At 39.3% G+C, this 72,089-nt stretch overlaps 1 protein-coding gene across 1 annotated transcript; it reads right to left on the reverse strand.

The window, feature by feature from the left end:
- Positions 1 to 28,551: 28,551 nt before the first annotated feature.
- On the reverse strand, positions 28,552 to 44,678 carry TNFRSF11B (TNF receptor superfamily member 11b). Its single transcript, XM_026040744.1, has 5 exons — positions 44,460 to 44,678; positions 34,824 to 35,193; positions 31,117 to 31,311; positions 30,564 to 30,788; positions 28,552 to 29,492 (listed from the first exon to the last, which is right to left on the reverse strand). The coding sequence occupies exons 1-5, from the start codon at positions 44,487 to 44,489 to the stop codon at positions 29,104 to 29,106; spliced, it is 1,209 nt and encodes a 402-aa protein (XP_025896529.1). The 5' UTR covers positions 44,490 to 44,678; the 3' UTR covers positions 28,552 to 29,103.
- Between the last annotated feature and the right edge of the window lie 27,411 nt (positions 44,679 to 72,089).

Here is a 72,089-nt window from a genome sequence, read left to right on the forward strand (position 1 = left end):
TACTGATGTATGTCTTTTCAAGCTCTGGTCCCAAAAGAGCATCAGTGAGGACAAACAGACAGCACACACTTACGTGCTCTGCCAGGGGGCTGCTGAAGCAACCTGTCACGCACTGAACCAACAAAAATCCAGATATCTTACCCAGCCAATCCTGSATACACACAAAAGAAGGTATTTTAGCTATAGAAATAGCTAAAGCAGTCATCAAAGCTTCATGAGTACTTTCATCTTTTTGTATGGTAGGTAGCTAGATAATCTAACAACTCCCAGGTGCCCCACAGAGCTGGCTTGCACACTCTCTCTTTTTCTTTTTTATTTTTTTTTCCTGGTGGGCTTTAGTCAGATTATTTGGAAGTAGATCCCATAACATTGATATATATGGTCCTTGATATATAAAGTTTTTCTGAAATCAGCTCTTCTATTTTTCCATTTGAAACAGCAATTACCATCTGTCAGGGCCCCAAATTTATTTTAAATCCTATCACACCACTGCCAGGAGAAACAGCAAAAAAATATCACAGGTTTGGAGTCTCTGAAAATCTTTTTCATAGTCTAGCTTTAGTGACAGAAGCTTTTAATGTTCATTCCATTCTTAACCCCATGTCTCTCTGAGTCATCTGCCTCTTCAAAGGAGGTGATAAAACAAAAAGTATAGAAGTTGCCTTTAKATCAAAAAGTAACTTAAGAACCTGTATTTCTCCATCTGAATCTCACATGGGAAATCTTTCATCTTTAAGGMAGACTCATCTGTCAAAATAAGCCTTGGTTGCATTTAAATATTTTTCCTTGTAATTATGTTTCACTTTCTACAATTTTGTAATTAGTTGTTATTTTTAATATGTAGTGGCTGCGAAATTTCTACATGCTCATAACTTCGGGTTGAGGTCTTGAGACTTTTCTTTATGTGGAGGGAATTGTTCTTCTGTCTTCCTAAATGACAGGCTTGGTGAATGGGGGGCAGCAATTTGTTAGCGGCTGGAATAGTATGGCCTGAAGAAGAGGTGATCTGGAAAGACAATTTACATAAATGTTGAATTTATATAAGTGCAGAAAAGAGCCCTTCATATGCTTTTGAACAGCCTTTCCAAATACCCACAGTACAAACGGCTGGAGTGTAAGTAACCATAGGGGAAGGAGTGAAATCTTGACAAGGACTTAAGAGTGGTTACATGGAGGAAGAGTGCTGTAGCAAAGAAAAAACAAAACAAACAAACAAACAAAAAGCAGAAATGGAAACCCAGGGATCTGTACTGGGACCAATGCTATCTCATATACTAATGTGGGAGGAAGCAGGCAGCAATCTAGTTAAAATCTGCTGATGACTAAGTTGTTTTCCAAGTGGAGACTTAAGAAATACTAGATGGATTTATAAACACCAGACAACGTTTCCCACATGATTAACTTGGACAACTATATTGATGCCAATGTGTTTTATACAGACACTACCTCTCTGGTATATATAGTATTCAGAAACTACTGGAAATTTTTATGGGAAAGGATGGAAGATGTTGTGATGTTCTCACTGATTGTCAGGAGAGCTGTATCTCTGTAGCTACGAATCCATAACCAGGCAGAAGAGTTGTGTGTCTCAAAGACCAAGAACACTCGGTGTCCCCTGAGCAAAGGGATGTTCCCATCTCTTTCCAGACCTGCAGCTGGAAGRAAAATGCCCAGCAAGGCAGAGTGGCTTGCTGAGCTGGCAGGTCCCAGCACTAGGTATTCAAAGCACTCTATGGAGTCTGTGCATGTCCTCCTTGTAATGGTACCAATAGCAGAGTCAACGCAACAAAAACAGAAACCCAGGGAGCCACAATGTTTGCCTGCAGCTTCATTTTGCAAGCTGTGATGCCACAGTGAAGTCAAATTGTGTGTCCACTTGCCTGTCTGCCCACTCACTCAGGTAAGAGGTCCAGCACCTCAACCTCAAACTTCAGTACCACATTTAGCTGATGTCAACGGGAAACAGGCTCTGCCACGGAGGTGGCATTGAAAAGGGAGGCTAAATATAGGCCCTGTACTCAGAAATAGTGTGTACTTTTGGAGGGCAACTTAAAGGAACCAGCATAAAAGTTTCCATTGAGCTAGGAGGAAAAGGGGAAGCCTGCAAACAGATCTGAGTCAGGCCTTCAGGGAAGGCTTGGGAATGAAGTCTGTCTGMGTGCTCACCTCACTTTTATCACTCACTTGTTGCCAGAAGATCATTTTAACTCTGCAAGAGGTTGCCTTGATGCATTCAGCTCTGCCTGAGCCCTGGTAAGATTCTTGCTGCCAGACAGGGTGTCCTGTGGCTTCAGAGCTCTGCCATGGGTGACAGCTCCAGGAGAGCCTAGTCTCCAGCCACTCATCTTCCCCTAATCCTTTGACTACCACCCCTTTCCGTATCAGCACCCATCTCTTTTCTACATGTTCCTAACGTGGATCCATTTCACAAAAGTTTCCATTTCACCGTTTGTATCTTGTCACCATTATCCAGGTTTTCATTCCGCTAGTAGTGCAGCCCATAGAAAGTACTTGCTAGAGAAACCCTCACTAACTCCTTCCCTGCAAAAAAAAAAAAAAAAAAAAAAAAAAAAAAGCAGAACATGAAACCTAACGCCCTGTTTGTACTTCATAAGTCTGTTTCTTAAACAGTGGTAAAACATCAAGAACATCTGAAATCACTGAAGAAGCTAAAGAAAACAGACAGGACTTGTTTTCCTTCATAGATACCAATATATTTTAATTTACTTCTTTCTATTAACTGGGTTTCCTTGACCGTGTCCACAGCAATCTCAATTGTAATTATGGAGCAGTTAACCTGTTCCCCATGCCTAACATAACCCATAATTAGTTGTCTCGTGTCCACAGTTTATGACTCAACTCCGTGTGGTTTTTCTATATCAAAGGCTTGGTTACCAGATTTTTTTTTCTTTACCACAGTACTTGTGCCTGTACTGGCAGAGGGCAGCAAAACCTGAGCACATCTGTTTCGTTTGAGGACAAAACCACCAGAAAACCAGACAGTTTTATGAAGATCTTTCTTGGGTGCTTTCCAAATGCTACATAATCTTGTAGGAAAAATTGTTTTCTTGAGGAACAACCAATATATTTAGATATTCAATGGGTCACTTGCACACTGAAGTAAAACCTATGCAGACTGAATGCTATCTTTATACCTTATCTGGAGAAAAGGGAAACCAAAATACTCAGCTTGAGGTGGGGATAGCCAATTTCACTCCTTTGACAAGCAAGAGTTTTATGCAATGAATTCATAAAGCTCTACATTAATTATGTTTCAATATCTCTTAGGGCTCTTCATTTGGATGGATAAGATCATCCCTTATGAGAAAGTAGATTACTTTGAGTTACAGCTTTGCTGAATAAGAATGAACATTTTAATAAATGTTTAGGCAAGTTTTCCATTTGATTAATTTTGCAGTGACACCTGGGTAATAGAGGTGTGCAGAAAGCAAACAGGCAATTTAGAGTGATATAAAAACACAGACAACCACTATTCAAGAATAGTTAGATGAGAATAATTAACTGAACTGACCTAAATGTTTTAACTACACAGTCTGTTTTGAAGCTAAACTTTCTGACCACATTACACACTACAGATACAGCTCAGTTCCTGACTGCAGAGATGGTGCTTGATGCAGAAGAGACGTTTCATGGGCACTGAAGTGCCTCCAGCGGAACCGATAGTCATGGGAAAGTTTCACACTGTTTATCCTTGCATGTATAGTCCCTAGTTAATAATAGGGATGTATTTTCCCTATGCAAATCACAGCTGGGAACATTGTCTCAATAGCATGATGCAATTTTCACTGCATGGTCCCCATTAATGAGAATTTCAGTTAAAGGAAAGTAACAGTCATGTAGCTCTGATTACAGATAAGAAAGAGAAGTGTCTAGGGAAGGACTTCTCTTTTTTCCAAGTTAGTTGGCAATTCATACAACATTTGCTTGTTGAAGTCTCCCATTTGATATCCATGCTGTCTGTTTTTGTTCAAGGATAAGCAAAATCTGGGGTACCCCCTCTGAGAATGGGCCAACTGAAGAGTATATGATGCCCTTACTGAATGGGATGCCTCTCTGAACATTTTTCCATTTCTTAAGTATAGTACTTCTGGCAACAGAGCAATGAATACAAAGTCCTTTGTATAATTTTCCTGGCAGCAAAGAGTAAATGATGTACTAATTCATTGGCTCTTGAAGGATTATTAATTAACACGAATGAATAACTGCATTGTACTTCAGTAGAAGGAGAAAAATACCATGGCAGATGATTCAATTACCATGGTCCAATTTATCTCAGCCAAATATTTATAGAAAAATCAACCCTGAGTTATTTTACGTGGGTTTAACCAGATCAAAGTTGATGAAATATTAACCGTGGATTAGCTGCTGTGTTCTGATTTTGTAAGGTCTATGACTGAGATGTTACCTAGATGCTGAAAAGACTGTAATTTATAATTATTTAAGAGAGGAATCTACCACACATTTCAGATGTTAGCAATGAAGTGAACAAGCAGTAAACTGCCCAGACTAGCATCAAGATTAATAGGAACAAGAAGGACAGGCCCTTCAAGTTTCACCTATGGCTAAATTCTTATGGAAAATGACAATCAAACTCCAGACAACACTGTTTAAGAGATATACAATAAAATCAGCTATGATTTTCATTTCACTTGAAGAGGAACTTGTTAATTTTCAGACAGTTTTAATATACGTTCTGATAATATGAAAATTTCTGAGTTTCACAATTACTTTTGTATATTGTATTTAAAAATTATGGGGCATTGCAATTAGTCTGAAATTAGTGAAAACCTTTTGGCATGGCTGACAGACATTTGCCTGCACCTTTTCTCATTTCTGCAAAGAGGGATGCTTCCTATCATAATTCATCATAGTCTTAAAATATGCAAAGCATCAATATGTGTGTTAAGGACAATAACATTTTTCACAAATAGAAATAGAAATGGGCTTCTTATTTCTAATGTAGAAATTTTGCAACTGTGACTTTTAAAGAAATATATAGTTTTATATGTTTTACTGATTTGCAAAACTGAAAATAGCATTTTCCATTACAATAATGAAAACAGGAGTTCAGACTTCATTATCACGTAGTTTTAGATCARCACTCTACTATCTCCCTACTAACTGAAATAAATGTGAAGATTAAATGTTATTAATATCCAGGGAATGACRAATTGATATGATTTTTAGAATTGCTTTCCAAGAGTTTCTTCTTGTAAGATTTTCTGCTTGCTAAGCCATCAGTTCTTGGTGGAAAAAAAAAAAAAAAGGTCAAACGGAACCCATAACCTTTCAATTAGAAAAGGTTAAAAAATCAAACCAGCTAAGAAATGGTAAGAAAGCATTTCAAATTTTCAAGCTTAAAACTAACCAGAAGGCATAAATTACTGGTAATTCATGTTTTTCTACAGAAAATACAGGAACATTAGTAACCTTAATAAACCGGGAATTAACAAGACACATTAATATGAAAGACTGTGGACTTAGTTTAGGYTTTAGGAGCTTTGATTTTTGCTTGGAGCATGAATTTTAGCAATTGTGTTTTCGCCATGAGTCACTGCATGCCTGACTTAAAGCAGTTTGTCCTGTTTTTGTGAATCATTTTCCTTACACGGAAGTGGAAATAATGTTTGCTTTGTTTGTAAGAGTGTGGTGAGCCTTTATGTGTAAAGATATACAATAAAATACTCATATAAGAGAAACTTTATAAATGGAAGTGCATAAAATAGAATAAACATTCGTAAATTGGATCCAGTATATCTAACTTGAGCAACTAACTTGTGGCTAAATTTTGTGGCCTAGTATCTTTATGGTAAGTGACCACATTCCCTGGACAGTCAATGGTGAGAAGTAGGTTTTCAAGGCTTCCTGGAGATATTCCTCTTGTCCTTTGAAGTCTCCCCATTCAACATTATGCATTTACTTTAGATGGAAGAATGTTTTTCTTTTCTGACAGCCTTCAAAGGAATCTCCTTTACTTCATGGACACCTTAGGGATAGCTTTGTTAGGTGCCTAAAATTGTGACACATTTTCAAGGTCTGTGTGATTCTGTGTCCCCTAGCTGAGCAGACTAGATCCTACCTAACATTTCTGCGCTTACAAGAATTGCTAAAGCTTTGAATGTTTTTCTATGAGTTGGCTGATCAGAGCAGAGAACTGAGAAGCAATAACAATTGCGTTATTTTAGATTTTATTGAAAGATTTGAAGAGGGGGAATTTCATTTCAATATGCAAAGARAAGGATTGGAAAAGAGCAGCCTGTTTTATTTGATGGTTGCACTCTTCACTTCATAGGTAGCTGTTGCAATAAGCAAACTCTCCCTGTAATTGTGGTAGTGCATAGTCACTGCTCCCTTAAGCTGGTTGGCTCATTTGAGATGGATGTCTAAGTGTGCTGCCTGTTTTAGCATTTAATCCCAATAGTTTAGAACAACCACAATCTTTTAAGCATATAATTCATCTCAGTTCCCAATGAAGGTTTTAAGGATTTTCATGGCCATCCCAGTTTTCAAGATCTTTTGATGAACTTTGCAGGCCTCCAGAAGCTTACATGAACACCACTACGTTCATGTCCTCTCCATATTTTCCGTCTCCCAGATTAGATACCTTCTGTGGTGTGCCATGTTGAAGAGGGCAATGCCATCCAGCTTCTCACTTACCCCTCTATTTAGAGATCAATGTTGGACAGCCTGGCCTTCAGCAAAGATGCAACTTTATTATAATAATAATACATGTTAATTTACGGGCATACATGCTTGAAGGATACTGGGCACCTTAACAAAAATAACTAAAAATGAAATGACAATAAACAAAGGCAAAAGGCCTATAAAAAGAGATCCCTRAAGCCAAGCACTTAAAACCCCTGCACAACAAAACAGGAAAGGAAATGAGAAAGTCAGATGCCTTGCCCGCAAATGTATTCTGGAGTATATTGGTGACAACGCCTTTCAGAGGCAAGGGAGGAGACCCATCTCTGACCTCCTGTGTGGAACAGCCAGTGATCAACACCATCGGTCTGAACGGCCAAGGAAGGACACAGAGCTTCTGTAAGTGCTTCCTTTTACCTCAGAACAGGATCTCTATTGAAAAAGCTCTATTACCCTTAAAGCTATGTTGTCTCCCTCCACTTCACTGAAAAGGTTAATGGAAAACTCTTCATCCCTGCATTTCCTGTCACTTGTGTGAAGAAATAACATGTAATCTCTTATATGGCTCTGATGGTTCTATAGTATTTAAGGTTAAAATGATTGATTTTTGAGAATGGCTGACACTAAGTACATTAGATCCCAAAGGAAGAGTAGTTTTAAAAAAAATACTGGAGACGTGTTACCTTGAGTTTTATTTCTGTCTCTTCAGCAGCTAGAAGTTTTGATCTTATTATTTCTGTGCCTCACAGAATTACAGAATGGTTAAGGTCAGAAGGGACCTCCAGAAATCATCTAGTCCAACTCCTTGCTCAAGCCTCAGGTGACTTATCAGTAAAGTGAGCATACTGATCTGGCTCAATGGAAAATACTGTAGATATGCTAAGTCTGTGATTATTTCCCTTAGTTCTGCCTAACGCAAATTCTAGTTTCAGCACTGATACCTGCCTTGTAGTCTGCTAACCAGTTCTGGTCTATTAAGTCCTCCTTCATATACTTCTGGGGTCCATTACTTTTTTTTCTCAGTCTGCTTCAAATTTGAACAAAGTCCTTGACAGGAGATTTTGTGTTCCCTTTGGAGGAGCTAATAGCTATTAAAAAAATCTGCTGGAATAACTTTAAAAATGTGATTTTTGTTTTTTCAGTCTGTAATTACAACATCAGTTCCTTTTTATGCTTCTAAATTACAGAGAAACAAGCTGCACTGTTTTATGATGTTTTATTATTTTAAATTACCCAGTGGCTTTGTGGGGACAAAGTAACTGAATATTTTTGGTGGTGTTACATAGGCGACGCCTTCCCCATTAGTTTTTGTGATTCTTCTTCACTCTTCAAGACTTGCTTCAAGAGAAATAGTAATAATGAATGTCCCCTTTTAGTGGCTTACTCAGCTTGAAGTAAACTCTTAAAAATGTGCACATCAATTTTAACAGAGGCTTTATGTTAACTAGGATTAAGCGAACTCTGTTCTTGCTTCAAAACTTAATTATCTGGGCAGGACTGCAGTGTGATTGGCATAGGCCTCRGTGCAAGGAATGAAATGGGGCCCCCTGTCCAGCTAACCGCAAATGTCACCTACCCCTATCATGTCTTCTCATTCTGGCATCCACCCACCGCTGCTCATGGGCCTCAGTCCAGTTGCGTCACATATGCCAACAGTGGTTATTCTGCTGGATCCATCCATAGCTTGAAGGAGCACATTGGGATGTTATTAGAGCCTGTAAGGTTCATTGATCGTCTTTAGCAAAGGTAGGCTGCTTTTCAAGATGCCTTGGAGCAGCTGCCCTCTGTTACTATTTTCCTTCCATCTCTCCAATCTGAAAGTGTTTGGGCTTTGAAGTTTTTTCCATTTACAGGAAAGACACAGCTTTAACAAATGAAATTGCCAAGTCCTGCACCCAAAGAGCAAACATCCCACAAACCTGTATAGGATGGGGGCTGACAATTCAGAGAGAAGCTTTGAAAGGAAGGTCCTGGTGAACAAACTGAACTTAGGCCAGTAATGTGTCCTCATGGCCAAGAAAGTCAACAAYATACTAACTGGGTAGCATTAGGTAGAGCATTGCTGACAGGTTTACAGAGATGATCTTTCCCCTCTACTCATTACTCATGAGATGCATCTGGAGTGCTGGGTCCAGTGCTGGGCTCCCGAGTACAATAGAGTCATGGCTAAGTCCATTAAAGGGATCAAAGATGATTTAGGTACTGGAATATCTTTCATATGAAGACAGGCTGAAAGAGGTGAGATTGTTCAGCTAGAGAAGAGAAGGCTCAAGAGAATCTTGTCTTCTGTAAATATCTACAGGAAGGGTGTAAAGAGGATGGGGACAGACTCACCCAGTGATGGGACGAGAGACAGGCCCAAACTGAAATACAGGGAATTTGTTTAAATCTAAGAAAATGCTTTTCATACTGTTAGAGAGGTTGAATACAGGAACAGGTTGCCCAGAGAGACTGTGAAATCTGTATCCTTGGAGATATTCAAAATATGACTGTACATGGTCCTGCGTAATGTGCTTTGGGTTTTTTTACTTTAGCTTTTTGAGCAGGGGATTTGGACTCTGTGATCTTCAGAGGTCACTTCCAACCTCAGTGACTCTGTGATTAAGCTGAGTACCCATGGAAATGTGTCTCACAGTTTGCATCAGTACTTATTGCTGGAAAGATCTGAGTTGGTAATTAGACAGTTAATAAACTGTCGCCTGATTAGATTATTAACCACTGCATTAAGACAATGTCATGCTCGTGCATTCATGCATTCTTGATAGGACATATGACAAGTTTCTGAGCATGCCACATACTCTAGGTGACCCTGGATGTGCAGGGGGGTTGGACTAGATGATCTCTGGAGGTCCCTTCCAACATKAAGGATTCTATGATTCTATGATCCATTCTGTCTATTAACTAGACTGAGCACTGACAWAAACCTACTAAAATATGTGCTCATGCTACCTGCTCATGTTATTGCACCACTATTTTTTCCCTACAACTCCTTATTTGAAAGCCAGGTCTCTACAGTGCTCTGTGATCAAGAGGTTTGTTGTTGAATTTGTTGCTCAAATGAGATCATGGGTCCATAGCCATGAAATTGTGCCTGCTCACTATTTTTTTGCCAGCACGGGAAATTAGCAGCATAGACCAGCCAAGTAAAGAGTTGTCTAAATTTCCTACTTGGWTCAAAGAATACATTAAGCTTCTCAGAGAATATAATTTGTGAAGAATTTCTACAATAACTGATTGAGATTAATATTTATTTATGGATCTGTAACTGTTGTGATCAGTTTTTGCTGATTTGACCCAAGCTGATTTGTTGTACCTGGAAGAACATCCAGCCAGACCACTAACTTTAAAAGGTCTAGGATTTTCTTTGGATGTAAGAACTTGCCAGATGGCAGATGTTAGTACTTTCCACTAGTTTCATGTATGAATTTTGTTGGGCTGTAACGCATATTAGAACTTACAAAAGTATCATACAAAATTGCTAACACTCTGATTTATTGACAAGTCTCCTTGTTCTACTGCTTTTTATTTTCTGACTTTGAATTTATTTTTGATGGTTTATTGTACTCAGTCTAAAACARCAGAAGTAGATACATATATACTTGCGCTGAGTTTCACTTCCTCCTAACACTGATTTAATATTGTTTTGTTTCAGCCTCATAGAAACAAGTGCTGTATGAAAACTAATACAATTTTTGTTACATACAGGTCAGAAAAATCTGATAGGCTGCGAGATTCCATTTTTTCTCGGACATTTAGAATTGCATTCTGAATCATATTGCATTGTGTTAAATCACATATTATTTGTAATGTGCTTTTGATTGTTTTTATATGACTAGATATATGGCTGAACTAGTTTCATGTGTTTTGTTGTTGTAAAGTGGAGCAATAAATGGTGAAAGTAGCAATCACCCTCCATGGTATCTTTAATAAAATTTGTTTTTTTCCTTTGAGATTCTTCAGCAAAAATCACAGCTCTCTATATCTGTCTTGCTATAGCAAAAGAAACAACCCCAAAACACTTCCAGGTCATTACTGTCCTCTGTTGCTACATTGGGATTAATTTTTGGCCTGAATAGCAATTGTTCAGTCCCTTTCTAAAAAACAAAACAAAACAAAACAAAACAAAACAAAACAAACAAACAAACAAAAAACAGGGGAGAGATTTCACAGTTGTGGCAATACACAGTTGTGGTAATTTGAGTCTTGGCCTACTGAGTTTTGCACAGGGATGCATCCCAAGTCAACCCCTGGTGACCAGAATATTGTGACCAGACTACTGATGACCAGTGTTCTTCAGAAAGGGATGATTTTGGCTGTTTCAGCAATGCAGCCAAGCAGCACCTGGGCCTATGCACAGTCCACATGTCTTTTTCTAGAATAACTATCTGGATTATGACATCCTACAAGGACCAATCCAGATTGCAGCTGGAGAGTAAAGGCTTCACAATGGGAGATGTAAAGGACCAGTCAAGGTTAAAAATAGAGGCTAAAAATTTGGAGGTCTTAAAAGAAACTCAGAAGGAGGTGATAAGAAAAAGAATGTGTGAGAGTACATGTCTCTATTAGAGAATCATTACCTTGTGGGAAAATGGAATAAAAACAGTCAACTGTCAAAGATGTTGCAAGGTGGGGGAGGTGTAATGTATGRATAATGTTGGTAGAAACATTTGTCTGGTATCACTGTATTCTCCCAAATTATTTGCATTCCTTTTTTCATTAATAACATTCCTTTTGTTTACAGACAAGTGTAGGGCTAGTAAGAGGGGAAGTATTAAGGTGGCTAGGGAAAATATTTAATTTTCCCAGGTTTATGAGTGGATTTTCAGACTGGTGTGTTTGTTAATTTTAACAGGAACTGATTTATATTTGCACCTGGCCAAAGTTACTGCCAACAGACTCAGATATTAAAGTCATAAGATAAGTTTATTCACCTCAGTCTCCCTATTTGAAAAGGGAAATGTGTTGTCTGGGAGCTGAGCTAAACTGGCACTTGGAATATGGAACATCATGAACAATAACTTCCCCTTCTGGAGCATTTTATTTTTTCAGTTGGATTCAGAGTTACTGTACAACATGTATATGGGTCTTTTTACATCCCTCAGTTAATGGGCAAGCCAAGTGCATAAATATTAGTCTCCTACTAGGTTCAGTAAGTTTAAAACCCGACGTGTTCTTTGCCACCAGTGACAGTACAGGCATACCGAATTGTGGACAGAGAAGTTGCAACAATAAATTGAGTAAAAGGCTATGTTAATACAGGACATAATATTTTTTTTCATTGACAAATGAAGGCTTTCTGAAAAGAGGTTATGACAGGCTACATATGTTTAGCACCCTTCTCCTTTAGGGTCTTATCCCAGTGATTTCAAAATACATATCCCAGTGAATGCATTTTGCATTTCAGGATACATATAGAGAGTGTGTTTAGCAGTTGTGCTTTGAGGATGCAACTTTAAGCAATATAATTTCTGATTACAACCATATATAATACTCAGTCATAGGTGAGTACAACCTGCTATTAAGAAAACCAAGGTAATTCTCCATAATAGTTGTACCATGCAGGTTAGATTGCTCTTCAGCTCATTACCTCACACAGATGGGAACCACAGCATGTGGGGAAGTGTCCTATAGTTCCAGGAGCATCTGGTAATTCCAGTGTGGTCTAAGAGTTCATGTATGCACTTTCTGTATCTTCTCAAAGAGAAGATGTTGGCATGTTTGTTTTCTTGAAATGGGCTCCATATGTATATATATACAGAGAGAGAGAGAGCATCAGATGAAAGAATCCAGATGAGAGGTTGTGACAGGGTTGTCAGCAGCACAGAGGATGTTTTTCTTGTTGCAACCGTCCTGTTCTCCATCAGTGTCAGACAAAGCAGAATAGATAACCAGAAGTTACAAAGAGAGGATGATACAAATGAGTGAAAGCAGGAAATTGCAAAAGATTCCAAGACATTGTTGTGTATCTTTTCAAGAAACTGTGTCTATATCCAGCTTAATCATAGGGTGCAAGACACATTTGTTTCTCTGAATGTTCAAGCATGGATGTTATAAGGAGATAATACAGTGGACAAGATGAAGGAGGAAACAGAACAAGGCAATGGAAAGTAAAGGAAAACTTTGGCCCAATGACTAGATGGATTGTCCCTTGCATGTGAAGAAAAAACAGAAAAATAGACTTCTATTTTGTTTTGCATAGGGCTCAGCCAGAACATCTGCAAGTTACTATGCAGGCATTTGGAGTTCTGACAACAGATACTTTACGTACAATAGTAGAAGTGGTGAAACTAGCATCATGGCCCCTGGATGGTTCAGCTGTTGGAAAGATCTAAACTATCTCTCAGGAGGGACTGACAAATATGCAGACAAAAACAACCTGAGACTAAGACAGGCACAAAAAATTAAGCTGTACTACATTTCTTGAAAATATCTCAATAGAAACAAAATGAACATCACTACTAATTAGCATCTACGCCATTAAGTTCAATTAAATCTAAACTAGCTTTTTTGTGAAACATACTATTTAAGGACTTCCTAACTAAATCAACAATGTTAGTAATTTCAAGGCTGACATAAAAGCTTCTAATCACAAACATATCTAGCTCTTATCTCTCAACATGCTTTGTTTCCAAAGTCTGGCCTTCCTAGACATGGGGTAATTTAAACTGTAGCTTCACTTTCATTGCCCAGTGGGGTTCTGGTCTTTCATACTACCTAGTGCAGCTCAAGGGTTATTCTGCATGTTGGTAATTCCCATGAAGGTCAGCTAAATCAGGAATATAAGGGATACTGGAATGTTTTTAATGTTCTTCTATCTTTGCAGAGGATGAACAGCTTGTTTTGTCTGGAAATGGAAATTCCAGGTAGGCACTGTGAAGCTCTTCCTGGGAAAGCTGCTATGTATGACCCCACAAAATGAGCTGATTTTGACAAAAGACACTGTTTAACAGAACGGAAAATTCCACACTGCTTTCTACTTGTAGACATGCAGTTGAAATGCAGTTTTCTTGAGTCAACACTGAAATAGTGTCCAGTGCCTCAGGGGGAAAAAAAAAAAAAAAAAAAAAAAAAAAGGAAAAATGCAGATATAGCACTCCTAACACTTGGAGCTAAGAGCATTGTGGATGAATGACCAGGCACCCTTCATGCCCAATTTTGATGACAGAGAGATCGCATAAAGTGATCCCACTCTTATATGTGGGATCTCCCATTTACAACCTTCATGCGATGAGATCCTCAAATCCTCCTGTTCAGACAGACAGCAGATACTTCTCATCCTTGATCCATTTTCTTAGTTTGATTTGTCATCTAATTTTCTCTTTTGTCCTCTTCTGGAGCCCCCTCACCAGACAGGCTATGTGCTTCTCAGGTTGAGGGATATCCATGCACTGGATGAAACTTAGGGCCATGTCGGTGAGGAAGGAGTTCTGTAGGGAGAAGAATTTGAAGGAATGACACCAGTGCTTCTGCTCCATATGTGAATGGAGTGGCATGAGCAGGAGAACAGTTCTCCTCAGTCCGTTTTCCTCTTCTCACCCTATTCCTCTGCTCTAATCTGCAAGCAGCCTTCACCACACTATGTCAAACACTCCAGCAAATAATCAAGGAACTGTTTAATTTGGAAACAAATAAGAAACAACAGTTAGGTAAAGGACACCTTATTTACTTTCTTGCAAGAACAAGGGGATATTCAATCATATTTAAAACAGTGCAGTGTAAATCTTACCAAAGGGAAATGATTTTACATTATGCAGAAGCACTAATGCACAGCCACAGGATTTCACTAAAGCCAAGGTCAATAGGAATAAAGAGGGGAATTCAACATTTGTATGAGTAATAAGACTATAAAATTATGTCTGATGGGAATTTGTGTTTTGTTAAAGAAACATTAAAACAGCATGTTTTTATAAACCATCCAAGGGTGTTATTAAATATAACTCATAAAAGGAGCCGGCGAGAAATGGAGAAATGACTAATATGCAGACGGGTAAGGGGAAATTGATATGATTCTCTTCAAACATTTCAGCCTGTTCACAGTGCAGGACAGAGCTCCAGGCTCACACATCCAGCTAATCTGGGTGTGCCGATCAAAGAGCTGGCATGAAGCATGTCATCATTCTGCACTCTCTCTTGGAAGGTGCTTCAGTCTGGTCAAGGTCGCCCTTATCACTGCCTGTTACACAGGAGAAATGCCTAAAAGCGGAAAAGAGCATCTGGTCTGTGTGTTCCTTTTGCCAGATTACAGGATTTGTCACATCTTAATGAACAGAAATTTGAACGAAAGTTCCACAGTGGTGTTTTCTGTATCATTTTAAATAACCGTTACACTTGATTTCTTAACCCGTCTTAATTCTTGTATTTCATTTGTTCTCCATGTAAACAGATTGACAAGACTTAGCCTCCTAATGAGGTAGATCCCTTCATCTTAAATCTCTGGAAATTTCCACTGTCTGGGAATCAGGCTTTTATGAAGAATGATTTCATTCTTAATCCATTTTTATCACTACTTTATCTTAGTGAAATGAAGAAAACATGAGAGTAGTTTAAAGTTAATTACTTAAGCATGTTTTATTTGAGGGATTTCTTGGAAAATATGGTTGCAGAATCTATAAAATTAGGGAATATTTTGTAAAAAATAAGACCAAATAATATAATTCTATATGCATCCATAGCTCCTAATCATGTGAACATTTCTGAACATTGCTCTGAATATAGACTGTATTAGATCTAAATTACAATTGCAGCATTACAACTGCATTGCTAACTACAAAGTTTAGAATTTACTCCATCTGAGCTGAAGTTTCACATTAGCACAAAAGGAAAAAGCTTAAAATAAAACCAAGCTATATTTATCCGTCTTCTTTTAAGCAGCTTTTGCGCATGTGCTAACGAAGCAGACAGGGCTGTTAGAATAACAATCATTCTGCGTTTTGGGTGTGTAACAGGAAGGACTTTTTTTTTCTTTCTTTTTTTTTTTTTTTGTCCAACAGAGAAAATAGAAAGATTTGCCCAACCTGGTGCTAAAAATACAGAATAATTATCAGCTGAGGCAAAAGCACTTCTGACCTAAGCATGCATGTACACCATCTATTTTCAAGCCCACTTTGTTATAGGTGTTACAGGTGAATTTTTGCTTCAAGTACAGACTTTAAAAGCAAATACAAGTGACTCTCCAGAGGAAGGGAGACCGATTCCCAGAGGCACAGAGAAAAGGGAGTCCAGCCAGCTTCAACACCATGTTATGTTCTAGCTCCTGCAGCAGGATGAACGCTGAGACACACACCACTGTCTCTCTGGAGACCATGCCAGGTCATATGGGCCTTAGACCTCCTCCCATGTATGGCCTTCTGAGCAACATCCAGAAGGTTTCACAGCATGGATCTACGTAATGGCCTTGCAATAGTCTGTCTGATATTTGCTGTTGTGAAGGGTCTAATGATCAGAATAATCTATGTTATGAATGAAAGATGATTCCTGATTTTCAACACCTTCTGGGATAATACATCGCTTTCCTGATTTCCTAAGTGGATATTAAAGCTTCAGAAGACCAGGACTGCCATCTGTAAGTAAGCAGGTGTAAAATCAACTTTGACGTGTGTGTGTCTTGTAAAAGAAGTCAGAACTTGCTGCTCTCTTGCTTCTGTTTGTATTGTTGTTCACTTTACCTGTATGTCTTGGTTCAGCTTCCTAGTTTTCTTCCTCATTAGGGCCCAATTGCAGCCTTCACCTGTAATCATGTGGAGCACTGACAGCCTCCCTTTAAGACCAACATAAAACCAAACATGGGAAACACAAAGTCTCCAACACAAATCCAATATTCCTTGTGAGAGCTGGTCACAGAATACAGAAATATATTGCCTCTTTAATTATATTGCATTTTTTTATCCGAGCCTTTCCTTCACTGTTTCCTATTCCTTCTAAATCTCTCTTTCAGTAGTTCTACCCTCCCCTGTCTCTCTCAGACCTCTTTTTCTTCTCAACAATTTCATAACAGAAACTTATTTAGTAGTGTGAATTATGTCATGGAGCTGCCACTCAGCGTGGGCATTAACTGAAATGCCTGCCAGAGACAAACATCTCTGGCTGCCTAGGAGCCCAGAAGAGGCTTCAGAGTAGAAGTCAGGATTTTGCTTAAACCTTCTCCTTGCTGAGGAGCTGGAAGCTGGTGGGAGAAAGAAGAGGCTTTGCTCCTCTTGGTCATACACACCAGGTAGAACTGAATGCTCAGATCACAGATTCGCCAGAATAAAACGATGGCTCAAATCCAGATATGGGTCTGGCTTCAGCTCTTGATAATGTGTTGACTCATCTGCAGTCCCATTACCTCACCCCTCACTACCCATTCCAGAGCCAAATGAASAAGGACACATAGATTATAATCCCTTTTCTTGTTGTTGTTTCTGTTGTTGTTGAGGGTTGTATGAATGCCCATAGACTGCTAAGCAAGAAGTTCAATAGTTTTTAAGAAAAGACCCTTCCAGAGAGTTGAATAACTAATTTCCTCAATGAATGTGCTTTCCAGAATTTCCACAGAAGTGACAATTATGCTTTTGTGCCATAGTAAAGAGATTTTTGAGTAACAGACAGTATAACTCAAAGTTAAATAAAAGCCGTTCTCACTGTTAGTTGAATATGAATCAGGTAATTTCTGCCTGAAAAAAAACCCTAACTCTGGTGAAAAAAAAAAGCCAAATAAATATGTCTGTCTTTGAACTCCTTTGAAGGTGATCACTCCAACACTTGGTTGTAGCTCTTTCTTGGTAGGAAAAGTTTCTTTAATATCTTTTGCCAACTCTCTTAGAAGCTTSCCTTGTTTTCTAAAGAGATACAGAAGTGCAGGAAAAGTCCTGTTTACTTTCTGACTTCGAGTCCTGTTGGTTTTGGATGTCATAATTAGTGGGCTTAATTTGGTTTTATAAAGTGCACTTAATTGGTTTTATAAAGTGCAGTCCCCAGCTATGGCATAAAACCCAGCCTGTAACTCTGAGGTAGCAAGCACAAGCAAAAACTGGGTCAGTAAATCGGTATAATTTTGGGTGTAGTACAGCATAACAAATTTGGGGCCCTTTTTTAGAAGTCATCAAAGCCAAGTGGCCTTTTCTCCTCATAAGCCTCTTTCTCCCCATTTATTTCCCCATCATCTTCCTTGGCATTATTGTGATAAAGGCAATCACTTGAAGATCATCTGCCACAACCATGGACATATAGTTGCTCTCAGTCCCTTCATTTCTATTCCTTATTTACAGTAGACGGTGCTATTTGCTTTTTTTTTTCCACAGAAAAATTAAGCAGTTCTGTGCCTGCCCCAGAAATTGTCTGTGACAATATCTAATAAAGGAAGGGTTTTCTGTTTCCATTTAATCTCAGAATAGATATCCACAATATTTACACAGTAYATAGTATTTACGCAGTATATTTTGTAAGTATATTATTTTCTGTGTCTCCAGCTTCTAAGCAGCCAGAAGGATTATTTATTTGCATAAACAACAATATATTATTCCATATTTTCTAAAGATTTARGTGCAATTTATTTCCTTCTTTGATTTTTAAAGTGATGCACATCTACTGTGTGGGTTGCAACTGTTGCACTTACTGAGTTCAAGTAGTGTGGACTTCCATTTTAACTTAGTTCAGTTCCTTTATGCTTAGAAAATAAGAATAAGATTATGAAAAGAATTGATTTTTCCTGCCTTTTTTTTGCATATTACTTTAAGTATTAGATTGAATATATTAAATTTGCTTTTGCTTGATTTAAGGGGAAAAAATAAAATTACTTGACTTAAACTAAGTGGATCTTTTCAAAAGAAGTATAACTTAACTCCAGGCTTTGAATATAAGAGGGCTTTGCAATTCTCCCATGTGAATGGCTCAGAAGTGACAATGTAAAATATTCCTAGCTGGGACTTCCTAACAGAGTGGGGAAGCTCCATGTAGCTGGTCGTGGTGGCTTAGCGACAATGAGAGAGGAACAGGGCACGGTGCCAAGCCAAGGCCGTTAGTTAACAAATAAGTCCGACCTCTCTCCCTTGCCATATTCCAGCAAACCGTGGCACCAAGTCCTTCTGAGCACAAATGTATTGGGCAGAGCAGCAAAATGTGAAGTATTAACTACAGTTAACATGGAGAACATGAAATACTTGGGTTTCCCTTTTGTAGTGCAATGATATTAGTTTAATTAATTAAACATTTAAAAGGAAACTAAAATTTTGTCTCAAGGTAACATAGAAAAAAGTGGCTTGTGAACTTAAGAAACAATGACTTAATCAGAGGTTTTCCTGCCCCTTTCATAAGCAAGCAGATGCTGCCTGTTTCCCTGGAGTTCCCTACTTGCTTCCAGCAGTGAATAAACTCCTGTAAAGCAGTTCCCAGATCGCTGCTCCCAGTGGTAATCCCTGCTGCTTTCTCCTCGAGCTAAATGTATCTCCAGGAAGCAGGTAGCTGATATCTGCCAATGTTTTTTGTATTGTCTGTGGCTCCTTACCACTAATGGAGCTCCAGGAGTGTGAAGAAAAAGATTAGTATAGGGCAGGTTGTGGAGCCCCGTCATTCTCTTGCACCCTTAATAAATGAAACAAAACTCCAGACTAAGTTAACAGCCTGCAACACCAGCCCACACAAGATTAGAATCAGACTTCCATTGAAAGATTAGACCCTTATTTACAGAGAAATTCACAAAGAAAAGAGGAACTAAAACAAATACATATTAAAAAGAAGGTCTACGGAGACTAGACTGAAACCAGACGTATTAGCACAACCCAGAAAGACTTTGGGCAATCAGGTGCCTGTCTCCGTGGGCTCAGAATTCCCCTTGAGTGCAACCAGCAAATGCTTGTCTGGGAATGATAAGTGAAAAGCCAGTGGATCTGCAATCTGAGCTTCCACAAGAATTCCTCTGGTTATTGCTCTGCGTTGGAGTCAGGGGATTAAAATGGCTCGGAGACAGGATGCTGAGCGGCTGGGCCGGCTCCCAGCGGCCGAGGCTGTTGCTTGGGTAATCCTGTGCCATATAGCCGAAGTAAAATCGAATTGGACTCATTTCACATYGGCCCATCTTTCCAGAAGCAAGAAGGTTTTCTTACTCCAGATAAACATTGAAACAGCATTTTTCATTATAACTCTCCGTCTGAAGGCTGTCATAGGAAAAGTATTTCCTTTAGTAGCAACGAGTACCTATGCTGGCAGTGGTAAAGACTGCCTGTGGCAAATTCTCTTTTATGCAATGGTCTATTCTTTAGAGCATTTGCACATCTTACAGAAGTATTTAAGCTTTGACTACGCAAAGAATTCTGGATATGAACCTTCAGTTGTAATAAAAAAGGTATTTAATAGATAAAACTGCTTTTTTTTTTCACTTGATAGGGGGGTAAAGATTGCCTTCTAGTTCAGTTAGCGAGCTGTTCTACTGATACCATGAGTGACATGCACCCCAAATCAGAGGTCCTCCCACAGAGGGTCTAAAACATCCATTGTAAATGGGTGTTTTCTCATCTATTTCAGATTTCACTGCTGGAAAGGCGTGCTTGGTTTTCAAAGTCTAGGTGGGGAGAAGACAGAGGAAGATTTAGTTCAAGGTTGTAGGATAAGAACAGAGCTAGATGCTCCACAACGTAAGAGTCAATATTGAACTTGTGTTCTTGAGAGCCTGTTGTGGATACTTTTCGGTAGATCTGTTAAACACCTATACCACAAATGAGTTTAAACTCATCCTTCGTGCAATGCGTCTTTAAAACATAAAGTTATTCTTTCCTCAGACCTTTCCCTTGTTTTCCTATATCTTTTGCTTTCTTCCCATGTGAAAACAGCAACTCTCCTCCTTCTTTCTATTGGTGCGGTGTATTGAGCTATCAGTATCAGTGAGTCAGCATCCTTTCCCAGAAGATTCAATACTTGGGATTTTTCAGGCAAACACTGCCAGCTTGTTATGCCTCAGTGGGATTTTTTTTGGAAAACACCTTACATTTGGAAGATGAAAAAACACTGCTGAGCATTATGTAGATGACGGCCAAGGACCCATTATCTCCAGCAAGGATAACTTACCAACAAGGTAGTAAACTGCACAGGAGGTAGGGAAATTACTCCAAGCCTCCCTCCAGTGTTGACAAGAGGCTCCCTCCAGGCATCTCTGAATTCGCCCTATTGAACATTAACTTCCTTTGGAGTACAAGTGAATATCTCCAGGAATCAGTTTTAAAACCAGTGTTCTCCTACAAAAGAGGAACACAGGAGGCAATTAAAGAATCGTAGGAATTCTTCTTATTGTTATTATTAAAATTGTAATTATTTTAATATACAGTTCAAGCTGCCAACTTCGGAAGTATATATTTATTGCTATCATTAAAATTTCCCTGGGAGTGGTGTCTCTGAGGCTTACAGCAAATGCAGGAAATAGCTGATTAAGTRTTTTCCATGCTGAATGAGCCTGTAAGGATTTTAGCTGTAAGTAAGACTCACCAGGCAACAGGACTGACCCTTTTTGTGTTAGATTTATTGTTGCTCCAGCAAAACTGCAGCATATGTCTTATAATATCTGCACCGTGGGAGCAATGATGATTCTGCCTAGGATTGTATTTTCCTGGCTCACCGGTCTTACTAGTCATTACCCTTCATATAACCCAGGTTTTCTGCTTGTCAGATTCTTTTTAGCCTGTATTCTGTGGGTGTTCTAGTTTGTCCTATACCCTTTAGAATTACATTGTGGGATATTGCAGTAACCACCCTCTTAGAGTGGTGTCAGAGCAAGAAGGGAGATTTTTGTAGGAATAGGTGCAATTTCTGCAATTTCAAAGCAGCTTGTAAACACAGCATAGCACAAAGCAATAGCATGGTGCTTATCCACCCATCATGAGCCACTGATAGAGCCTTTGTCAAAGTATATTGAATATGTTCAGTTATTTAAGGTGTGGTGACTTCACGGCTGAACAAAGAGCTCCCTGACAGAGCCAGCGTTGCTTCCTGCAGCACCGATTTGTGTGCTGCAGACTTTCTGCATGGTGACAGCAGGATGATGGCAAGGCTGAATGGGAGCAAGGTCAAATGCAGTATAACAGTAGAGCCATTTACGCTACAATCTATAGCAGGAAAGCAGAAACAGTGATAGACAGGACTCATCAGAGGTGTCATCAGAATGATTGTAAAGGATCAAGGACTAGGCAAGGTGAACAGAACTGTGAGTTTCCCACTGAGCAGTTGCTCCTTGAAACGCTTCTCTTTGTGCACACAGGAATACATTGCTATTTGTGCAATTGAAGAGATCACTAAATTAATGGTAGCTGATTCTGAGTGTGAACTTTCAATGGTGAACAGAAGCTTTTTGGTGCTTCCTCGTGCAGAAGTCCTACATTTAAACCTCAGTCCTCATTAYAGACCTCATCCAATACTCCTTGCTTAATCCATGAGACAAACTCCCTGCCAATTAGGCTGGTATGGTTTTGATGTGCCAGCTTTCCACATTTTTGCAGGGAGAGATTAGTTTGTTCTAAGAACTTTCTGGAGTTATTCTGTGGTTTTTATGCTTAAAAAGATTTTTTTTCCTTTACATTTGAAAGAACAAAGAGCAAAGTGTTAGGTCTTACAATCCTTCCAGGATTGTGCAGCCATATAAAACACTAATGTTCAGTTCCTTGCTCCAAAATCTTAAGTTAGTCATATAAGATCCTGTGAGTTAAATGAAACTCCACAGATGCCTTGGAGCAGGATATATTGTATGCTGAAGTATCATTACTGGAAATGGATTATGTGGGACAGTTTCAAGTTTATGATCAGGTGTACCAAATTAGCTACTGAACTGATTGTCTACTCTGTCTGCTAAATAAACTCATCTCTCCTAGAGTGCAAAATATTTTTCTTGCTTCTGAAGAACTGCTGGCTCCCCAGAGTCTCTGGAATAAGTTTATTTCTGTTTTTTTTCCTATTTTTTATTTTTTTATTTTTATTTTATTTTTTATTAATTTTAGACTGACCCCATTAAGTTCTGCAGAGTCATTCTAGATTTACATAGACACAAATTCCAGGGAAATCAGGTCCACAAACTTCTTCAAATGTCTCCTGTGGCACTGGCCCAGCTGTGCATATGCCATTACTGTCACCTTTCACTGGATCCATAGGGACAAGTATACGTCCATGAGGTCTTGGACATCTCCAATACATGCACACCTTCCCATGCGCCAGTCTTCACCGAGGGAGGACATTTGGCTCACTCTGTGCTGGCCAAACGTACTTTTGACAGCCCAGCTCCAACCAACAGCCCTGAGCTCCTGGGGCTGAAGGGACCCTGATGTTCTGATGGGGAGGGAGCGTACCCTTGCCACACATGCCTTCTTCAAAGGCCAACAGTGTTGCAGGTCCTCGCTCCCCATGCCAGATATGCCCTTATTTCTGTGCCCATTTGATGCAAACAGTGTTCCTGAGGTGGCCCTGTTCAGCAGGAGGAAGGAAGCTGGTACATCCCACCCTGTCCTCAGGCCACACAATGACCAAGGAAGGAAGGAGGGAATTAACCTCAGCAGCCTCTTTACCTCATGAGAACTTTTGGCATTTAGAAATGGATACTTGCAGCCCTGGATAATGCAGGAAAGGAAGGCAATTCCTGCTCCCAAAGGGATTGCTTGGATGCTTCATCAAACCATCATCAAGCTGCAAGTCCAGGTGTCACAGCGATGCCTAAGCCCTGTGGYGGGCTGCGGAGGGACAGGCTAGGGTTTCAACACTTGCAGGAAGTCTCCCAGCAAGGCTGGGCATCCCTGTGGGCATCCGGATTCATGAGTGATCCTTGACTGAGCGTAGGGCCTGGGAAAGTCTCTGTGATCACCACTCCACAGTCGGGTATGTTGCAGCTTTGGTGTCAACATTGCTTATCTGCAAGCATGATCTGTCAGTGCAAAATTAGGTCTTGGTCATCAGTTGTCAGAGAAATCTCTTTCCTCCAGAGAAGTGATATTTACTGTCTGTATTGTGGTTTCCATGATTATTTCAAGAGAGTCTGATTTTAAGGCAAAAAGTATATTTTCCCTTCATGGTCCCTTCATGGTTCCTCCAATTTCCTGAGGTTTCTGTGTTGACCTTTTCAGACTTTTAGAACAATTCAACAACAGTGACAGCCCATTCCTTGCATCCCTGCTCCAGCTTCCAAACCCACACATCACCTCACCTGCCTGTCAGCCACTCCATAGACTATTTTGCTACAATTATAAAATCCTTCCTCAAGCACTCACCCATTTCTTGGGTTGGACAGACTTCCTGAAAACATTAGGTTTCCTTCCTCTGACCAGGCTCCTGCAAGGCATGAAGAACACAGCTTGATCTTTTGACGTCTGTCTCTCCTCTTTAAAGGAAAACATGGATCTGACTCATTTTTTACTGACATTGAGTTTCCAGTGCATTAGGTGGGAAGAAGCATCTTAATAATCTATCATTTCACTCATCTTAAGTGTCACAGACCCAGCTAAGGCACAATAGAAACAGTGAAGGCACAATACATCAAAACTAGAAATAGAAATAAATTCATGTTTTGCGTGCTGACAAAATTTTGCACATCCAGCAGGATATACGTCTTTGTTGCTGGTAAGTTTATTTGTTTAGACATGAATGACGACTTTCTTTCTTAGATTAAGGAAAATGAAAAAGAAGAAAATACTTTCTAGAACATTCTGTATTCACAGCTATTGAACCACACCCTGTCCTCATATATGAAATATTGCCAAAGCCACAATCTTTCATGTGGTTCCTTTTAAATAACCTCCTAKGTACTAAAGGTCAGGATGATTTTAAAAAAATAACCTGTTAGAATGAAAGAACTTTTTTTAAATGTGAAAAAACAAACAGAGAAATCCTACGCAAACTTGCCATAAATAAAAGACGTGAGGATGATAAGTGGAATAAAATACATTTGCTTTGTGATCACCTGTTTTGCTTTGTCTCAAGCTTTCTTCAAACTAAAACTCTAATATAAAAATAGGATTATAGAATTCATTACAATTATGAACTCACTGAGATAGCAGTGTTGGCTTTGTAGATATTTTAATCTCCTCAGTGCTTAACTTGTTGCCAATAGTGGTTCAATCACCTAGGTAAGATGAAGGAACAAAAAGCTAAGAAAAACTCTTCTTTCTCTTAATTCCCCCCAAATTATTTTGCTCTAACACATTATTTCAAATAAATATTCTGGAGAATGGGAATCCCCCACATAAATTTCCCCCAAATTTAGTTGTTTCTGACAATGTGAAACAAATAACCAAGAATTTAGTTATTTCTGAGCTTCCATTACATCAAGGCTGAGAGGTGATTTGCAAGCAGAGCAGTTACCTCTGCCTCAGAGCTGGTAACAACTGCACTGGGTCATGCAGGATGGGGCCTAYGGGCCACTAAGGCTCTGCTGATCTGCAGCAGAAGGTAATATTGATCAGTAATTTTACTATGACAGCACCAATGAGCTGGTCAGGGATCAGGAATCTATCTTCTCCAGTGATGTGCATGGCACGAGAGAGATGGTTAAAGAAATTAGATATTGAAGTTCTTGATTTTGCTCCTACTCTCCCACAAAACCTCTGCCAAGACACTAACTCTCTAGGGACAAGTATGCATGAAACAGAACAAGAGACTGGGACTGTATAAAACTTCAAAATCCTAAGGTCCTGCTTTAAATCCATAATATTTAATGGAGAGGGAGCCCTTTTGATAACCACAGGCTGTTTAGGCTTCCCATGCTGATGGCAGCTGGAACACCAGGTACACCTGTGAGCCAGGCAGAGCCCCACCAACACCATGGGACGCAACCAGACAGCAAGAGCTTGGCCACCCCAACTTGAGAAGACTTCACCTGACCTGGGTGACTATGGGGCCTCAGCTATCCTGCAGAAAACCATGGCTCAAGGGGGAAGGTCACGGCGCCACAAGGGTACCACCAACCTTGGTTGCTTGCCCTTGCTCTAGTTTTAGCTACCCTGGAGACACTCCCATAGCCTGGGGCTTTGGTGGCAGAGGGACAGTTGTATGGGGCTGATGRGAAGAGGACGTTCTTTGCTGTGGTGGGCAGGAGATCCAACTGGACCTCCCCACACAGGGACAGCCACCAACAGCTAGTACAGTGGGGACATCAGCAGGCAGGATCAGGGAGGACCCTGGGATGAGGGAGATGCAGCAGAGAGATGGCACATAAGAACAAGAGGAGGTGGYACAGTGTGGGGACATGTGGGGACATGTCAGGAGGGACCTCAGGAACAGGGAAGGGGTGGGGGGAAAGGCCTGGGTGGAGGGCAGCAAATCAGAGAGGTAGGGCAGGGAGCAGCAGCAGGACAATACAAGCTCAGGACAAGACAAGCAGAAGTGGACATCGCTGCTCAGCCAGGCAGAGCCTCAAGCCCGTGTCTCCTGGACCACAGCATGCTGCTCTGCAGGAAGCAGAGGGCTCCCGTGGCCCCACCGCTGCCATCTGGTGCCAGAGGTCCTCAGAGGAGGAGCCCATGCTGAGGACATCACCCCATCACGAGGCAGCAAACTCGTTTCTCCTCCCTTCTTCATGGGGCCAGGCAGCTTCTCACCCATAGCCTGCGGGCTGTGGGAGCAGCGGCCTCTCCTGGAGCCGATCCCAACACTGGCCTTGTGCCTTGGCCTGGTGGTTCTCCCGTGGSGCACTTCCCCAGAGCAGGGCCCTCTCCCATGCCCGCTCCCTCCTGCCGGCTTTCCTTAGAAAACAAACCACCCCCAAGCCTGCATTTTTTAATTTTATTTTTATTTTTATTCCAAGCAATCCTCCCACTTTCTGTTTGCCTCACCTCTCCCTCATTATCCTGGGTCTTGCTTTTGTTTGTCTTGGCTATTTTGGGCCGCAGGCTCTTTGGGGAAGGAGCACGGCTCCGGCCTTGAGCGCGCACGCCGCAGCGTGCCTGGTCCCCTCCAGCCAAGCGGAGCACAGGTGATAAATCGGGCATAAACTGACTGAGAAGTGTCAGCCCAGATGGCTGAATCAGCTTTAAAAGGTATAATTCATTGAACAGTTGTAGCTTTGGGGGAAAAGAWAAAAACCAACAAAATAAAACAAAACAAGCAAACAAAAAAACACTCTGTATTTTAAAAAGTAGTTTAATGCTGAATCTTCTGAGAAAATCTGGTAAGGGTTGTGCTCTCCTCAGTTGAGTAGAGCAGATTAATACAGCGGCTATAGTACACCTAAGAGTAGCCCTGTGCTCGGACTCTGACCTATCTCTTCAGTACTGTCCCTCCTGAAGGACCACAAATGCTTTCAGTGTTATCTATAATGTGAGTTACATATGGTTGCAATATGGAACTAAAAATATACCTGTTAAGAAGGTGAAAGCACTACGGAGTAATAAGCAAGAAGCAGCTGTGCTTTCCACTATCCAATTAACTCTTCTAAATTGATGCCATTTACATATTTTTTAACTGTATTGCTATTTGATACTAACACTCCCAATTGCTAAAGAGTTATATTTAAGGGGCCTCATTTAAAAAAGATTAGGATAAAAATGTTTTTAAGATATGTGTGGGATTCCTCTTCCTACTGTTGCCAGGAAGATGATTATTCTAATTTTATATAACATTCCAAACTTCCGTCCCTAGTAGCATCACATAAAAATCTGAGTTTTGCTTTTCACATTTACGACTCTTGTGTCGTCACCTTTTAAACTCTTTAACTGTGCTTTAAGTCAGTTTTTGTTGTGAAAGTATGCAAATGATTTAACATGATCAACATGAAAGTAGCTTTTCTTTKTGTGTTCAGCATCATTTTTTTAGAGCTACACTGATAAATAGCTTCAAATTTATAGCATGTGAAATATAGAAGGGAGTGCAGTCCTGCATACTTGCACTTTGATGAGAAAAGTGATGTGAGATTCTAAGGAAAATTAAAACCAAGTTTTTAAAGCAGCATATCCTGTTTGTACTCTCTGCAAGGACTTTGTTTTTGATGTTTATTTCCAAACCTATCAAACCTTACAGGGATCTTTCTCATCTTTGCTTAAGATCCTCTCTATAAAGCTAAATGCAGATAGCTTTTTGCCTTCCCCAGAGGAAGAAAATATATTGAACACCCCAGTCTGTATGGGTATTTTAAAGGAAAAAAGAAAATCTCAAAACTCCAGCCTCCCACCCAGGGCCTTCTCTTGCAGTGTGAATGATCAGTGACCCTTATCATTATTTGACCTTACACAATCAGCCCCAATGTGTGTAACACTCTTTTTTCCCTTCTTTTGGGCCCATCTCTCTATAGATGCCTAATTCTGCAGCTGAGGGCAAGGGGTAGTGATTTTTTTTTTTCAGTGTGACCTCTCTGTGCCCCCATCCTTTAAACACAGTGGCAATATATGAGGCATTCCAAGCCAAGGAGGCCAATGCATCATCTTTCCTCCATGAAATTACAAGCTGTGGTTAGGGCAAAGGTTGTGAGCTCTCCAAGAATGACACCAGGCCGGGACTGACACTGGGCCAGATGTATCTATGGAATTGAAGCTGGTTACAGTGCATCTGCCTGTGACCCATAGCTAGAATAGTTCACACTTTTTATATTCTTAGACACCTGCACAGTGACCATGACAATCCAGTGTTGGTGAATACTGACATGGCTTGTGTATTAACTATGAGATCAGGCACGGGGTAGCAGACATCCAAACCTGAGATAAGCAACAAAATCCATGCAGCTTGGCTTTGTGATTCCTGCCCATTTCAGAGTCGAGAGTAAAATGTCAGTCAAAAAGTAAATTGAAAAATTTAATTGTTTTATAAAATAAGATTATGAAATTCTATGTAAAAATTCAGCTTCTTAAATATGGTACATTCACTTTCTCACAGAATATTTAAATATTCAGGTCATTTAAGCTATATTTTCACCGTATTTGTTGAGTTAAAATCATTGGATAAATTAAAACATCTCTACCAAAAAGATACCACAACTTATACATATAAAACTAAGCAATTATAYTTTTCAAATATACAATGTAAAGATATTAAGAACTTTTAAAGCATGCTACAAAATTTTGCCAGAAAAATATATGAGATCATTTTGTTTAACTAGAATATATACAGTGTGCTTTTCATTTCTCTTCCTAAAACTCAGACTCATACAATTTCCATTTAACTTAATAAATATATACAACAAAAATGTTTATTCTTTAAAGAATATAAATAGCAAATACTGTATTAGAGCCTGGTCCAACATTCTTTCCTCATCTAGTGACTGTAGTGGGTCTTTTCAGTTCCGAATGTGCAAAATGCAGAATCAGGCTCTTAGTGTTACCGACAGGTTAATAGCTTTTATAACGTGATTTTATAAAAAAACTCCAAAAACACTGCAAAAGACTAAGAGCTATTCCAGTCAGGCATTTCTATAAATAGTAAGACATAATGTAGGGAAACAATGTTCCAGTTTAATTACTGCTGGCAGTAATTAGGGAGAAATAGTCAGTGGAGAATGCAAAGTATCTTGAATTAGACACATCTTACTTTCACTGATTTAACTTGATTCCCTATCATTTCTAAAAACAGTTTTTGGTATAATCTATACATTGCAAATCTGTGAAGAAACTTTATCACCTTCTTCAGACTTTGGATGGTTGTTTTCGGAAAGTGGTATGTTTTCAAGTGCTTCAGTCCATACATTAAAGCTTTAATGGTGTCTTGGTCTCCATTCTTTATCCTCCACAGATTGAGCAGCTTCAGGATTTGTTCTGTAGGTTGACATAGTTTCATTGTGCGCTCGATATCTTCTTTTCCCACCTTCTTGCCTGGTAAGCTTGCCATCAGTGTGTTGAGATGTTCGAAGGTGAGATTTGGGCGACCAATATGTCTTAAAACACTATTTTCACAAAGATCGATATCTAGATAAAGCAAAAAGAAGAGCTTTAATACAATGCATTGCAACTCTATAGTGGTCTGCAAAAAAAAAAAAAAAAGTCTTGAGAAGCACTTAAGATTGTAACTAAATTTGCAAATAGAAACAGTCCAAAACAACATGAAATTACTAGTGAATATTTATTTCTATAAGCTTTTTTTTCCACGCATCTTGTACAGCTGTCTAGACATTGTAGGACTCCTCATGTTTGGTGAATGAATAATTTACCCTTCTTACTTTGGAAATGTCTGGACAAGCTTGGCTAAAATAGGCACTGTCATTTTGGGTTTTGAAGCATATGAGATACTGCAAACTGACTCAACCATACATATTCAAAAAGTGAGCAGAAAACAGCAGCATTTTTCTAATCTATTCCTCGTAGAGAAAGGTCATTAAAATCTGGTGGTTGTTGATGGTGGTTTACATGAAAATAGGGTAGCCTGACTTTCATAAAAATCTCAGTGCTAACATTGCAGCAGTGTTTCACCTTTGCCACCAGAATTGGCAGATTCAGCACAAGCAACATTGTCAACTGGCATGATAAGCAGCTAGGCATTTATCAAGACAGAAAGAAGGGAAAGCACTTCAGTTATATTCCACATTCCCTTTCTGTCCCCACTCTGCAAATGTAGCAGTCCGAGCTGTCAATCAGCATTGGTAGTGCTTTATTTTAAAACAAATTGGATTCTCAGTTGTGTGTGCCCGGCTCCTTCTGACCTCAACYGTTGTTGCTCAGATGCAGCTGTGGGAAATGTTTCTGTAGGCGGCACAGTCCCCAAAGGGGATCTTAGACCTCAACAACAACTAGACTCCCAAGGGGGACCATGTGTGGCAAGTCTGGGCAGAATTTGAGTTTAAAGGCTGAATCCTGTTCCTAACTACACCTCTACAGCTGCGTTCACCATCAGTGCTCCTGCTCCRAAACCTCTCAGCCAAAACCACTCCTGCACCTTCCCATGAGGGCAGACCCCATCCCCAGAGGAATCTAACTCCACAAAATGTGTAAAATGCTGTTTAAAAGGTTGCTTCAAACATATGTACTAGCAGTATAAGGCACCTTGGATAATCTTCTTGACCGTATCTTGCTCCTTGTTTTGCTGCTTCCACAATTTCAAAAGCTGGAAGGTTTGTTCCTGAGAACTGTGCCTTTGCTTAATCCTTTCTATATTTTCAGGGCTGACTTTTGTCCCAGGCAAACTCTCTGCTAGGATGTTCAGCCAGTTAGGCGTGAGCTGATTAGGAACAGCAAGCCTAAACAAAGCCTCCTCGCACAGTGTTACATCTGAAATAAAGAAAGAAAAAGAATACATCAATTGTTTTGATCTTGGTTATACAGCTTATCTCTGAATAAAAACAGTATGCAGTAAAAACGATTAAAAAGAAGTGTTTAAAAACATTAAAACTATAGAGAGGTCTTCACAGTTGCCCTCCATGCTTGAGTTTCTTCCAGTCTGACTTACAATGATTAAATTTCTACTCTAGTCCATCACTATAGCAGGTAAATGACTGACAGCCTAGATGCTTTTATCATAAATGCTGATATTTTAATTTTAACAACAATCAAAGTTTCAGGAGGTGTTCAGAGCATTCTTATTTCATACCATACATACCTATGCCACATTTTTGAGATGATGTATCTGTGTTTCCCTGGCACACGTTGTCCCGAACTGCATTTCCTTTCAATGCTGTTTTCAAGCCCAGTGCACTACAGTTTGTGTGTTTCTGACAAGCTGCTTTGGATGATGTTTCATTCGAGAAAAATCCTTCTGGACATCTCTTACATACAGTGTCACTCTCAGGGGTACCTTTGGAAAAAGAAAACATTTCCACTTACAAAAATAGAAGAATATATCCCTCCCATAATGATGCTTTCTGCTTTTCATGTTTCTCATGTGAGAAGGAAGTACAATTTWAAAAAAAAGTTTTCTTTTTTTTTTAAAGGAGAATTTCAGAGAATGATGTTCCTTTTGCAGTAATAGAGTAAATAATATTCTTACAGATATAGTTGTCACCAGCATCCRTATACTCTTGTAAATTAATAATTACTTAAGTCTATTTAGATATTATATGATGTCTGATATTCATCTTTCATCTGTACAAATATCCTGGAAAACAATTAACTAGCGTAAGAYACTGAATTCTACTCTGTAATATCTGTGCAGAACATTACTACAAAGGATTATTTAGTTCTAGCCAAGATACAGTTCAGCTAAAGAGCAGCTAAGACCATCTGAACGCTACTTTCATCTTTGATGTATGAAATTAMATTGCAAAATAAAATTCGAGCAATATTTTTGAACTTTTTTTGGATTGAAAAGAACTATTAAAAGCAAATAAAAAATATCCAATATAGTATTTTTTTAAAAAAAATACATACATATTTTTACATAATGCTTGAGTACTATAATCACAGTTATCACTCCAGAATTACACATATGATCCAACAACCGAATGATATTTTATGGTTGACTTAGATGAAGAAAGTGAAAGCATAGGATCTGAAATAACACAAATATTCTAACCACCAGTGACAAGAAAATAACAGCAACAATAAATGCTTTGTATGCACTCTAAGTCATATTTATTCAGTGAACATTGTGCAAGTTTCTAAAGTCTAATATCTAATTTCACATTATCAAATATGGATTTATGCACTTTTTTTATAATTAGAAATTATATTTGAATAAGAAAATGCCTCCATCTAGTGTATTTTGGGAGTATATACATATTTTAATGTTAGCTTTTAAATAAATTTTTAGATTTYGAGCATTTCCTTAGAGGAAAACAAGACTGCGAATCTCAAAATTTCTGACAGATATGAAACAAATATTTCCAAACACATAATCTAGGGCTTCTTTCAGTAGATAAGTGAAAATACAGCAGGAATTTTTAGATCTTGTGTGTCTAAAATCAGAAAGCGCATAAATTGCTTAAAAATGTAGCAAGGCTTGCTTCCAGCCRCCAACAGGCAGCAGCAGCAAATGGTCAGCAGTAAATGGTGGAAGGCTACATGAAGGGCTGTGTTACATTTTCTTATATAATATACATTGCTTTTGGAACTAGACTATACAAAAGAGMAACCAACACATGGCTGCCCATTGCATCTGCACAAGCAGCAAGGAGCATTTTGGRAAAATCTGAATTTTTAGTAAGTCTCCCTAGTACCGACACGTTGTTSTTGTGTTTCAGCAGTCAGGAAGGGGAAGACAGGAGAAAGTCCCCGCAAATGGTTGATCTCCTTTTTGAGAGTTTCCCGTGTAACCTCCTCTGTACAAGAGGGAAATAAAATGGGTAATCATCAGCGTTCTCAGGGTTGAGTATAAAGTTTGCTTCTGCATCTGCCTGGCTTGGCCACCCTTCTGCCACTCCCTTCCATTTGCCTGGAATCCCCCGTTGTCTTGAGGGGAACAGCAAATGCCACGGGAGGAGATAAGGCTGCCTTGTCGCAGGGCTGATTCCCAAGCGGATTGTTTCAAAAGCTCTCACAGGCACAGGGTTTGCTGCTGCAGAAAGGAACAGACCTTAATTTGCACCCACAAATGGGAACTACTGAGGAAAAGTGATCTGCCCAGCATGATCACGTGAAAACTGGCAGTGGGAACTGCAACCTGATTTCCAGTTCTCTAAACTCTGAATGAGGCATTGGACTGCATGATCTGCCTTTGCTGCAGTGGAAGCTTATTTTTATTCACTTAGGCTGTATTGCTCCTGAGTAGAAAGACAGTGTTTCATGGAGCTGCCTGGCAGAAAGTGAGAACACAACGTAGCTCATGCTCATAAAATCCTGGAGTCAGTGTCTCATCTCAAAAACTGAATACTGACAGAGGGGAACACGATAGTTTTACAGTGTTTTCATTCCTTGTTTGAGGTCTGCTTGGGTTTAGTCTCTTCATTCTAATGGGCTTTTGGAAACCAACTTCCAATGAATTACATGATTCAACAACTTTTCTTCTTCCAAAGTTTGCCTCATTTTGAACTGAGGGATCCAAAYCTGTAGTCAATTTCAATATTCTTTCAGAGATGTAGCAGGCTGCTTGGTCAATATATACTCCTTTGTGCCTCTCCTACAYGGGCTTTCTGAGAACTTTGTTTCTGTCCCCTTTTGCCTTGCTGCTCAGGTACAATAGAACTTCACGGACCTAAGCCCTCGGGCTTAGGTCTAAACAGGTTAGATTAGTGAAAGATTCCAATATTGAAATGTGGTAGCTGCTAGTGGAATTGCATAGAAATGCTTAAAAATGGCCTGAGCAGATGTGGCACCAGGTTATTCATCAGTTACTCAGGGARTAGTGATGTTCTACAGCAGCTATATTATTCAGACATTAAAGCTGTTCTTCAACGAGATATTCATAACTGGAGAAAACGCTCTTGACCTATTATTCAGCATAGCTCTACAATATTCTGGCTAGTCCTAATGTTTTTCACTGCATATATGCAATTGCTAGGGAAGTAAATCTGTATCTTTGGAGATTAGTTTCCTACAGCTTCATATCTGACATGCCTCTTCATTTTCTGTATCCCCTTCCTTGGTGTTCTTCTCTGGGCAGTGATCAATCCCTGGCACAATGACAGTTTACAGTTCTTTTAGGTTGTGTTGAATCCTGGAACTAAGCTGAGCCATGACATTTTCCAAATAATAAATAACATATTTTGTTTTGAGAGAAGAACTTATTATTGGTTTAACAATTTGTGTTGTCTACAATGAAGAATACACTTCACTGAAAAACACCACTTCATTCTATCCCTGCCAGCCATTAATAGCACYAGGTTTTTTAACAAAGAAATGGATGCTTGCTTGATGATAGTAACAATTTCCCTAAGAGKTCAACTTAAGACATTGATAATTAATTATTACCACATATTGCTGTGATGCTAGAGCTATATTAATATTCTTATAATTATACACTTGGTGTCAAAGCACTTACTGCTCCTGGGTGTTTTTCAAAATATACTGTTGCTTGAAACAGCATATTTCAAAATGAAAACCATTATTTATCACACACACAAATACTGCATTACAGATAATGTTCCTTTAAAAAGGGCAATCCATCATGTTTCTCATTAGAGCACAATTTGCTACATTTGCTACTGCCATTAAGTAATATATTACAGTAAGAGCAGGGGTATTCCACTGAGAAATGTTCCTTTGGCTACAAGCCAGACAGCGCAGAACAGAAACAGGTTCAATTGGCTTTACAATTTACCATCCTGTAATTTCATCTGGACAAGCCTGCTTTCTAATCTTGTATACACCACAAGTCTTCAGTGCGTCATGGATCTCTAATTAATTCAGTGCTTGTTGAGAACAGATACGTACCTGGCTGTGCAACACCGAACCCAGGAGAACACGCCGTGTGCTTTAAGCAGAACTCTAACTCGAGGTACCTTCCTTCGATGCACTCGCAGACGCGGTTCTGTGTGCTCGTGCATTCCTGCTTGACATACTGCAGTTCTTTACAAACGGTGTTGCAGTACTGGCATTCGTCGTTGCTGTTCCAGTCTTCAGCATAGTACTGGTCCGGGCAGGGAGCGCACAGTGTCTGGTTGGTAGCTGTGCAGTGCTGCTTTACGTAGGATCCAGGAGGGCACTGGTCGCACAGCAGTTCACGAGATGTTCCCGGGTCGTAATGGAGATACTTTGGAGGAGAGAGCGCCTGGGCAGTCCACTTAACAGAAATATCCAAGAGCTAGCAACAGGAAAATAAAACATTGTTCACTTTAGTCCTGGGTGGCAACACAGTCACAAAGAAACCTAGGTTTTAATGAGTTCATGAGTTCAATCCTATCTCTATCTTCAATCAAATGTTTGTTAGAAATTTAGAAAATATTAGCCAGCTTCCAGACTCTCCCATGTCTATCTCTGAATGGGAAACCTTTTGGAGCTTATCCAGAACGTTTTACCATAATGTAAGTACTTCCTTGTTCTTAGTTCATCTATGGCTATAGATCCTACTACTCTTGCACTTAGACTCTTTTAAAATCACAAGGCAATGATCTTTTCAACCTGCATTAGAGAACCTGGTCTGTTAGTTCCCTTAGTATCATGCTCAGCACACAGCAAGATAGGAATTTTGCACTACACACTACAGACACAGAATAAATTGCAAATATCTGAGGATATCTGTCAGATCTGAATATACAGATCTAAAAAGTGTACTCCGTTTACTGGAGGAATCTTTAAAGGATGAGTTACTTTCATTTAATCTTGGACTAAAATGAAGTGACTCTTGAAATAAAATGTGGCAGCTACTTCAAGTATAAAGATGGTGCTTCAGAGAGAGGTAAAGAATGCTCCAACTGATGGAACTTGCATTAAAGACTTAGTCACACAAGCTGGAATAGGTCAGGCCAAGGCTTTCACTTAGTACACTCTGGGAATGGTGAACTGTCTGAAGAAATTGGTTCAGCCCTTACAGAAATCATGACAGCCACAATCCCTTCAGCTTCCCGCAATGATCTACATTGTTGATGCGATTTGGGAACTAGCGGTCTGAGATGACCCTGCCCTTCCGTAGGGACAGCTTAGAGATCACGTCATTTTGGTCTAGTCTAAAGTGAAAATTTGGTTATGTGATTCTCACAGTCCTTCCAAAACAGAACTCTTGTTTACTTCCCTAAGAATAGCCCCAAGCCCTACGAGGTCAGCCTCGAGCTGGGCCTTCAGGCTAGGACCTTGGCTSTGTCTGAACACTGCACGATCAATGTGCTGCCTCTCTTTTGAGAATTGCTCAGCCCATAAACTGTCTCTAACAACGGATTTTTTTCTATGTATATATCCATTCAAGTTAAAGATCTAGATGATTAGTCTTCATTACTATTTTAATTCCAGTTAGCTGGTACAGAATTGCCAATTCAGTTTCAAGAACCCATTTTCCTTTTTTCTTCTCTGCTGCAGATGTCCCCTAAGTGGAAGGGGAATCAACTCTTTATATTCATTCAAACTCATAATTTTCCTAAAGAATCTTCACTTAAGGGCCTCACTTCTGCCACAGAGCTGCATTTCTTATGTGAAATTCTTTTTAAGACTGGAAAGGGCAATTAAATCTGTACCAACACAAATCACAGTGTTTGCACCAACTAATAATAGGGGCCTCAAATATGAACTCTTACTGCCTAACAGATTATTCTTAACTGCAGTACCTTGTTGCCTATCTATGAATCCACTATTTATTTGGCTATACCTAGACTCATAGCAGAATGAAATGCACATGAAATGCATATTACCTACAGACTCTTTTTAGTTACTCTTAGCTAAATCCTTGTCTGACCTTTATCTGTGATTTCCATAGGTGGAAAATCCACCTTTTTCTTTCGGTCTCAATATACAATGCCTTCCACTGTGAAAAACTCCTTATTTCTCATTGAAGTTCATTGATGATATGCAGCTCATTTTTCTCTTAAATGCCTGTATCTATTTCATGAGATCTATTTAATGAAAGGGTATAGGACATTTTTAAAAAGTGATTGTCTTGATAAAAAATGCACCCACCCTTGGCAAATCTGCAACTATTAATCTGCAGCTAGTAACAAGGAAGTCCTTAAAATCCCATCAGCTCTTGATGACAGCAGTCAGGTTTTCTTCTATGAATTTTATTCAGTAATAGATAATATAGCAAGAATTAGGCATCCATCCCACAGATGCCAACGCTTGCATGGGCACATGCATTCTCCTATGGTATTGCAGAACATCACAGAAGGTAACATGAGGTACACATGTCGCAAAGACAAGCAGAAACCAACATGTCATGCAGATGCCTGAACCCAGGAGATTCAGACGATACTAACGCAGATAAAAATCTAGTTTTCCCACTGTGCAATGTGCAAGTCCTCTACAAACCCCAAATTGTCACTGCTGCAGCAACAGACCTTGCTCCTCAAGGYTGTGCATCCTCTGCACTCGGTCACATTTTCTGGTGCTCAAGGTCCCATACCATTAATGTAATGTGGAGAAGTAACAGCAAGAAGATTTTGTCTGTTATCTTTACTTGACAGTTTCCTTTGGAACTCATATACAAGAGTCAATGAAGAGATTTTGCTGCAGGGGGTGAGTCAGGATTTGAAAGCGTTCAACAATGAGGATATGAGAGCATAGGGTTTTGTGGGGAAATATTTAGCCACTTGCTTCCTAAAGAATCTATCACTGTAAGAAAAAATCGCATAAGAATTAAAGCCATTTGACTCGGGTCCAGAAAAAATTGATCCAAATTTTAATTGTATCACTTAAAAAAAAAAACTACAAAGGTCAAGACTGTTAGGATCAAAAATACATGAATAGTACATGTGTGAGATTATGTTAAGTTTTCCTCTTGGAAGCACAAATAGCATCTGCTGAGCAGAATACTACTAATCTAAATCAGCATAACCAATAAACATAACAATAGTTTTAATAAATCAGCATTGCAAAATGGACAATTGGTCTTGGCATTTGTTCCTTAGTATTTTAAAAGGAAAATTACATTCCAGCCCTCTTCTCTTCATTCCCACAAACATTATATAGCTGCAATAATCAAACAGTCATTGCCTGAGCCATAGGCATACTGTATTAAACTCTTCTATTTTGTAAACATTATCCAAGACTCATAAGTCAAACTAAAGCCAGAAATGCAATTAATATTTCAATATTTTACCAGAGCATTTTGAACACAGATATGAGTACAATACAACATTACAATCTTATAAGCACAGGAAAGATGTAGAAGTCCTTGCTACAGAACATTGCAAATAGTTGTGTTCAAAAGGTAATTTGCAAAGAAACAGGAATATTCTAATAAAGAGCTATTACCACAAATATCACCTCTTAGTCATGAGATTGCAAATGAAAAATTACTTAATTCTGGAAGAATGCTTTGGAGAAATATAACTGTATGTTCAATTTTGCTCTTAAACTCTCCTCAGTGTATCAGTTACCAACTTCTGTTCAGAAAGGATATGGAGATTTTTAGGRTTTTTTTTTCATGCTTTTTTTCTTAGGCCCAATAGAGCCATTTGCATACTGTTAGGTATGTTTCTAGACTCCAATCCTATATATCACAGTTCTTCATGAAACCACTATAGGTCCCCTAGTAATACATAGATATTAGATCTGTAAGATTGCCTTTCAAAAGAAAGCAGGTAACACATCTGTGTATTCTGCATATGTAATATATAACCCAGCAACCAGAATCATAGAATCATTATGATTGGAAAAGACCTTCAAGAGCATCAAGTCCAACTGTAAAACCTTCAACACCCTATCTGTTAAAAAATGTCCCTAAGTGCCTCATCTACACATTTCTTGAGCAGTGCCAGGGATGGTGACTCCACCACTTCCCTGGGCAGCCTGTTCCAATGCTTGACTACTCTTTCCAGGTAGAAGTTCTTCCTAATGTCTAACCTCAATCTCCCTTAACACAACTTGAAGCTATTTCCTCGTATTCTGTCTGTAGTTATTCTGGAGAAGAGATCGAGCCCTACTCCTTTCGGGTAGTTGTAGCTTCAAGTAGCTCTTCATAAGGTCTGTGCTCCAGCTCCTTCACCAGCCATTTTTTGGATCTGCTCCARCACCTCAATGTCAATGTCAGAAGTTAGCCTCAAAAAAATAGGTGAATGTGGTTCAAGGCAATTACATGTGTTTTCTAATAGTTTTACTGAAGTAACCTGGACCAAAACAGGTCTGGAAACCTCACAAACAGAATGGAAAAACCATGGTCACTCAGCTCGCACACAATAAACTACCAGGGAACTTTTCTAACTCCTCCCTTCCCCTGGCTTGTCACATAGTCAAGRTTTCCCTCAGCTGTGCTTACCTTAGTAAGTTGTATTGCCTGTAGGAGCAGATCTGTAGATCAAAATGGATAGTGCTAAGAACCTGATATTCCTATTTTGCATGTTTTGGAATTGGGGAGGTGGATTTTGGACCAGCATTAGGCTGGTCCCATAGATTGAGCAGCCATTGGTGGTTGGAGCAAATCTGGTGGGTCTCAGGAGTCTGTCTTTATCAATGCTGCTTACTTCTATAAATCCACGCTCTCATGTGCAAAGTCAAAAAAGTAAATGAGATGATGAGAGAGGCTGATCCAGATTAATTGCTAATTAAAAGCATTTTATGTCATTCCTGACATTTCTCCTTCTAAGCCGTACTAGGATCAACTTGGTAGCAAACCCTCACTTGGATAAAACCTCTGACTGAATCAAATGTCTGGATGTATAGGTGGGAAAATTACTAAATACCTCAGTCTCTGGTTTAATAAATTGCACTGTTCAAGCATATGAAAACCCAACTGGTTAAAGTACAGCTCTTAATGCATTTCTACAATCAAATTATGAAATTTGGTTTCCTGGAAGAGCAAGGCAATGGACTCAAAAGATCTAGGCAGTCTCCTTCAATTTTCTATCCTAAGCATATCCTTTATAATCCCTTTTGGAAGGCAATGATACTTGGCACCTTTTCATGTCTAAATTAACTAATGTTAGTTAATTTAAAGTGTGCTCATTTGGAAAGGCTTTTTCCTGGGGTAGTGAAAAGCAAGGYTCAATTTTAAAAACAATCCCAAAGGCTGTTTTTTTACAGGAATAGAAAATATTACTAATAAAAAAGCAATCACTAAAGTGAAAAAATCTAATATCAGCTACATCTATCAAACTACCAGGTGAAATTCCTCCCACTATCATAAGCCCAGTTCTGAAAGGACTGAAAAATTCAGTCCTCATTGATCTCTCAGGGCCAAATCCTGGTTGCGCCTTAGAAGGGACTTCTCTATGTAAAAATTTGGGATCAATTTAAAATACTGTAATGTAAATCTGAAGTTAGTCAGTGTCCTAATAGTAAGTACTGCAAGATACTTTAAAGCAGGGTTTGCTCATAACCATAATGGAGCCTTTAGCTTAGAGAATGATGTCTGAATTGGATTGGCTAATATTTTATGTATTATTGAAGTTTTGTGGTTCTGTATTGTCACTTACTGTATTTAATATGTTTTGACATTTTACTCAAAATGAGTTACTCAAGGTTAAAAGGCAACCCTTTGATTGTTGATCTTCAACACATTAGGCCTAAAGCACTATTTTTCCATACCTTCTTTATGTCCTCATACACAAACTCATCAATCGCAACATAAAAGACCTGTACAGTCCATTTCTTTGAACCTTAAAAGATATTCTTGAAAGAAAAATAATGTGATTGTGAAATTTCATTTTGGACCTTGGGCATTAAAAGAAGTACATGCCCTATCCTTTCATCTTTACATGTAAGGCAAAGAGCTGATTGCTTTTTCTTTTTGAATTAAAACGAACCAGGAGACAAAGCACATAAAGTCCTTCAAACATCATCCTCTTAAATCACTGCTTTGTGAGAGAAAAGAAAGTGGTTTTTCAGCATATGAAAATATTATTATATAGCTTGGCTTTGTGGTTTGGGTTGTAGACCAAACGAGAATGTTTAATTTGCTGAGAAAGATAAATCTGTTTCTGCTTTTCATTCCACAGCCATTCCAAAGCATATTTTCCTGCTTGATAAATAATCATTGAAGGCATTTGTCAGAATGCTGCTGGTGTTTGCACTGGGTTTAAAGTAAAACCTCACAACTCTCCTACTTTGCTTTCTACATTCATCGCCTGTTTGCATAAAGCTAAGGCAAGAGGCCTCAACCTACACGCAGCTCTTAGGCAGAATGCTTCACTTCATGAGGAGAAAGCCCCACTGGAATCTGAGTAACAAAATATAGTACTGATAGATATGAAATAGGTCCCCTAATCAGTAGCTTGGCAAATCTTGACATCATCTATGGTGTTCTGTACAAGACACCATCAGGCTGAATCAGATCCATGACCATCTATTACAATTAATCTAAGACGAAATGACTCTTGTTTGTCTGGTCAGCTGGAAGATGCTCAGACCTCATCTTCCTTGCCTTTTTTGGAGACTTCCACACAATCACCAAGCCTGACTTCTCTGGGATGGCAGCTATGGAGAACTATATATGCCATAATTGACTGTGGGCTCCTTTAGATTGCAGCCCAAACTAAAGGCACCTTTAGGCAGGCCACAGTTGAGCATCGAGCACACAAATGAAGGCAAAAAAACAAAGCATTTTTACTGATATGAGATTCACTTATAAAATGTTTCAGTACAAAGGACATATTTGCTCACTTTTGACGTAACAGGGTCTACTTTTGATGTTTTGTAAAGACAAGGCTTCTCTTCAAGTGATGCAAGTAATAAATCTTTTGAGCCAGCTGTGTTCAAAACCATGGGTATCAACCTCTTTCTTGCTTCTCCATAAGTACAAACATACAGTAGCAATTTAAATCTCACAGAGATTTTGTAAGGAAGGCACAGCTTGCTGTCACTGAGAAAGCAATTGAGAGGTCTAAACGACTGCGTCATTTTTGGTGGTAGGAAAATGACATTCAGCTGAAAAGTAGTTTTGTGTTTTACCAAAGAAATGCTAAACTGAAAGTCTTCATTTACATGAATTACATTTTCCTTGAGGCTTGCGGAAGGAGAAAGTAAAAAATGCTAACCAACTATGCACCCAAAGCTGTATCTTATCCATAAATCATATTTTGGAACATTATTCTTCAGTGGCTGCAAGATTTAGAGCTAACCCAAACCTGGGATGCTACTGCCATAACTACAATCTGCCCCTACATTGAGCAAGATCCCTGACAACTGACCAACTACTTAGGGAAACAGTATGTCCAGTATCATTTGGAAACAGGTGTTTTTCTCTAGGAAGAGCATGCAAGTCTTTTAAGATAGAAGTTAAGTAAAAAAGGAGCAAAATTAAAGTTTGCATGAGGTTAGAATGATGAGTGCAATTCAAACTACGACAATATCTTTTAAAATTCTTCTGGTAACTTTGGTGTTTTATTTTTAACCAACAAACACACAGACAAACAGAGAGGAAGAAAGGAAGAAGGAAGGAAGGAAAGACAGAAAAACAGAAAGAAAACTCCTACCCTAGCGGGTTGCAAAGCCATTACTGCCTACACACAACAAACCCAACAGGCAGGCCAGAAAAAGCATGTCACATGCATCCAGAGAATCAAAATAGCGAAAGGTCATGTTTAAGGGTCAAGATAGTTACGTGACAAGTAACGAGATCCAGCTCTGGGGAATTTCTTTCAATTCAGCCTTATTTCATAACACTTCTCTGTTTGTAAGCAGTTCTAGTAGTGTTCCAGCAAACAGCACGTACATGCATGCTCTCCCACAACAGGTCCCTTTTTTTTTTGGAAACTTTAGTAGACACTTAAGGCTGAAAGAACAAGTTGTCCTTGAAAGCACAACAAGTCCAAACTGTCTTTTTATCTCTCGTGCCTCCAACCCAAGTGTGAGATGTGTGAGCCAAATGCACAAAACCTTCAGCCAGTCTTGTACCTTCTACACACCTTCTTGTGAAAAGGCTACTGAAACTGCTCTTCACATCTCTAGCACAGCCGGCACTGCTTAAACATCACACTGACATTCAAWAAATTACTTGTGCTGGTATATACTCCTGTCATTCTGTCATATTTCAGTTCAGCTTATGAATGAATCAAAATCACCCTCCTTAGCAGAGACAGCTCTAAATAAGGACTAGGCTGAACTTCACCAAATGCTTTATGAAAGAACACGAATGGACAAATAATGGTTAATTAAGACTAAAATACTGATGTGCTATAATTTTATGACAAGCACAGATAAGAAGGTAATAAGCTGTTGCTGAAATTCCCAAATTAACTTTCTGTGCTTTTGTACAGACCAATGCAGTACAAGACCATGCATGAGATGAAAAAGTTACAGTCCTGGATTTCAATTTGCTGACCACGAGCTGAACAACTTTTGCTTCCCTTTCACTGTTAGCTACCTGGGTTTCTTTCTGAAACAGCTCTTTCAGAACGTTGTGCAAAATAACTTTCTAGTTATAAGTAAGTTATGCAATAAACAGGCATTACTCACTGGATCCTGGAAACCTTGCTTTCAGAATAAACGAAACTCAGTTCTAATGTCCCACCGCAACATTCATGTCACTGTACTCATTAGAGCAAACTAGAAACAAGTTACTGTGCAGGCATACATAACAGCCTACTTTGATTATTATTTGGTTATTTATGATTTGATTATTTATGTTTTTCTTTAAATATTTTCTTACCCAAAAGTGAAGAGTCTGCAAATAGATGTTATACAGTATATGTCTGTACACAGTTTTAAATTAGTCTGACATCATATAAAATTCCATGCAGCCAAACGGATTAAATGGCATTTTGAAAGATTTATTTCACTGGAGACATCTCTAAATTTGCACTTAGAAACATCTTTCTAAAGTAAACAAAAACTTATTAAAGTGGGGGCTTATCTAGGATTTAATAACACAACATTTTCTGTAATAGCTACTGACACAGCTACTAATTCATCATTTTCTTGCACATGAAGCTGATTTTCCTAAGCCAAAATAAGCATCACATGCTTGTGCTTTTCAGATCTTTCTGGAGTTCACAGTGTTTTTTGGGGGTAAGAAAGCCAGCCCAGGGTTTGAGATACTGCCTGGGGCCACTGTAAAAAAGATCACACAAATAGGCAAGGATGGAGCTTTCTGTAAACCAAAAGCAAACATTCCAGCCTACATTTTCTAAAATTCGTTCCTAGATATGATGTTTTATATTGGTCCAGTCTGACAAAGCCTTACAGAAGGTGAGCAGAAGCTGTGAAAGAAGGCAGACGAAGAAGCAAATCATGCCACTACCTCGAGAACTCGATCAAAATCTCTTCCTGAAGCTGCGAGTGTCCAGCTCACTTCAAACCTCACCGCAAAGCTCAGCATGATGAAAACAAAGGGATTCACCGGGAAAACGGAGAGAAGACGAAAAGAACAGAAAACAAAACAAAACAACAAAAACCCCTGCAAGCAAAAGACTCCTCTGTGTCTTTCCAGGCTCCTCTCTGAAGCTGTACTGCATCTCAGAGCCCATCTACCTCTCTGAAGGGACTTACCACAAGCGTGCAGCACAGGAACTTGTTCATTGTGGTCGGTGCAGAAACCTCAGCGAGCGGGCTGGGAAATGAGGCAGGCAGTCAGCTAGCGCTCCAGTCTCCTAGCAGCCTGCTTGCATCCCCCAACATTAAAGACACGATATATATATAGCCCTGCTGCAACAGGAAGCTTTGGCTCAGAGCTTTGATCACTCATTCCCCGTCTATGACCAAACTTTTCTCTCTCTCTCTCTCTCTCTCTCTCTCTTTTTTTTTTTTTTTTTCAAGGAACCTGTAAAACTTGATGACTTAATGGAACTCTTTGAGCGCTCTAACCACAGGCTGGAAAATGCAGGAGGGAGTGTCAGGGGCTGGCCCGGGGAGGGCTTAATTGGGCTCTGTCTGTCTGTGTGTCTGTCTGTCTGCTGGCCCCCCCTCCGCGAGCAGCGGCTCCAAGGGGGGACACTCGCCCCCGCCACACAGTGACCGCAGGACAGGCAATTCCAAATAGCCCCCGGGACGGCGCTCCCCTCGCGCTGCCCTTTCTTGCCAAACGAGGGTCCCCTGGAGCRGGGCTGGCCAGCATGGTGACATGGGGATGGCGAGGGCTGTGGGCAAGGAGAAACGTTGCCGCTTTCCTTGTCCTGCTGCTGCAGGGGTGCGAGAAGCGACGTGTGGTCCTGCTGCCCTCCGCAGCCGCGCTGGGTTCCTGGCTGCCCGAGGGGCTCCCCGAGGATCAGGGGCCCTTTGTCCTACGGAGCCTTGGACGTCTTCCCCTGGCTCCCACCCCATCTCTCCACTGGTACCTGGGTAGAAAAGGACATTTCCCAGTTTGGTCCAGGGACCAAACACTGCTGGTCCTACAGCCCTACATTTGTGGTATCGCTTCCCGGAGCAGCTCCAGTGCTGGGAATCTGCACGTACCCAGTTTACTGGGCCCTGGAACAAAGCAGAAATTCTGCACAAAGGTGCAGAGAAAGCATTTCTCCTCCCGACCACTCAGAAAGTGATTATCATCCATATTTCAGACTCTCTAGGATGCCAAGGCAGAAGCCAAACCCAGATGTGCATCCAATTTTCACAGATGGTTTTCTCTCCTTTTTCACSGGCCAGACCAAAACCTCAGCTCTCTGTAGTCCAGCTCTTGAGCACTTGAAATCTGTGGCCCACACTGGCTCTGCACTGTGCAGATTTGCCCCTTTGAGTCACAAGGCTGTGCAGGGTTGGCAGAAGAAAGAGGTGGAAAAATCTTGCATGTAGTTTCGCAGAAAGTTGGTTACTCTAAGTCAGGAAACCATGTCCTTCAAAAAAGAAAGCCTTGCCGATGCCTCCTTGCACATCTGTAACCGTTTGAATACCCATCAAGCAAATCCTAAAATTGAAACAGATGCTGATTGCATTCAGTAGCGCAATAAAAATTCAAAGGCACTCAAATTAGTGATAAGTTCTTTGTAAGAGGCTGTGTGAAAACTGGAAGGAAACATCACCACTCAGTAGAGTATTGCTGGCTTCTGTTAGGGAGTAGTCACCACTTGCCTGTTTTTACACAYTGAGGAGATGTTGTAACTGTTCCTGTAAGCTCTTCAGAACTTTTTATTACTTTAATGTCTCTTCTTAGCTACATTAATCAACCTCCCTGATAAGAGGAGAGATGTAGGGAGACATGCTGTCTTTGGAGGAATAGTGCTGATTGGCAGTAAGTGAGGATCTATCTCTAAATTTTCATGGTAAGTTGGGAGGAAAGACTATTTTCTACATGGCCATCTTTGACCATGTAAGGGCAGCTATGCCAGRCAGTTCAATTCTTCACACAGAGATCAACTTTAAAGGTTACTCATAACACTGACCCCATTAGTAGAGGTTCTTCAGGCCAAACTACTTTTATCCTTTTCACTGCTGGGACACAGCAATGTGTCCTGCTCCTCACTGGAGCTGGCTCAGAAATTATGGGCATCAGAGGAGTTTGACTAGCTCTGCAGAGAGAAAAAAAAAACCAAAAAAAAAAAAAAAAAACAGAATGAAAAACAGGAATATTAGAAATTTCTAGAGTTTGAAATACTCTATGTCATAAACCAGACAAGAAAATAAACACAAAATGCTGTTAATATTGTTTAGCATAGACTGAGGTTATGATTAGAAAAGTAGCATCGTCTCAACAGCTCTGCTTCAGGTATATTTATGTTCAGAGTTGGATGTGCTGATCTGCCAGAAAATAGATTTTGCTCTCATCAGAAGTGAAAAACCTAACAGTTTAATGAGAAGAAAACAGATCTTTTTTAAGCTCATTCATCTGAATGGAAAATGGCCAAAGTGTATCTGCTTCAGTAAGAACAGCAGGTTTGGACAGATGCTAAGGAGACCATCATCTTACAATACCTGAACATRAAAGTTTCGGCTTCCTAATCTCATTGGGATCTGGCTGTGGATGTTGGAGGAAGCTACATAATTTTACTTTGCATGTTTCATCTGGAAATCACAAATAGGCGAWAAATACAGGATCCCCCACAATGCCATATTTAATGTCACTTTTCAGAGAAGAACGACACTGCTACAAGGCTTAAACTGCAGTCTCAATGTTTTCACAAGCATTTCACAGAGTTGCCACTTTGCCTTTGGGAATTAGTTAAGATGTGCTTTGCAGAGCACAGAATCACAGGACAAGGCAACAACCCTGTAATAAACACTTGTCCATGCTACAGCCAAACTGTTCTCAGCTGTGTTTAAAAGAACCACGATTGTGACTACATGCCCTAACAGGGAAGGAACATTGCCTAAAATTATTTTTCAAAAGTTAAATCCCTTTGGAATTTACTGGAATTTAATTAGAAAAGGATCTAAAAATCAGGATTTATTCTTTCTACTAACAAATACATCATGGCGAAAATATGCACTAATAGTCAGCTACATGCTACAGGAATATGGCTAGCTTGGGCTTTAAAAATAATTAGTTAATAATGATAAAGAAAAAACTTTCCAGTTAACAGATATAGCAGTCATTTCAACTTTTATCAGTACCTAAAACTAGAGAAAAAGGGCTACTTTTGTTGGACATGCTGAAAGACATTGATGCTCTAAGGCTTTCAATCTGGAGTGATGTGCTTTTCATGGGACATCAGCTTATTGATTCAGTAGTAGTCATATTTCCAGACAGGTATTTACCTTTCCCTGTTTTTTATTCTCACTATTTGTATTGCTGTCCTGGATGTTATGATTGTTATAAATCTATTTTTGTTCCCATGCATCATTATAATCACCAGGTCTATAAATGGCTTTGCTCTTTAAGCCTGTCTGCTATCTGGAAAAACTCACAAGTCCAAACCAGTGAGTTGGTGCTGGCAGGTGAATGCTGTGTAGCTGAGTCATCGCAATATATCAGTGGGATGTTTATTGAGCCCGGGCAACAAACAGTGGGAAGACTGTGGCTTCAGGCTTGGGACTTGAAGTTCACCACACATTGAATTGAGAAAACAGTCAGGGCTTGGTCATTAACAGATTTCTGTCAAACTGAGAAGAAGAATAATCTCAAAAAGATCAATTGCCTCTGAAAGCAAACATATTAGTAGCTGCAAGAGGAAACAACTGGGCATTGTAGCATGCTGTTACAACASTCCCTTCAAAATGAATCTATCTATTGAAATCCTAAGAGCTGGTGATCTGAACCATCCTGGGAAAGCCTTAAAAATGGAGTTTTAAAAAAACTTAAAAAAACCTGCGGAGTACAGGGGTACAGGTAGCAGGAAAGCATGTTTCAGATTTTGCTGATTAAGTTGGTGAAAACCCTCTGCAAATATTTCATTATCTCTATTCTCCCACATGACTTTGAAACCCCAGTGAAATAMCTTCATGTCAAAATATATTGAAGAAATAAAAAAGTATTTAGCTAATAATGTTGTTAAAAGAAAAAGTATATACGTAAGTGATTATCGTTGTTTTAAATATGTGGCTTGCTTTATCTTGTAAATGGTTTTGTGTTGGTTTCAGATTGAGACCTTGGCTCATTCCTCTTGTAAATCTGAGGTGGATATGAGGTGCTAATAAACCAAAAGGAAAACCTCACTTGTCCAGCTATGTATCCAGAGAGGGAAAGATGGAACTTCTCCTATCAAAACAGATATTGATTTGGATTATAAAATTTGACAGTTGCAATGAATGAACAGAAAAATTAGAGTTGCAAAATGTATACAGAGTCACAGTTATAAATAAAAAAAAAACTCTCCTCAAGCTTCAGAATAAAGAAAACCATATACCCCTTTCCATGCATGGCCTGCCTACCTCAGAATTAGAGCAGTCTCTGAATATAGGGAGTGCTAGGTCCCTGTAGGAACACCCTTAGCTTATAGATAGCATTAACTACTCTATCCCTCTTTCACAGAGCTGATGCCCTGTGAATTTGCATTCYGGCCTGTCCCACCTGCAGGCAAGCAACAGTGCGCATAAGAAATACTGGTGTGCTAGCAAGTGAGGCTGTTTGATTTAGTCATTCCTGCCCTGGCCTTGCTGGCTTTAAATTTCTTCTTAACTTGATCTCTCTGAAAGCAAGAGACGTCCTGCGATGATTCAGAGCCCTCCGTCASTCAGAAAGATTAATGTCTTAAGAAAAACTCAGTCACAATACCCAATCATTCGATAAGAAGGAATTCATTATTCCCAGAATCAACATTTCCAGTTAACACCAATGCTCTGAAAGAGACGACACATACTTTACCGAAAGCTAAGGAAATTGGAACCAAAACAAGACAAGCTTTAGCCAGTAAGATTTTCTGGCTAACAGGTTTTTCTTTTTTGTCTCTACTAATTTGCTTTCTACTCTGTAATTGAAGGTCACTGGTCAAGGAAAACGGTCCCGTTAGCTCATGAAGAGCAGCTGTAATTTCACTGCTTTCAGTCTGACTTCATTGTGTATATTTGGGTGGTATTAACATAGCACCAATTTTCCTTCCTTCTGGTTTTCCACATACACAAAGATGTCAGCTGTGATGCCATGCTCAAACTCCAATGAATTTTGCATGGACATCTGAGGTTTTGTGCTACAGGCTCTGAATCTGTATCTCTCGAATGCTGAGTTTATTCAACTGTGTGAACCAGCTACCGGCTTTTGCAACTTAATGGCTGCCCTGTGTCATTTACATGGAGATGTTTTCCTCTCCTGTGGATTGCTGTGCTCTGCCCTTCCAACCAGGAAGACAGCTAAAGGCAATTACCGTTTACCAGAATAAGCTGTCTGCTTCTTGTGTCAGTAATCCTCTACAGTATAGCRGTGGCTTTGAAAGCTGAGGAAACCGAGGAATAGACTAGATAAGAGACTGAAACCTCCAATATGGACTTTTGCTGAAGAGAGTTTGACAGAAAAAGCACCGTGAGACAGTGGGGGCATTTAAGAAAGTCAGGTGGAATATGAATATTAGTTATATAAGCAATACCTTCTGCTTTCACACACTGAGAGATGCTTATGACAGAACAATGAAGATATGGATAACATTAAAAATTCAGTAATTTCTGACATACATTGCATTCCTTTGCCCTTATTTATAAAAAGCTACTGACTGTCCTGTGGCATATCAATAGCATACTCATTTGACCATAATCTCTCCTTTTCTCACTGACTTTAGTTAAAGCTTCTTATCCTTATGTTTGAGAGGTCCTTTCCTAATTATCTCGATATTTCTTTCCATGTGGCTTGCATTTCACTTGTCTGAGTGYGGAGACTGACTGAGGAGAGCCTCATCTTGCCCATTTTCCCACATCGATCTCTGTGTCTTCACAGGTGCTTTCCTCTCATGGTACATCATCGCTCTTGAATGAAGTCTGAAGCCTCCAGTTCCCAGTCCATCCACCCTCTCTGATAGAAATTATCTCTCTAACAGGGACAGATATCTCAGAGGTTACTAGAAGTTAAGTACTATTTTTATCTATATAGTATATGTGTATGTGCAAAAAAGATGGGTGTTCTTCTCTGCTTTCTGCATGCTGTTCTTCTTAAGTTTTAAAGTTTCTTAGGAAAGTACACTGCCTTCCTTTGCCTTTGTTCAGCACTACCCACTAAAAGTCCCAATTATGACTATATGAAGAAACAATCACAATAGAAGTGAAAAAAACGAACCTTTCCTCCCCCAAAATGCTATCAAAATTTGTTTCTAATTCCTCCTACGATGTCAGTTGCTGGCTTCAAAAGGAATGCAGTGGTGTAAGCCAAGAGAAAAAGGAGGGACCTTTGCAAAGTAACACAAAAGAAATATGCAGTTCATGGAAGATGGCAATAGTCACTCAGGAAGCTTGCCACGTCTTCTGCAGAAATAGCACATGCTTAAGTAAATGCTCCAAAGCATCTTTTAGGTACTTTTGCCCGTCGCCAAACTTCAAGAATAATAAAGCTTTTGTCCTTTTCTTGGCAGAGAATGTTCAAAAACAGAAAGTGCAGGAGGGAGAAGGTGGAAAAAATTCCAGACTCCGGAGGAGAGGCCAGAAGGGCAGCTGGGCTGTGTTGCTGCTGGATGCTCCAGGACATTCCTCTGCTCCTTCCGGCCAGACGTTTTCTTTTGTTTAGTCCGCCAGGGCCTTTCACAGCATGTTTTACCTCCTCAGCAGCGAGGAATGCATTTTACAGCCCTCTCTCRCAGGACTGAAGTTTCCATGGAGTTAGCAGTTGTCTGTCATGCATGCTGCTCTTTTCTCACTGTGCTAGCAGAATTATTAATTATTGTTATTAATTTTTCTTATTCAGGGCTGACAGGGGATCTAAATCAAGCTTGATGGAAGCCAAACTTTGCATATTTAATCCCTTTCCCCATTGGCAGAGCCAAGTGGCTACCTGAAAGCAACAGCACAAATTCCAGAGATTTAGGGTCCAAACTAGAAGTTTTTAAAAAGATCCTCTAGACTCAACTATAATTTCTTCACAGGATAATGCTGGTTATTTGAGAGTGTTGCGTTTACCAAACTGTGCCTCAGTTAGCACCATGCGTTTGCTGTATCTCATGCAACATGAATTGGAACCTCTGGACATTCGATCTCTCCATGTGCATGTGCAAGATACAGCTCTTCCTTGAATTCACTTATATTCACTTCTCTAACTAATACTCTGGGTTTCCCTCTAGGTTTCCTTCTGAGCTTGTCTACTGCCAGCGTTTGGAGGTTTTTGCCATTGAGTTTTCCCTTCACCTTTTTAGCTTTTGTTCTTTCTTTGCATGGGGATCTTCATAGACTTTCATATTTCCAGGATTTGTCTGGTCTGCTATCAGAGTAAGCAGTACAACTTTGTACTGCAAGGTAAACTTGTATATTACCACCTTCCAATTGAATCAGGATTCAAGAGTTTCAACTCTTCAACACAGTCTATGGTAGAGGCCATGAACTACATTTCAACAGTAAAAGTATCTATGGTACTTAAGGGCTGTGAGGAGGAAACCATTTTTTCGCAGGAGCAAAGGGGAATTCACTTGATAAATGCATGTGTTGAAGGGTGTCCTAATCCCCTTGATCTTCCATGAAATTTTGTTGATCATGTTTCTTTAGTGGTTTTGGCTCAGAGAGATGGGGATATGGATCCTTCACTAGGGCTGGTCTTAGACTGGTTTAAAACACTAGGAGTGTGTTTCACTGAGAAGTGAAAAACAAGTAGAGAGGAAGTGAATGGTCTCCCCATTAAACAGGATTAACACAGCAGAGATGAAAATGCTTTTCCCTAGTATAAGCAGCKATTGCAAGCAAGAAAGAATAATAACAATTTTTAAATGTCCTTTCAGTTAAAGAATTYGATGGTTCTTCTTTAAATTTTTTAGATTGAATTCACACAGGAAGCTAAGAAGACTCTGATTTGGTTTGAGAACTTCTTTTTAATATATAAAGGCATTTCTTATTGGTGAAAGCATTTTCCTTCTCTGCATCTCACTCCATTTTTTTTTAATATTGCTATAAAAAGGCTAACAGTAAATGTCAATRAAAATGAAGGCAATGTGGAAATACATAGAAAATGCTGCTCTGATTTTTTCCTCTGTGAATTCTTTTAAATAATTTTGATCTGCATCCAGAGCAGTTTATTGAGGCACAAAACAGAGCATGTGGAACAGCAGGAAAGAATGTGGAATGAATATTAATGCACTCGAACACCATCCCCCAAGTTCTCAAAGCCTGAAAAATCCTTCTGCAGCAAAGCTACGAGTTCCTGTAGGGCTTGCTTATATCCTCATGGAGGAAAGTCCTTTAGCATCTAATAGAAAATGATTATCTTTTCATATACTGTTTGAACTGTTAAAATTTAATACAAAATTATATCCTTGTGATATAGTAGTTAAAAAAAAAAAAACTTACAGGCTGTCATGAATAAATTCTAAAGTTTTTTTTAAGGCAGATTTTTCAGAAGCATAATACTTTTTATAGTGTATGCTTGAGTATTTGATATGAAATACAACTGGGCTTTTTTACAATGCAGGATCTTAGGCTGCATAGATTCTTAGAGGTCAGTTTACAGGAAAACATATTGGCCATTAGTGCAAGGGGAGAAGAGAAGGGGTCCACTCRTGAAAAATAGAAGAAAAACTGGGGGAAAAAGAAGACTTTTTTTGAGGGGGAATAATACTCATTCTGGAAGCTCRAATTCTTAAATTATTAAAGCTATTGCCAGTTGAAGTCATTATGGTGCACAGGATACAATTTAGGACCAAACTAATGCAATGTTTTATTTCAGTAAACCAGGGAGCTTGTGAAAGGGATCATATGATGTCAGGGTTGTGATAGCGGGAGGTTCCACTAAGTAATATCCTCTTTCTTGATCACCCCATATCCCTCCAGAAATGTAATTACATTTTTCCTCCTACTCCACCTAGAAGCACTTGCACATTCAGTCAGAATAAAAATACRCTTAGGTAGCAACACAAAAGGGCAGAAGTGAAGTGGGCCTTCCCTGTAAGCGCATATAGCTGGACTCACTTCTCTGTAGATGCCATGACCTTGAGAACAAAGCAGCTGCTGTTTCTACTCCCAAGCAGAGTTTGAAGTTCTGAAGGGATAAAAGATCTCAGTTCCATAACTAAATGCAGCAAATTTGCAATTTATAAATATTGCATGTGGGTGGCAAGCTCTATTTACAAGTGTTTGCTAAATTGAATGGGGGGCCACATGGATATGGGGATTAGCACTGATTATGAGCATGTACTTAAAAGGAGACGGGAGAAACTTTGTGTTGCTTCCCCGGGGCCATTTCTCCACAAAAGGAAGGGGGGCCAAGTGTTAAGTTCTTCAGAGAGCTGGCTTCAACCCTCTGCCCTGGCACCCTCTTTCTTGAGCAATCCCAGCAAGAAACTCAAAATGGTCTCCAGATTATTTTGGCTCAGAAAGCAGAGATGAGACCTGAATACCTTGTACAGTCCATTCTGTCATTTATTTTTGCCTTGGTTCTTCCTTCAGTTGGAGAAAAAAGCCATGAACTGGGATTGTTAACAGATTAATACCTAAAATGGCGATGCGCTGGGCTCTGCAGTGAGAAGAGCTATATAATTACCTCGGGTAGGTAACTAAGAAGGGCTGCTGACAGGCCTTGGCATTTAGTGCACTGACTATGACGACGGAAAGATTTATTCAAAACTACTGTTTCAATTAGAGTCTGTATTTTATTTCGCTGCAGTATGCTTCTTGGTGCTTTGTAGCTTATTTAGCAAAATAACCTCCCTATTGAATATATCACATGACTGCTCAAATGAGTCAAAATCCACRGCCTTCCACATCCTGCACAGCACAGAAAGCAGAAAAACAGACTTAAGCCAGGCACGCAGACAAGGACGGATGGCAAAAGAGAATCATCATCCAAAACAGCAAACAGACTCAGTAGTCATGTCCCCATCTCCACTCTGCATTAGGCATGAGGGACAAGATTCAGAGGCCAGATCTGGTCATTAGAAGCAGACTGTATCAAAGACTTCTGTATGCTCTGGAGTGGGTTTTTTTTTTTTTTTTTTTTTTTTTTCTCCTTTTCTCTCCCTATGTTACTCTCTACATATTCAAGCAGCTTTGCTACATTTCCTTCATCTTGCCCTACCTTGCCCAACCTTACCCCATCTTCTTCCTAAATGGGAACAAACACATAGCTATTATATCACTTGCTGCTCTTACTGTGTTTATCGTGCTTGTACCTAGTGTCACTTTTTTGGGGCCTTGCCTTGACTATTTGCATTTTATACTTCCTTGTTTTATGCCAGTCATAACAGGGTGGTGGCCCCTTGAGTATATTAAGTATACTTAACAGCTTCATCATGCCGCACACCGATTAAGCGCGCTGGGGATTCTCTAACATCAAAGCAAAACTTAGGTAAGATTCAAATAATGGGTCCGTGCCTCTCCACACCAACTGGTTTCAGTGTTCCTAAAGCCATCGCTCCAGAGACATGGAAGCACGTGTGTTTACCAGAAGAGCAGGAGCAGGCCCTCTGACTTGAACAGGCTACTCGTGCTCTTGAGCGTGAGCCTTGAAAGTGGGACCACAGATTTAGATTAACCAATGGAAGAGGAAAGCTTTTAAGGTCCAGTGAAGAAGTGATAATTCAAACCCTAGCTAAAGCGCAAGTTAGAATGAACTCAACTGTGTTATTTCTACCAAAAAAAAAAAAAAAGAAGAAAAGAAAAAGGAGAGAAATATACAGCTGCCCTGGCAAAGCTCACTTGTTACTTGATTTTTTTTTTTATATTGCAAGTTACAGGAAATTAAATAATACCTCACATTTTTCTTTGTTGTAGTAAAAATGTGAAAGTGTTTCAAGCTGAGAAACTCTAGTGCCCTTTAACAGTCATTTTAAGACTTAGGAAAAAAATCCCAATTTCCTTTTTAACAGTTCTAATTAGAAATCCCAAAACAATGGAAAATCATTTTAAGTGGTATGTATCAAAATCTGTTTGCAAGCAGAAAAAATGCAAATGAAATGTAAAGGTAGATGGYTTTCTTATCAAATAACTTTTTTGTTTCCTTTATTATCATCTCTTGTGGAGATATTTTGTTTTCTGCTGAATGGTTGCTTTGGAAACGTCACTCTTTCTRAAGCATGTATGTTTGACCACTATTGCATTTGTCCCATGACATTTTTGTAAAACCACAGTTTATCCCTTTTACATATTCACAGAGAAAACTTTGTGCATCATTTTAGGGGTGTTGAAATGACTGAAATACAGTAAATAAGGGACATACAGGAATTTCCCTCATCAGCAGGAGATGAAGTAAACAAACAGGAAAATACAATTTCATCACAAAACCAAGGAGGTCGGAGCTGGGTCACCACCTCAAGCAGCATGGAAAGAATAGCTTGGTTTCCATTACCATTAAATACCCTTCTTCTCTGCTGAAGTTGCAAGGATGATAATTAGCCTTTAGCATTTGCCATTCTACACTAGATTGCTCTATATTACTCTAGGGGAGCTCTCTATTCATCTGCCTATAAATATGCTCTTTCTTGTGACCTGAGTTATATATTTATCAACAATTTGGAAGAACATAATTTTTTTCTTCTTTTGGAAACCACTTTCCCTCTTAAGATACTCTAATTTTGCAAAAAAAAAAAAAAAAAAAAATGCATAGTTAATTCCTTTAAAAAAGCAATCACTTATTGCTGCAATAGTGCATATTGTTTAGAGGATCAAAATACAGCTGTAAAGTCTTGTACTGATGCTATTGCACTGGCTTTGAATAAAGATGTATTAGATTAATGGACTCCAGATCCAGACACGTCATTTTACCTAGCAAACCTGATTGCTTGTCTAATACAGATAATGCGTATGCTCTGAAGTGACTTAGAGAAGATCATGTGAAAATACATCAGATTTAGATTTTACAATTGCTCTCTGAAATCCTAGGATGCTGTTCCACTGATTAATTGCCAACAGTGTAAAAAATAGAAAGTGGCTTATCTTCTCTGCATGCATGCAGCTTCATGTTATCTTTTATGCAGTATAGATCACTGAATAACTCTCTGCTACCTCAGCATTGAATCCAGCAGTTTTTGTTCAGTTTTTCCAAAGAGTCATCTAGTCTGTATTCAAAGACATCAAGAGATGGAGATTCCATCGGTATTCTTGGTAGTTTGTTCCAATGGTTAACCATCACCAAAATTATTTCCTGGCTGCTTATTTTCATCATCTTTTGATTTAAATTATGCAGACAATGTTCCTGATGTTATTTTGAAGAACTAAAGCCTCAGTCCAGCACCTATTTAAATCAGGAGAAACATTCCTATTGATTACAAAGAATATTGAACGGAGCTGTGAATTATATATGACACTTCTTTGTGGTTTACATGATGGATGTTGAAGAAGCCTGTGTTAATTTCCCAGTAGGAAGAGATGAATGATAGAGAGAATGCTGCCCTCTCATGGTTTAATGGATGAAAATGTTCTCATAATATATTATAAAAACAAAACAGTATTTTTAGACTGCTGGGTGATATGYAGTGCAGTAAACAGGGAAAGCATGCAACAGGCTTAGTCCCTGCTACAATATTGGTATCAAAGCACTAAAAGCAAATCCTGTAAATGGCATTAATGGCTAAGTCGTAAGGAAGCTCGATGAAAAAGATTCATGCAAGAYGCAAGTTTAGGATCACTGTTTTCCAAAGGGCTTTGTGAGCTGGAGTGGCTGGGAAGAGCCTGGTGCTTGTTCTGCTTTGAGTAYCTGAAACTGGGGGATTTCACATCTTCCCAGGATGAAGACTAATTCCTCTCTTGTCCTGCTGGACTGTCTCATATAACAAGCTTTCCCTGCTGGTTGCCACAGAGCAGAATGGAGAAGAAGTCTTCCAGTTTGACAGTGAGTCAGTTAAGGGGTATGTGTTCAAATTACTGCAATTTTGTACCTTCACAAATGGGAAATCTCTTGTGCATGCATAAAGCAATAGGAATAGGCAGAAAGTGACTGCAGGCAAAACAGACCTTCCTCTGCATCCTTGGTAGATGTCATAAACCCAATGCACCCAATATTTCCAACATATACAGAGCCCTGGGCAGCTAAAGAATTAGCCAGGAGCTCAGGGCTGTTGGCCTCTGTGCCCTCCATCTGCACTCTCTGCCTGGTTGATAATTTGACCTTTATTGTCTCCAGAAGCAATGGAAATGTCACACTGCAAAACGCAACATCAAAGGAGAACACCCCATGTGGTGATCTCCCTGGAAAAGGATTCCTGCAGCCTATTCAAAGAAGCCCTCTATTTTTTGGTTAGAACTGGGTATAATACAGTATAACCTCAGACCATGAGCTCATTCATGTCCCACATACTGCAAAGTCCTTCATGTGCAAAACCATGAAAGAAACCACATCAAGATGCRTAGACCATTGAAATCTTCAAGAAAACACTGCCCACATTTATCTATCACTTCCTTACTAGGAATAACGAAATTCTATCTTGACTAACTGCTAAAGTATGTTAAACTGGAGGAAAAAAAGCATAAAAAASTTAGTTATATTTAGATGATGCATAGGCCAGCATAGAACATTAGATCATACAGCCTTGTCTCCTGCATAACACAAGTGATARAATTTTGCATAATTAAAGCTAATAATTATGTTTGACTATAGTATAATCCTCCAGGAAAGTAYTGGTGCAAACTTTTCCTTGGATATTTTGTTTGTGTAGGTTAAATCTCCTTTTCTTCACTGTCTTAGTGTTCTCCTCTCATTTCTGAMTGGAACCTATCTGTCTTTAACTTTCGGTCAATTTTATGACCTCTTTGTCAAATATTTTACAAATATATGGTCTTGCCAATAGCTGTTACTCAGAAGATGTTTTTTTTAATGGAGGATTTYTAAAACATATCCATACAATGGTATTTCTTAATAGTTATGAGTCTAGTCATGATAACATACTGTAATGGAAGCACCTGTTCCAATGTGGGGTGCCAAACTCRTGAAATTATTGCACTGAAAGATAAAGTTCACAATCAACACATTGTTAATGACTAATGTTCTGAAAATAGATCTAWTAATAGGTCTCAGTTTGACTAGACTTGGATTGAACTGATGACTAAAAAAAATGTCTTGGATAACAAATATTTGTATTTGACACATTTACAAGTACTTTACTTTAGGACAGGTTTTTCCCTATAAGGGGGTGAAATGCAGTGAAGTAATTCTGGTTTCCAGATTTTTCCAGGGAGGAAGGTCTTTCGTCACTCCTCTCTCTCTCTGTCTCCCTGGTGCCAGTGTTGTAACAATGTTAAACAATTATAAAATGCCAAAATGGASGCAGAGAAAAATAACAGAGGCAGAAAATTATTATAAATAACTTTTGCATTTGAAAAAAAATATTATAAATAACATTTGCATTTATCTGTAACAGTTTTCTGAGCTTCAAGAGTCAATCCATACATTCAATCCATACATTCAAAAGAGCACTTGAAAAAATTCCAATGTCCCTTTCCAAAGCCATGACACTAAAAAAAAAAAAAAAGAAAACCAAAATGGCTTATGACTCTTAATATTGCTATATAGCCCAAAATAATGTTTAGATTTACTTGGAGCATGCCTACCCAAGGAGAAAGTTCAGGCTAGCCCAGCACACTTACCTCCTTAATCCCTCTCAAAACACTGAAGAGGAATAAGTGTCTGGCAGAGCTCTCAGACAAACCCAGCTCTGGGGAAGATCAGAGACCTTGCCCAGGTTCCCTTCCAGAAACAGATCTGATATTGGCATCAGAAAAAGAGATGCATCTGTAGATGCTGCACAGAGCCAAAGTGAAATCTTCACAGATCTGTATCTTCTCTGATCCATACACTGATATAGCAGAATATATAGCAGGATTGTGACTCATTCAGACACCCGGCTCAGTAACAACGCTGYATTGTTGCACATGTTTTTTGGCTAGAAATTATAAATGTTTCCCTAATAGAGGGTTACACTGAAATATGACCAGCTTGCATTTCTCCTACTACATTGAAAATGCAGTGGTGCTAGTTAAATAATGCTTGTTGAAATCTACCCTGACATTTTGATTCACCYGATCTGCTTGTAAATGCTCTTTCTCTCCACAGATTTGCTAAATACAGCATGGTATATTTTATAAATTCAGCTTTGGAAAGCACCTAACTCTTTAGATCATATATCTTCAGAGTCTTAACCAGAAATAGATATTTGGAAAAGTATATTTTATATTTATGCCTATGGCTAAATSTAATGCTACAGGGAGTAACTTCAGAAGACCTGACTATTCCTGTAAATGATATGCACCTCTACAGCCTGAAGCTTTAGAGAAGTGGCTTGTGGGCAGTATTACAGACTCAACAATTTCCAGGGGATGCTGCTGCCACCAAAATCCAAGTTGACAGGAAAAATGAATGATGGTTCTCCAAACATCCTTTTGGTCAGTATTGTCATGGGTCAATCAAGTTTGGAACCTGTTGCTCTAAAGAACACAGAACCACTCCTGAAGGAGCAGAAGCAGGAATGGCTGTAGAGCTATCAAACTACGATGCGTGAACCTAAGCTCTGGAGTAAAAGGGATGAACAATGGGAAATATGACCAACTGTTGATTATCTTTGGGTGCACTGAGTTCCGCTTTTCCTTTATTGCTGATTTTAGCACAGTTCTGGAGAGTACATGATGGAGATTGCTTGCCAATTGTACTGCATATTCCCATCAAATTTTAGAGTTGCTGCTCTTGATTAATAGAATTTCAGAGCTGAAAAAAGCTGTACATATCAAACAGCTGTAGTACTGTAAACCTCTATAAAACAGGGGCTCTATAAAATAGGGAATTACAATATCCTTTACAGACATTTTGTATTATCTGTGTCTTTGGCTTATTTTTTGCCCATACCTCATTTTCCAGAGAAAGGACTGAAGAAATGGGATTCCTTAGTTTGGAGAACAGATGAAGTGGATAAATCTTCCAAAAATGTAAAAGATAACACCAAAATCAGCTGTTCACTATTCATATTGAACTCRGAAGAAGAAATGAAGAAGAAGAAATGAAGAAGAAGAAATGAAGAATGTCAACAAGAGAGAGGTAGGATGAACATGTGCCTGAAGGGTAGTTAAATACTGGAAGAGAATGTCTGGAGAAGCTTCTCCATCATTTAAATTGAATAAGAAGTTAGATAAAACTTTGTCAGTTATAGTTGATTTATCTGGAGATAGCAGGAAGTCTTGATTGCCCTTTGAGGGTCCTTTTTAGCTACAGAGTCCCCCACTCCTGCTCTCATCCCTGGGTCCCCCATGRGAATCCATGAGATGTCCCAGCCCTCACCCAGGAGGGAGCAGAGATGCTCTGCTGGGACTGCCAGTGCAAAGGGACTTTGCTGGAGCTRGGGGGAACAGTCCCAGTCCCGGGAAAACTCTCTGGTAACTTCTCCTCCTCATCAAATAAAGCTGAAATCACAAGAGTTGTAGTAGTTATAAAAAGCTCAGGAAAGAACCAGGCAACATTTCCAGAAGGTTTAGGGCAAGGCTTCCCAAGTGCACTTGAAGACTTTAAGCCTATTATACCCACTGCCACCACACTTGGAGAGAGGGTTAGCAGACACGGAAGGATGAAATCATGCGGTAGAAGGACATTTGCTATTGAATGTTTACACCAAGAGGCAGGAAACCAATTAACAAATTCCTGACAAAGTTACCAGAGGAAAACATTTTACTTATCRTTCATATAGACATACTGCTGTTTTCTCCTGCTAAGGCAGTGTTCCTTTTCCTCCTAACACAGTTCCATCAGTTTCCTTTAAATTCTTGTACTTGGAGACAATGAGGTTTTGTGTATTAGGGACCCATCCAAAGAGCACAAATTCTGCAGGAGAACTTCAGCTGGGGATATTGGTTTCAAAAGAAGATCCACCCAGGAGCTATTTAAACCTGTCCCTTGTTTTTGCTGGTAATGTCAGGAAGAAAGCTTGCGCACAGAAAATCACTTTCCCTTAATAGTGGCCAGAGGCCATTTTTTTTCAGGAAACAGAAGAAAAATSTCTCCTTGAAGAGGTGCTTTTACTGTCTCCTGTAGTGGTACTGGCAGGACAGATCTAAGAAGCAGTAAGTAGTCACAGGACAGGTTTGAAATGCTTGATTAGATATGGAGGAATTTGTAAAGCTCAGGTTCTCAAGTAGCTGAAAGTACGAGGTTGTGCASACTGAATTTAGAGTCTGTCTTCTCTAAAAAGGAGGGGGAGGGTGACATCCATGCCAACCAGTTTAGGAAGCTTAGGCAAATGCCACATGTGCAGTCCTGTGCCTATAAATGCATTTATATTAACTCATATCCTCTGAGTAATTTGGCAATGGCAGAGGAGCATCTTCCTATAGAGCCTTTATTCTGCAGATTCCCTTGAGTCTGCTGAAAGAAACCYAGATCCACATCTACAGCAATAATCTTTCTCCTGGGTAGCCCAGTCCTTTCTGGGGAACCAGGAAGCAAGTTGTCAGATGGCTGGGGCTCTGAAATACACATATCATWCTTTTATCTAAGCAGGCAAATCCTGTGCTTGTCCCGGGGGCAATACTAGGTACTAAATTTCCTGGCAGCAATATAGTGCCTGTCATTCTCAGTACCCAGGCATTTTTTTTCAGTGGGCCTTTTCRTATTTTCTGAGTACTTTAAAGCAAGACTGAACCATTTGCTGTACTGAGAGTTCATTTCCAGCCATTTCTAGGATTTATCACATGTGCACTGCAGACATGCTGTAGGCTCTGCTCCAAATCGTGTTTCAAGGACCATTTGTTTCTGTCATTTCTGGGTCAGTCTGGACCTCCCAGCATGGCCTAGTCCAGGCACTTTCTCTCTGAATACAAAAGAAACTCCCTGTGCCAAGACACTGTGAGACACCCCTTCTCCCCTGGGTGAACTCATTGTCCCCAAATCGTTTAAATCTCCCACTTGGCTGAAGGGTAGCAGCTGTCTCTTCCAGTGAAACTGAAGTCACTGGCATCCAAAGCTTCATTCCTGGGCCTAACACCAAGAACAGTCCATCCATCTGATTTTTGATCATTTGGGGCTGCTATCAAACAGCTGGAAAGAAGAAATGGAAGGAGATGTGTTCTGCAGGCACAGGAAGTTTAGAGGGCTGGCTCAAGGAGAAGAGAAGTAACTTGGGGGAAAAAATATTCAAAAAAAGGAAATGAGAATGAGATGAAATGCATAAACTATTAATTACTGTGGACTAAGGCATGTGGAAAAATATATTAACTTTGCCTTGCATTACTTTAAAAAAAGGGTGCAGCATTTCACCAATGTAGCCAATGAAGTTGAGTAAACAGTTCATATTGTGCAACKTATTCAACAAATGAGTGCTGAGCAGGTTCTGTGGAGAATGCAAAGCATTATGTTACGTTCCACTTAGGAGATACCTTCATTTTTTGAGGAAAAAAAAAAGTTAATTGGGACCTCTCTTTGGGAATTCAAGCTCAATGATATTTAGTAGCTGCCTGAAAGAGAAAGCAGGGAACAACAAACAGTGATGATCTCATCAYGCAGTTTTCTGGGCCTTAGGCTTTGGGTTTTTTTCCTCTTTGGGCTTAGTGCTATGCCAGTGCGTTGTTACTACCACTGGATCTGGGATTCACAGAATTCATGACTAAATATTCAAGAATTAATTACAAGTCCCCTTTGGTTTTAAGCAGTGTGACATTTTCTTGATTCACGTCTGGAGATTAGCGGTCTCCAAAGACAGAGAGGAAGAAAGTTGAGAGTGTCAATACAACCAAGGCAAATGCATCAAGGTGGTGGCTTCCAGCCCCTTGGGCACTCTACACACAGCAGTGCGTGCTCTGCACCAAGCAGGGCCACCACCACTCATCCAGACTCTGCTTCTCCATGGCATGGCCATCCCTGGGCCTGCTCATGCATGTGGTCAGCACATGGCCACCTGCCACCACACTTGGAGTCTGATGCTGGTCATTCCAACAGCAGCAATGTGCTGTTGCTGTGTGCCCATGAGGTCAGACCACTTTTCCACACTAYTACTTATTCCATGAGCTATATGAAGTTTTCCTCAGCAGCAACTACTTCATGCATTTGGTTAGTTTGAGTTTCAGATTCTCATGACCTACATAAAGAGTCACCTAAAATAGTTTATAAACAGCCTTGGTCACAYATCTTTTCTTTTTCTGATATCTATTACTGAATCTTTGCTTGCAAGAGCAGACAGTTTTAGTGCATATTGCAAGTTCTCTCCTGTCTATTTTGTCTATTTTGTTTATCTCAGTGGAGTCAATAGATATCAGCAGATTTTTAGACTCTCCAAAATTCTCCTTTTTTTTTAGAAGAATTGTTATTTCCTTCCCTTTACCTTCCTGATAATGGTTATATTATGGGACCAGGACTCAAAGTCTTCCTTCTGTGGTATCTTCTCTATTTGACTTTGGGCAAGGCTGAAAGTCATCGAGTCACAAAATAACTCTTTTTTTCACTACTGACAAAAAAAAAGAATATCCAAACCTCTCTCTACTGCAATTTAAATTAAACAGTTGTAAATTTAAAAAGCTTAATATTGTAATACATTAATTTGAAACATAGTATTGGAATGCACAGGCTCACATGTGCATAGACACGGGGTCTAGCAAGAAATTGTCACTATTTAAAAAATAAAACCTTTGAAATAAAACCAAATCTTTTGCAGCAAAAGTGAGAGGAATTTTTGTGTTCAGCAAAGGAAATACTTTGTGTGTTTTCCTTGATGGAAGCAGCACAAAGAACAACTCGTACTGAACTGAAGTTTTGTGGTGTCTCGACTTTGCTTAAAACCCTTAGGAGAGTCCAACTTTACATTGCTTGGTAGAGAATCTATTTTTTCAAACATTTTGCTGACACACAGTGTGGTCTCATTTTAAGGATGCACAGCAGTCAGAGCAGTCAAAGAACCACTGCTTTTAAAACTAGAACAGACATAATACTCTCCAGAAAATGTCTCATCTCTTGTTTATCAAAATACAGAAAATTTCTTACTCGCTTAGATAAACTCTGGGCCGCAGAGCCCTGTAAATAACTGTCTTTTTTTTTTTTTTTTCCCTTTTAATATCTAAACAAGAAGAATGAGTGTTACTATTCATATATTGGGTGACAGAACTCTTCCACAGTGAAGGAAAGCCCCTTCGACTCCTAATATGCAACTGAAAATATGACATTTCACCCCTACATTCCAAAAAGCAATCCAGGAAAGCCACACAATCCATATGTGCACCTGCAGCTGGTTGGCCACCTCTATTAGTACTTATGCTGTGCTCACAAGAACCACTGCCTTGGCTGAGATCAGCGCTTAGAAGCCCATCTCTTGCCTAAGGCGGTTTGGGATTCACACATAAGGAAACCACAGCCATAAATTGCTTGATTCATTAGGTGTCCTCAGAGTGCAAAGCACATAAGAAGAGCACATGGAGATCAGCCATCACAGTTACCTTCACTGAAAGATAGCAGCAGGAAGGAAAGTGCACCATAATCCAGAGTTTACATTGGTTGCCCAAGCAGGACAGTTGGGTCTTCTGTGGTCAAAATGCTTCTCAACCCACAGAGCTTTCTTCACACAAGAGATTCTGACCTTTCAGCCATAGGATACTGAATGAGAAATGCACTTTATTTTTGAAACAAGGACACACTGTGACCCMATTAGAGCTTCATGAGGCCAGAGAAACAGCAACCAGAGGGGCTGGATTCGGTAACACAGCAGCTAGGGCCCTCTGCTGAATGGAGATCCAAGTCCCTTCCCTGAGATTTGGTCTGGTAGTTTTATTCTTCATGCAATGACTGRATTGCCACAAAAGCGAGAACCTCAAGGCTCCCACACCACCACACGGCCATTGCAGAGCCACAGTGCTCCTAGAGTCTTTTCAGGTCTGAATCTCTCTCCTGTTTTCTGCAGGCTACTGTGGATATCTCACAGAGCCACACACCCCTTCCTAGCTAGCAAGCTGCTGATGACCCATACCAAGAATCTAAGCATCTGATCCAGCATTGTTGCTTGCCCTTTTGAAGCAGGACTTAGCTTCCAAGTGTTCAGCACCAAAACATTCAAATCTTTTTTGTATTGTGTCCTTTTGCCTCATGAAAGAGTGAATCTTCTAGCAGTGCTTTGTGCCACTGCTTTGTAATATCCACTGAACAGAGTGGAACTGCATTACACTGAAAAAAGCATTACAAAGCTTTAAATTAAGCACACTTATGCTAACAAAATTATCCATAACCTGAAAAAGTTTTCTTCTCTCATCATCCATTAAAAAAAAATATGTTTTCTTGTTGGGGGTTCTTATCAGAGGCTTAATGGAAGGCTGCAAACCACCTGTGTGATTTTACTGCACTGGGTAATTTAAAACTAACTGCAGAACTAAATCATGATAAAATGTCTAAGAACATAAACATATAAAATTCATTTATTTATTTATCATTCATTTACACTATAACATAGCCAAGCATTCCTCCCTATTATTGCTGWCTTATTCATGGGAAAGGGCCCAGTTCCACTCATTCTTACAACTCAGCAGTTTCTTTTAAGCCAAAACAGTATTTTAGTGAGAGAGGAGATGGCAAATTTTCTTTTAAATTTTTGTTATTCTATTTCCTGTTTCCTGTTATTACTAAATAATTTCATATGACTATGATGGTCAATGCAGGACCAAGTTTTGCAGACAGTGAGCTGGTAAAAATTGTTGGAACTAATATTGAAACAAAGAAGCTCATTCTTCTAGGGGAAAAAAAAAAGGATACTAATTTGCCATCTCTCTGGTTTTGCAATAAACTTTTCCATTTATGCTGTGCTGTTTGCTTCTTCTGCACCAGTGATGAGTTAAATTCAACAGACAACAACAAAAACAACATACTGAATATTTCAAACAATGTGTTATTTTGTTTCAAGTCTATTAAATTAGGTAGTATTAAAGTAGAATGGATGGGAACTAGTGTGGCATGCTGAGGAATGAAACCCTTTGAAGAAATAGAATTTGCCATTAGAAACCCTTCACCACCAGGCTGAAAGGAGCATTGCAGAGACACATGAAACTAATAGAGGATTTACTGGAGTTTGACTGCAATAAGTCTAATAAGATAGGTATGTTAGGTATTTCCAGACCCATCTTCTTCTGTGCTTTAAGGTACTGAAGAGTGACTTTTCTAACATTGCATCTATTTTGCTATAGAATGTGTCAATAGACTGTGTCAGATTAGCAGATTTTAGTCAAAAAGCTAGCAAACAAATTTCAGCTCTATCCTCAYAGTCATTTGTATAAATTGCCTTCATGAAGGAATCAAGCCATTTCTCTTATAAAACTTCAGTAATACCTATTATAACTATATGAATGAATTATTAGTTTTTTATTGTGTCTGTGTTTGTAAGTACTCACACATTGCTACTTTCAACATAAGAATAACAATAGAGAAATTCTTGGGACTGTTCAGTCTTGGGACTGTTTCAAAGCTTGGAATGCTCTGCCTAGACACAGTCTGGTTTAGGATTTGACAATAAGAAGTACTGTAAGCCCATGGTATAGTTTTTGGTGATCCATAAGTAAATAATTTGCAGTTCAGCATCTAGGTGATTTGCTTTACTGCCCATTCATGAACAAGTAGCGATCAGAATAACTCTGGAATGAGTTAGCTCAACCAAACAAACTCTTATTCTTCAGCTTATTTAAAGCAAAATTCCAGGATATAACTGATATGCCTTGTTTCACATCCAYCCTGTCACATTTTGCAAAGCTAAGCTAGGGACTGTAGAGAGTCCAGCAACAGATCTCCTTCAGCAGTCAAACTATGAGAAAACTTGGCAGTGAAACATCCATCAAAACAGAATTCAGTGGTGACAACAGAAAGGGATCCTTCATCTGCAGGCCTGTATATATTACAGACCTCAGGTCTCCCTGGTTTTCAAGATCAGAGAGACTGAAGTATGCGGCAGGATATGAGGCTGTGTGTACTACTCAAATACTCCTTGTAGGACTGAGGTAGGGTTGAGGTAGTGCTGAGTTTTATGCCAGTTTCCTGGGCAGGTGTGCTCTTCACCCTGGTTAAAGGATATAATATTTGCTTAATGCCTGACAACTGTGAAATGCATTGCTAACCTCACCACAGCCTGCCACAAATGTGTGTGACAAACTACTACAGCGTGACAAATCTTCTTCCATGTCTAGCTTAGAGCCTTCCCTCTCCTTCCAGACACATGCAGTTTGGCAATCATTCAGTCCCTTACTGTCCCTCACCTGCTTTTTATGAAAACAATATAATTTCCATTACTGGCATCCAAAACCCAAGGTTATAAATATAAAATCGGATGGCTATTCCCTCTTTCTTTATGGGATTTTCCAAGATTGTCTTGGATATACTTAGCACGCGTGTGTAATGAGTCAGAGTGTCCACCTGTGGTCTCCATAAACCGATTTTGTAAATAGAATTGACTGATGTGACTCAAAAAAAAAAAAAAAAAAAAAAAAAAAAAAAAAAAAAGCCCAGTTTCTGTTTTCCTCTTTTAGTCTGAATTCAAACACTGTGTGCAGTTCCAAGAACTCTGTGGGTTTCATGCTCCGGGTCAGTGGGTGGGAAATACTGGAAAAGGCACTCTCCATCCTGTCCCCTCGTTCCGCTGGGGTGGAGGTCTGCAAACTTTATTTTATAGCACAGTAAACCACCTTTGCATTTAGAAACTGTTTAATATGCAAYGTGTAGATGAGGTCCTGGCATACACAGTTTCCAGTATTCATTCCTCACTTGGGAATTGCTATTAAAAAATGGATTTTGCTTCAGCACAAATGAATGTGCAAAAAAAAAGGAGCTGCAGACTTTTTTTTACAGGTGCCAAAAAACCACCCAAAGACCTAAGTCTCACTGATTTTTCAGTAACATTTTGAAGAATATAGGAGAACAACTTTAATGTTACTGCAGGTTACCTAAGCTCATGTAAACGGAGGAGGCCACATTCAGGTGTGAAGTGACACCTGCATGGCTTTCTCTGAGCATGAGTCATGTGTGGTGCTAAAGTCTTCGGGGTTATCAAATCATAGAATCATTATGGTTGGAAAAAGCCTTCAAGATCAAGTCCAAATGTCAAYCTTCATACAGCTGGACTGTGGGTCTGGGATGCATCTGAGTGAATTGAGAGGGAAACTCTGGGCCTTTCTGGTACAAGAAAGAAGTTTGGGGAAGGTAGCAAAAGATCAGCACCAGTGAAGAGGAGGCAGCTTGTATCTGTCTGATGAACTGTGGTAATTTTTAGCTAAGATTGAGCTCTTTGACATATCAGTATTTCAAATTGCAAGCACCATCGCACACGCAGGTTTTGGATAAAGATTTTAGTTCACAGTAACTACAAAAGGAAAATAGAAATCAGTTCTGCAGTGTAAGTAAGCCCAAACTCTAGAAAAAAATATGCGAAATGGAACCCTATGTACTGTCTTAAAATTTGGTAAGAACCTCAGTTCTTACATTAAGATATGGTTTTATCTGCATCCCTTTCAATCTTTGCACAAAATCAGCAAATAGATGACTGTCATATAGTTGTCAATAGACACTGTAAGCCCAGTTAAGATAAAGATGTTGAAATATCTTATATAAATGTACATGTAAATTCGTTACAAGATTGTAAATACACTATTTTAGCCAAAAATAACTGAGAAAGCAAAGTAAGAGGATATTCTTGTTGAGTGCCTAAATGTTCTGTTGACTTTAGTGGAAGTCTTGGCAAAAGCTGAAGGCAGGCTGGCCCCTTACAATACAAAACTGAGGGAAATAATTTATGATGATAGCAATATCAACTACCTTTGCTTTATGGTTTATATCGGGTGCTTTGTTTGGGGCTTAAAAAGACCTCTACTCACATTGCATGTATCAAAAGGCCCACTAAAACTCACACTGCTTTTGAACCTAAGTAGCAGCCTCAGTAGCATTACTTAATTTCCTTTCATCAAAATTCTGTGAAATTTAGTTTGCAGGTTTTCATTACAAACGTCAAAGGAACTGTCATACCTTGAAGGATTTTTACAAATCAAATTCAAAGATAATTTCAGGGCTTGCAAAAACACCTTAATTGGAAATAATAAACAAGAAAAGAAAGAAAGAAAGAAAGAAAGAAAGAAAGAAAGAAAGAAAGAAAGAAAGAAAGAAAGAAAGAAAGAAAGAAAGAAAGAAAGAAAGAAAGAAANGAAAGAAAGAAAGAAAGAAAGAAAGAAAGAAAGAAAGAAAGAAAGAAAGAAAGAAAGAAAGAAAGAAAGAAAGAAAGAAAGAAAGAAAGAAAGAACAGCAGTTTGCATGATTCTTTGCCAACTGAAACCACTCAGCACCATGTAGATATGTAGATTGATTAGGACATGATTTTGCCAGGTGCCAACGTGTCTTGTGAGTCACTGTGTACACTCACCTCTGAAATCCGGAGAACCAAGTCAAAAGGCAATTATTTAGCACTTCCCAAGACCAGGTTTTTAATGATTCAATAAWTGGATGCTTTCTGCTATATGTTTTAAACACAAGGAGAAACTCAATACATGCACTCACTCTTACATATCAAAATTAATAAAATTACCAAGGAACTAGCATTTTGCAATAGCATAATGAATGCCAGACAAGCAGCTGAGTTAGCGGATAACAAGAAGCATGATAATTTGGAATTACAGCAGCATTTGATAGCAAGGCAATAGCTAAAATTCTGTCAGCTTTTCCACTGTACGTGACCATAAAAATCTACAGAAAACAGATATTTGGTGTACAGTTTCTGAGCCTTGCAGACATTCTGAAATTTGCATTTGATTAAGTAAGTTTCACTGAAAATAAATCTTCATAACATTCAAGATGGAAATTCAAGTTAAGAGAATTAGCATTTCTTTTTCTTTTAACTTTTTTCTTTTCTTAACCTAGCAAAATTTGGTCCTTAGCATTAATTGCAATGCTTATTATTTCATAATTGTAACACAGAGCCTTCTTATTTAAAAAAATATCCTGCAAAGGAGGGAATMATTGCTCATTCGTTATGAGAGTACATGTTGAATGCTCCTGATGCAGACATATGTGTCTGACTTTGCTGGTAGTGTTCAGTAAAGCATAAAAAATAAAATATAACGTGTCCAAGCATAATATGTCTTCCAAGTGGGAGCAGAACCTAATATCTATTGCACTTTTTGCTTTTTTAGTGCCTGTGATGCTATATAAAGATTATTTTTCTTTATAGGCATAGCACAAATCTCCAATGTTCCTCAAAATAGTTTTATTCTTATTTTCACATGAACCCCAAGAAGCTTGGTATTTTCCAAATAGAAAAGCCAGTTCAGTTTTTGTTTAAAAATGTCACAGGCTCAAAAAGTGTAACAAATAAGCAGTAACTCATCAGTCACTGAAATATAGCCAAGTCCCTCTGGGCATTAAGAAAAGCCRGTCACCCCTAGGAACTCAGCAGGTGTGATGACAGTGCCAACAACATGGCACAGATCAAGGGAAAGGAAGTACAGGAAAAAAATAAATTAAAAGTATAAAATGGAAAAAAAAATAATATATAAAAAATAGAAAGCTGTCACTTAAAGCATCCGGACAGTTAACATAATTACACATTTTGTAATACAGCCGAGAGCCAGGACAAATGCTGCTGTTCTTATGACAAGCATTGTCCAGTGTTTTATGTCATGAAAATGTTATAACTGGAAGCCCTCCATGGGGATACGCTTTCAAGAGAGGACCCTGTCAGAGAAGTCACGACTGACTCAGTGTGAAGAATGTCATCTTCTGAATCACAGGTGCCACTTCCTGTGGCATTTTGTTTTTCCCTTCAGGATTCCCATGGTTGGACTGAAGATCTTTGCAAAGTTGAATATATCTAAAAGTTTGGATCATGCCCATGCCTGGTGCAATACAGTCAGCGTTGCTGGTTTTGCTTCAGGGATGAAGATGAACCATTTCATTTCCTCTAGCCTATATAAAGGTAGGAATGGTAGAACTAATTTTAAAAAAATGCCCTTGTTTTTGCTAAAGTGCTACCTAGCCTTCCGGTTCCCTAGTCATTTAAGGAGTGGTCAATATTTCCACTACAAACTCATCTTTCAGGGTTTTATCATTGTAAAAAAAAAAAAAGAAAAATATATTTGGACAGAAGTACTCTGAATGATTTTTTTTCTGGTGAAGGAAGGTGAGTTTAAGGATCCAAAATTGTAATGCCACAGTAGGACACAAGAAAAATGACAAGGACTGGATTCTGAAAAGAATAACAAATGTTGGGTTTTAAGCATGTGAGCACTTTCACTGAGTTCCAGAGGCTACTTGCACTTAAATAAACAAACCCGGGGACCACAGTAATTATCAGCAGTTAAAAACAATTCAAAACCAAATGGAATATAGTTATTAAAACAGACATCATTTGCCTTGCATTCAGGCARATGCAGTCAGATGTTCCCATGGGAGAAGCAAGGAGGATCCTAATCCTAATACAGTGGTACCAGGTCTGTTGTGTCATGAATTTCAGGTGAATCTGCAGATTGTGTTGAGTTAAATTGTAAAARCTAATTGGAAAATTAAGCTACTAAGACAGAGGATTGTCTTCTACCTTATAAAGCAGATGATAAGTTCGATAATGCAGTAGAGCTTATGCTTTTCCTTTCTAACTGTGCATATTGTCTGTCTTACACACATACGACACAATAACATAATATTATACTACAGATATTGGAAAAAGATTGGAAAATGTGTGACAGACAGAAACCGAATGAATTTTCTGTAGGTAGCCAGTTCTGCKGAGACTAGAA

Source organism: Nothoprocta perdicaria, unplaced genomic scaffold, assembly GCF_003342845.1.
Source record: "Nothoprocta perdicaria isolate Ctin4 unplaced genomic scaffold, notPer1 scaffold_263, whole genome shotgun sequence".
NCBI lineage: Eukaryota > Metazoa > Chordata > Aves > Tinamiformes > Tinamidae > Nothoprocta > Nothoprocta perdicaria.

Excerpts from the sequence above, each read along its gene's own strand:
- TNFRSF11B (XM_026040744.1), bottom strand. The coding sequence starts at position 44,489 with ATGAACAAGTTCCTGTGCTGCACGCTTGTG. Across the intron at positions 35,194-44,459 it reads TCCTGTGCTGCACGCTTGTG|CTCTTGGATATTTCTGTTAA; the intron begins GTAAGTCCCTTC and ends TCCTGTTGCTAG. Across the intron at positions 29,493-30,563 it reads GGTCAAGAAGATTATCCAAG|ATATCGATCTTTGTGAAAAT; the intron begins GTGCCTTATACT and ends TGCTTTATCTAG.